The sequence below is a fragment of the Heterodontus francisci genome, chromosome 50, assembly GCF_036365525.1.
Source record: "Heterodontus francisci isolate sHetFra1 chromosome 50, sHetFra1.hap1, whole genome shotgun sequence".
NCBI classification, from domain to species: Eukaryota; Metazoa; Chordata; class Chondrichthyes; order Heterodontiformes; family Heterodontidae; genus Heterodontus; species Heterodontus francisci.
In genome coordinates, this window is record NC_090420.1 from 5,947,407 (window position 1) to 6,019,495 (window position 72,089).

Sequence of the window (72,089 nt, forward strand, 5' to 3'; positions counted from 1 at the left end):
CGTGCGCCTGCTGCTGCCCGGGGAGCTGGCCAAGCACACCGTATCAGAAGGGGCAAAGGCGGTGACCAATACACCAGCTCCAAGTAAAACTGCACAATGGACTGAAAAACATCCCAAACACAACGGCTCTTTTAAGAGCCACCCACACTCTCTCTGCAAAAGCTACATCATCTCCCTGGTTTTGATTTGTTTTGTTTTTTTATACGAAGAGTCTGGAATTTTCTAATTGCCTTTCTGATCTCTTTTAACCCCATGGATTCTGGGTGATTCAGTTTCACTGTCTGTGAGATCTTTGTGTCTCTACTTACAACAGCGGGGTTTCTAGTAAATGTACTTATTATTGAGGCCGAGCTTGAACAAGGGAAACAAGTGACTGAGAACTGATCTGTCAGCTCATTGACGAAATAGTACAATAGCGAAAATGAACGCGCACATGGGGTCAGTGATCAGTAATTAATTTACACGGCATTATTAAGTAGAGACACAAAGATCTCAAGTGAACGTGAATCACCCAGAATCCATGGGGTTAAAACAGAGATCACAAAGGCAATTAGAAAGTTCCAGAAACTTTGTATAAAAAAAAAACAAATTGATATTTTCGGGATGATGTTGTAGCTTTTTCAGAGAGATTGTGGGTGGCTCTTAAAAGAGCCGTTGTGTTTGGGATGTTTTTCAGCCCATTGTGCAGTTTTACTTGGAGCTGGTGTACTTGGTCACCGCCTTTGTCCCTTCCGACACGGCGTGCTTGGTCAGCTCCCCGGGCAGCAGCAGGCGCATGGCGGTCTGGACCTCCCGGGAGCTGATGGCGCTGCGCTTGTTGCAATGGGCCAGGCGGGAAGCCTCACCCGCGATGCGCTCGAAAATATCGTTCACAAACGAGTTCATAATACTCATGGCCTTGGAGGAGATGCCGGTGTCGGGGTCAACCTGCTTCATCACTTTGCAGATGTAGATGGAGTAACTCTCCTTCCTCGACTTTCTCCGCCTTTTGCCTCCCTTTGCTGACGGTTTACTCACACTTTTCCAGGCGCCCTTCTTAGCAGCTGCTTTCTTCTTCTCCTCAACCATCTTCAGATACAATTGCAGACACAGAAATAAACCAAACCCCTTCCGAGTGCGGATTAAATAGACAATCCCACAGCTCTATGCTAATGAGGTATGGGGGAAAGTTAAGATTGTGATTGGGTGATTGGGAGTGATGTCAAAACGGTTTTATATTGTAAATCTCCAGTTGGTGTCTTCCGCCATCCAATCAGAATAAATATTTGCAACCAATCACAAACACCCTTACTGCAATCCGTAAGTATATTGCACAAAGACTCTCTCCAGTCACAGTTTTCGTAAAACAGCCGCTCCCTGCGAAAAGATCCCTGGAAATGTCCTGGCTGTTGTTGGGAGGAGACTTTTTGACTGATTCTGTGTCGTTGTGTCTCTGCTATTGCATGTGAGTGTGCAGTTAATTCCGTTTATTTTACTCTCTGCTGCTGTGTTTGAGTGTTTTATGTAATTTGGTAGCTCTCAGTCTCTGGTTCCGTGTCAGTGCGCCATTTTCCCACACTCTCTTGGCCAGTCTGGACATAGCAGTGGAAGCCTTTCCCATGTGCTTGTTGACTTCTGCATCGGAAGACAGGTTACTGGTGATAGTCGAGCCTGGATAGGTAAACTCTTGAACCACTTCCAGAGCGTGTTCGCCCATATTGATGGATGGAGTATTTATAATGTCCTGTCCCATGATGTTCGTTTTCTTGAGGCTGATGGTTAGGCCAAATTCGTTGCAGGCAGCAGCAATGCTGTCAGTGAGTCTCTGCAGACACTCTTCAGTGTGGGATGTTAATGCAGCATCGTCAGCAAAGAGGAGTTCCCTGATGCGGATTTTCTGTACTTTGCTCTTCGCTCTTAGACGGGCAAGGTTGAACAAACTGCCATCTGATCTTGTGTGGAGGAAAATTCCTTCTTCTGAAGACTTGAACGCATGTGAGAGCAGCAGGGAGAAGAAGATCCCAAACAGTGTAGGTGCGAGAACACTGCTATGTCCAGACTGGCCAAGTGAGTGTGGGGAAATGGCACACTGACACGGAACACAAAAGTCCTAGTATATCAAGCCTGAGTCCTCAGTACTTTGCTCGACGGCAGCGAGGCCTGGACAACGTATGTCAGCCAAGAGCGACGTCTCAATACATTCCATCTTTGCTGCCTCTGGAGAATCCTTGGCATCAGGTTGCAGGACCATATCTCCAACACAGAAGTCCTTGAGGCGGTCAACATCCCCGGCATATACACCCTACGGAGCCAGCGGCGCTTGAGATGGTATGGCCATGTGAGCCGCATGGAAGATGGTAGGATCCCCAAGGACACATTGTGCAGCAACCTCGTCACTGGTATCAGAACCACCGACCATCCATGTCTCTGCTTTAAAGTCGTTTGCAAGCACGACATGAAGTCCTGTGACATTGATCACAAGTCATGGGAGTCAGTTGCCAGTGATCGCCAGAGCTGGCGGACAGCCATAAATGCGGAGCTAAAGTGTGGTGAGTCGAAGAGACTTAGCAGTTGGCAGGAAAAAAGACAGAAGCTCAAGGGGAGAGACAACTGTGTAACAGCCCCGACAAGCAATTTTATCTGCAGCACCTGTGGAAGAGTCTGTCGCTCTAGAATTTGCCTTTATAGCCATTCCAGACGCTGCTTCACAAACCACTGACAAGCTCCAGGCGCTTACCCATTGTCTCTCGAGACAAGGAGGCCAAAGAAAAGAAGAAGAAAAGAAGTCTCCGGTGCTGTGTGGACTCATTCTGTATCTATCAGACACTAGGACTGTGAGTGTGACATCCATTCTGTATCTGTCAGTCTCTGATACTGTGAGTGTGACATCCATTCTGTATCTGTCAGACTCTGGTACTGTGAGTGTGACATCCATTCTGTATCTGTCAGTCTCTGGTACTGTGAGTGTGACATCCGTTCTGTATCTGTCAGACTCTGGTACTGTGAGTGTGACATCCATTCTGTATCTTTCAGACTCTAGGACTGTGAGCATGAGGAGATGAGGTGGAGTGTTGCAGCAAGGATAATGGAAAAGAGCATTGGTGCGATGACACAGCCTTGCTCGACCCCAGTTTGCATTGGGATTGGGTCAGTGGTAGGTCCGTTGGGAAGGATTACTGCTTGCATGTCATCATGCACTCGTCAGAGGATGATGATGAATTTCTCTGGGCAGCCAAATTTGAGGACGTTCCATAATCCCTCCTGGTTGGTCGAGTCGAAGGCCTTTGTCAGGTCAGAGAAGACCAGGTAGAAAGGTTGTTGCTGCTCCCTACATTTTCTTGGAGTTGTCTTGCTGTGAACATCATGTCCATTGTGCTTCTTGATGGACAGAATCAACATTGTGATTCCAGTTGGAGCTCTTCAGCCACGGGGAGGAGCCAGTTGAGAAGGACTCTTGTGATGGCCTTCCCTGTGGCAGACAGCAGGGATACCCCTCTGTAGTTACCACAGTCAGTCTTGTCACCTTCTTTAAAGATGATCACTATTACAGTGTCCGGAGATCCCCTGTCATGCTCTCCTCCTTCCAAATGAGGGAAATGAGACCATGTATTTGTGTCAAGAGTGCTTCTCTGCCAGATTTTAGAATTTTGATGGGAATTCCATCTATGCCAGCGGCCTTATTGTTTTTTAGCTGTCAGATGGCCTTTTCAACCTCTGTCAGCCTGGGATTGTGCTGACAGCACGGTGGGTAGCATGCTGTGGAATGCGGTCAAGGGCACTCGCATCAAGGACTGAGTCACAATTGAGGAGATCTTCAAAGTGCTCCTTGCAACGATTGCAGACTGCCTATCTGTCCTTGATCAGTGTCACTCCATTCTTTTGCTCTCAGTGGGGTAGGTCCTTGGGTACGTGGGCCGTGAATGCTCTTGACTGTGCTGAAGAATCCCACATGTCGTGGCTGTCAGCTAATTTTTGTAGTTCCAGTGTTTGTTCAGCCCATCAGCTGTTCTTTAGGTCGCATGTGTATATCTACTCGACAGGACGAGTGGGAAACTATTTAACCTATGTTGCCTCCAGTCCAGATGTCAGGCCACTCCAACCTCTGTCATCAAGCTGCAGTATGCTGACGACGCCTGCGTATGCGCACACTCAGAGGCCAAGCGTCAAACCCTGATCAATGCATTCACGGAGGTGTATGAAATAATTGGCCTTAAGCAAAACATCCAGAAGACAAAGGTCCTCTACCAGCCTGCTCCCCGGCACTGCCACTCTACTATCAAGATCCATGGTGAACCACTGGGCAATGTGGATCACTGCTCATACCTTGGGAACCTCCTGTCACCAAGGGCAGATTTCGACGATGACACGCAGCATCACGTCTAGCGTGCCAGCGTAGCCTTCAGTCATCTGAGGAAAAGAATGTTTGATGACAAAGAACTCAAATCAGCCACCAAGCTCATGGTTGACATGGCTGCAGTGTTACCTGCCCTCCTGTATGTGTCAGAAACATGGATACTGTACAGCAGACATCTCAAAGCCCTGGAGAGATATCACCGGTGGTGATTCCGCAAGATCCTGCAAATTCAGTTGCAGGACAGGCGCTGCAATATCAGTGTCCTCTCTCAGGCCAACATCCCCAGTATCCAGACACTGGTCATGGCTAGTCAGTTATGTTGGATGGGCCACATCATCCCCATGCCTGACGCCAGAGTCCCAAAACAAGCTTTCTACTTTGAACTCCATCAGGGCAAGAAGCTACCAGGAGGGCAGAGGAAACATTACAAGAATTTCCTTCAAGACATCCTGAAAAAACGTGACATCTGCACTGATTCATGGGCGTCTCTTGCCTGAGACCACCCAAAATGGAGAAGAAGCGTCCGCGAAGGTGCCAGCCAGTTTGAAATTCGTCGACATGCCCATGAAGCAACCAAATGCAAACAGTGGAAGGAGTATTTGGAAATTGGAGAATCCCATTCACCCACTTCACCAAGCACCATCTGCCCCACCTGTGGCCGAGTGTGTGGATCAAGAATTGGACTATTCAGTTACCTAAGGAACCACAACCCTGGAGTGGAAGAAAGTCATCCTCATTCCCGAGGGACTTCCGAAGAAGAAGTTTAGTGTGACATCCATTCTGCATCTGTCAGTCTCTGGTTTTGAATATGAGTGTGGGATTCATTCAGTATCTGTCAGTCCCTTGTACTGTGTTTGAGTGCAGTTTTCAGGCTTTATCTATTAGTATCTTGTATGTGAGTTTTGTATTCATCTGCATCTTTCAACCTCTAACACATTATTTGAGTTTTGCAGTCATTCTGAACTGACCCTTGGTAATGTTTGTGTGTTTGAGGTTGATCGTTTACTTGTTAATCTGTTGTACTGTGCATGAGTGTGAGATTCATTCTGTATAACTCTATCTCTGTTCCTGTTGTGTGTGTGTGATTCATTCTGTATGCTCCATCTCTGGTATTGCGTATATGTGTGGTATCAATGTGAATGTGAAAATCATTCTGTAACTCAGTCTGATATTGTTCTGTGAGGGTGGGAATCACATGTATCTTTCAATCCCTGGGGCTGTGTGTGAGCATGGGATTCATTCTGTACCTGTCAGTCATACTGTATGTATCTGTGGGATTTAATCTGTACCTTTCAGTCGCTGGTATTTTGTACGAAAGTGGGATTAATTCTAGATCCACTGCCACACACTGGTTGAGCGTGTCTGTGTGCAAGAAGATAAAAAGATACAAAATAGGAGCAGGAGATGGCTATTTGGCCCATCGAGCCTGCTCTGCCATTCAATAAGATCGGGGCTGTTCTGATTGTGGCCTTAACTCCACTTTCCTGCCTGCGCCCATGACCATTGACTGCCTTTTAGATCAAAAATCTGTCTATCACAGCCTTGAATATATTCAATGACCCAGCCTCCACAGTCCTCTGGAGAACAGAATTCCAAAGATGAACAACCCTCTGACAGAAGAAATTCCTCCTCATCTCCTTCTTGAATGGGAGGCCACTTATCTTGAAACTGTGGCCCCTAATTCTACATTCCCCCACAAGGAGAAACATCCTCTCAGCATCTCCCTGTCCAGCCCACTGAGAATCTTATAGGTTTCAATAGGATCACCTCTCAATCTTCTAAACTCCAGTGAGCATAGGCCCAACCTGCTCAACTTTTTCTCATAAGGCAATCCAAATTCCCAAGTATCAGCCGAGTGAACCTTCTCTGAACTGATTCCAATGCAACTATAGCCCTCCTTAAGTAAGGAGACCACAACTGTGTGGAGTACTTTAGTTGGGATGTCACTAATGCCCTGTGCAGTTACAGCAAATCTTCCCTACTTTTAAACTCCATTCCCCACGCTAAAAATGCCAACATTCCAGTTGCCTTCCTAATTACTTGCTATAGCTGCATGCTAACTTTTTTGTAATTCATGTATCTGGACACACAGATCCCTTGGTACAGCAGCATTCTGCAGTCTCTCTCTATGTAAGTAATATTCTGTTTTTCTATTCTTCCTGCCAAAGTAGACAATCTCACATTTTCCCATATTATACTCCATCTGCCAAACTTGTGCCCACTGATTTAACCTATCTATATCTCTTTGCAGCCACTTTGTGTCCTTCTCACAACTTTCTTTCCTACCTATCGTTGTACCATCCATAAATTTGGATTTACACTCGGTCCCTTCATGCAAGTTATTAACAAAGACCATAAAGATTGAGGCACCAGCACTGATCCCTGTGGCACTCCATTAGTTACAGTTTGCCAATTTGAAAATTCCCCAATTATCCCCACTCTGTTTCTTGTGAGTTAGCCAATACTATATCCATGTGCGTGCAGTTTTCAGATTGTGTCTATCAGTGTCTGTTACTCTGAGTTTTGGACTCTTTCTCAATCTCTCAGTGCTACTATTTGTGTGTTAGGTTGCTTTAGATGACTCAGGCTGAGGTACTGTCAGTGAGTGCAGTAATCAACCTATACCTTTCAGCATCTGGCACTGAGCATGGGTTTCAAAATCACTCTCTAACTGTCAGTGTCTGGTACTCTGTGTGATTGTGGGATTCATTATGTAACCTTCCGTCCCTGGGACTGGTGCAAGTCTGGATTTATTCTGCATAAAAATTCTGCATAGCAACAGGCCACTGATGTGGTAGGTTTTAAGCAGATAGGTAGATACATAAATCCTGTTTGAGGTTTTGCCTAGTATTAAATAGTATCTGTCACTGTGAACACAATAGTGAAATATAATGTATCCTACAATCTGATACAGGATTGATGTGCAAGTGTAACTCAGGCTGTACTCATCAATTTGATCCGTGCCATTCAGTCTAACTCTGAGTGAGAATCTTGGACTTGCATGTAAAATGAGCTCAGTCTGGAATTGTACAATATCTTCCATCTGACACTATGTGAGGTTTTAGGACTGGTACGTAATTTATAGCTCAAACTATACCAATCAAATTTATATTGTATCTTTTAGTTTCACAATCCGGATGAGTTTTAAAGTGGAATCTGAGTTTGTATCTCTGCAATCTGATTATGCACTTGAGATTTGTATCTAATGTATATGTCTGGACACATTATGGGAATTAATACTGATAATAAAGTCAAAACCCGTGTAAATATTAGGCTGGTATTTAACTTGAATCTCGGAGCACTTCAGTGAGGTTATTTCTGTAACTTTGAAACAGCAACCATGTGTCAGTTCTATGTGCATTTAATTTGTAGCTGAGGTTGCTCTATTGTGGAATTGACACACTGATAATTTGATAGTGGGTGAGAATTTTGACTGGGAGTTGTGTATCGACCTGTCAGTGGTCCTGAGTTGGGGTGACATGAAAACAACGTGCGTCTCTCCTGCTCCATTTGATTGATGGATTGAAAATGTGTCTCTGGATCTGTTTCTGCTGTCTGAGACTGTGGAACTGATGACCTGTCTGTGTCTCTGCACTCTGTGAGTGATAATGTCCGGACTGTGTGTGAGAAGGAGCTGGTGACACTCTTCCATGTAACTTGGTGGAGGAAACATCATTTATTTTGGTTCATTCAATTATTTGCCTGTTTGAACAAAAGAATGTTTATAATTCAAATACTGGTGAGGTAGAAGATACAGGATTTTAATGAATTTAATCTCTCATAATAATTATAAACGCCCACAAAGGAAGCCCAGCCAGACAAATATTATCGTTGTTTGACTGCACTGCAGTAACAGTTTCTTCCCATTCTGTCTCCCTCCCCTTATCCACACACAACCCGAGAATGGCCTCTCCCTTCCCCCACTCACTCCATGTTCCGGGACCAGTTCCTGCTCCACTCCGCCTCAAACAAACAGACCCCGCCTGCCCCTGAACTTGCCCCGGACTCGATGCTGATCTCTCAGTCCATCTGCGGACACGCTCCCAAAGCGATGTGCTGCTGCAAGGAGGCTGCTGTTTTCTCCCTTCCACTGGCACCGGGATCTCTCCATTGCCGGCTGTTTTAAACCATCTTCTTCCGCTCACAGGCAGTGCTGGGGGAGGGGGGCGCAGGCGCAGATTTCTGCAACAATTCCGCAAACAGAAACATGGAAAAATTCCGGCACAGAATGAGGCCATTCGGCCCATCATGTCCGTGCCAGCGCAAAGAGAGCGATTCAGCCTCATCCCACAGTTTCTTGTGATTGGACAGTGAAGTGTGGAAACAGAAGCGGGCAGTCAGGATGTGGAGATTTACCCAAAGAGAATCGATTATAGGCACCAGGTGAGAAGTGTGAAGGACACATTTTAAACAGCGGCTGTTTGGTTTTGCTTGAACAGTTAGACCATGGGAGCGGGAACTGGAAATCTGACCTGTGTAAAAGTCCCTGCTCCGTCGGTCAGTCCCATTCATGGCCCAGTGGATTGTTTCTGGATGTCATTTAATTGTTGTAAAATGGCCAAAGCCCCTGGTATGCAGTAGCTGAGGGCTGAAGGACTGCAGTGGAATCAGACACTGACTCTGTTTGTATTGCGGGGTTTCCTTTGTGATTGTTCACAATGATTATTCATTGAAAAATTGTTTTGGTCACTTTTGTATCTTCTACCACATCTCTTCCTGAATTATAATAAATACATTTCCTTTCTACAGGCAAATACTTGATGGAAGCAGAATAAATGTCATGATTCCTCGACACAAGAGGAAGTGCAGCCAGCTCCTCACACACAGTAAGTACAGTATCACTCACAGAGAGCAGAGACATCCGTTCCACAATCGCCACCAGCAGAAGTAGTCAGACCGGCACTGATCCCAAGTTCCAGAGACCAACAGTCAATGCAACAGTCACACAGAGCAGGAAAGATTGAACTTGTTTCCATTTCACCCCAACTCAGTCCCACTGACAGGTAGATACATCAATCCCAGTCCAAAATCACACCCACTATCAGATTGCAAGGCACTGTGTCAGTCTCACAAGAGAGCAGCCTGAACTTCAAATTCAATGTCAGATGGAACAGACAAACAGTACAGCAGCTGAGTCACCCATGGTTACCATTGACCATAAACTGAACTGGACCAGCCACATAAATGCCGTGGCTACAAGAGCAGGTCAGAGGCTAGGAACTCTGTGGTGTTTAACTTACCTCCTGCCTCCCCAAACCTATCCACCATTCACAAGACACAAGTCAGGAGTATGATGGAATACTCTCCACTTGCCTGGATGAGTGCAGCTCCAACAACACTCAAGTAGCCTGTTTGATTGCCCACATCCACCACCTTCAATAATCACCCCATTCACCACTGATGCACAGTGGCAGCAGTGCGTACCATCTACAAGGTGCACTGCAGCAACACACGAAAGCTCCTTTGACAGTACCTTCCAAACCTGGAACTTCTACTACTGAGAAGGACAAGGGCAGCAGTTGCAAGGGAACACTACCACTTGCAAATTCCCCTCCAAGCCACAGATCATCCTGACTTGGAACTATATCGCCATTCCTTCATTGTCGCTGGGTAAAAATCCTGGAACTCCCTTCCAAACAGCACTGTTGGTGTTCCTACATCTCAAGAACTGCAGCGGCTCAAGAAGGCAGCTCACCACCACTTTGTCAAGGGCAATTTGGATTGGGCAATAAATGCTAGCATAGCCAGTGATGCCTACATTCCACAAACAAATGAAAAAAGTGAGGAAATAGTGAAGGGCTTTTATAGAGTACATGGAGACATGCTTCCACTTGTGGTGGCGTCTGAAACAAGAGCCAAAATATAAAATCGTCATTCAGAAAACCAATGAGGAATTCATGAAAAATGTATTTACGCAGTGAATGGTTTGAATCTGGAATTTGTTATCACAGGGAGAGGTTGGGGTGAATAGTATCGATGCACTGAAGGGGAGGTGGAACAAATGAACAATTGTATGTGGAAAAAGGAATCGAGGGATATACATATCGAGCTTCATTAAAAAAAAATGTTTGCATGTGAAGCAGGGTGGCTGGAAATATATGTAGAGCATAGAGCAGTTGGGACGATCCCAGCGCTGTGTTTTGTCTGGATGGATCTGCCCAGAACACTTGCGATGCAGGAGCTGGGAGCTTCAGTACTTCAGTGGAGGCAGATAATGACACCGGTTTTTATTTGTGGATGTTCTTAATGATTATTGATTGAGAAATTAAATTGACCTCTTTGATATTATGCACCTCCCCTGTTCTTGAGTTATCAGATATATTTTTTTCTTCATACAGGCAAATACTTGAAGATATTGTGATGAATGTGATGGTTGCTGCACTCGAGGCACAAGGAACAGTGCAGCCAACTCCTCTCACACACAGTAGGTAAATTATCACTCAGAGTGCAGAGGTATAGATAGTTCATCAGTTCCCTGGTCTCAGACTGCAGAAGTAGTCAGGCTCACATTGATCCCAAGTTCCAGAGACACATTTTCAATCCAACAACCAAACAAAGCAGGAGAGAAAGAAGTTTTTTCCATTTCACCCCGATTGAGTCCATTGACAGTCAGATACTTCAATCCCAGGTCAAAATCACACCCACTAGCAGATTGAAATGCAATGTGTCAATCTAACAAAGAACAAAGAACAGTACAGCACAGGAACAGGCCATTCGGCCCTCCAAGCCTGCGCCGATCTTGATGCCTGCCTAAACTAAAACTTTCTGCACTTCCGGGGTCCGTATCCCTCTATTCCCATCCTATTCATGTATTTGTCAAGATGCCTCTTAAACGTCGCTATCGTACCTGCTTCCACCACTTCCCCCGGCTGCAAGTTCCAGGCACTCACCACCCTCTGTGTAAAGAACTTGCCTTGCACATCCCTCTAAACTTTGCCCCTCGCACCTTAAACCTATGTCCCCGAGTAACTGACTCTTCCACCCAGGGAGAAAGATTCTGACTATCCACTCTGTCCATGCCGCTCATAACTTTGTCAACCTCTATCATGTCGCCCCTCCACCTCCGTCGTTCCAGTGAAAACAATCCGGGTTTATCCAACCTCTCCTCATAGCTAATGCCCTCCAGACCAGACAACATCCTGGTAAACCTCTTCTGTACCCTCTCCAAAGACTCCACGTCCTAATGGTTGTGTCGCGACCAGAATTGCATGCAATATTCTAAGTGTGGCCTAACTAAAGTTCTGTACAGCTGCAGCATGACTTGCCTATTTTTATACTCTGTGCCCCGACCGATGAAGGAAAGCATGCCATATGCGTTCTTGACTACCTTATCCACCTGCATTGCCACTTTCAGTGACCTGTGGACCTGTACGCCCAGATCTCTCTGCCTGTCAAATATAATGCAGACTGAGCTAGCAATTAAATATCAGATAGAATTGGCACACGCTACTGATTGAATGGCACAGAATCTAACCTAGTGATGTACCCTGAGATTTAAATTAAATATCATACCCAAAGCTCACACCCATTCATTAAAAAGGATGTTTAAACATCCCCATAGTGTACCCTGAGATACACGTTACATACAAGTACAACATTCATTGCAGTGAATGTTTCAAAGGTGCTGAAAGATATTGTAAGCTGAGACACAAATTAGATACCAGTTCAGACCTCGCCCACACTGTGAAATTGAAAGAGACAGAATCAATTCCATCAGTGTAGATTGATATAAACATTACATACCATTCTAAAAAGTGATGCAATATCAAACTAAAATACAGTATCAATTCCACCAGACCCCCACCACCCTCTGGCGAAAATGTATTTTCCTCATCTCCCCTGTGATCTTTCTGCCAATCACTTTGAATCTATTCCCCGAGTCACTGATCTCTTTGCTAAGGTAAACAGGCCCTTCACTTCAATTCTATCCAGACTCCACAAATTTTGTACATGCCAGTCAGATCTCCCCTCAGCCTTCTCTGTGCCAAGGAGAATAGCCCCAGCCGATCCAATCTTTCCTCAAAGCTGCATTTTTCCGGTCCCGGCAACATCCTCGTAAATCTTCTCTGTACCCTCTCGAGTGAAATTACATCCTTTCTGTAATGAGGTGATCAGAACTGCACACAGTACTCAAGTTGTGGCCTGACTAATGATTTATACAGTTCCAGCAGAACCTCCCTGCTCATATATTCTATACCTTGGCTAATAAAGGAAAGAATTCCATATGCCTTCTTACCACCTTATCGACCTGTCCTGCTACCTTCAGGGATCTGTGGACATTTACTCCAAGGTACCACACTTTCTCTACACCTCTCAACATTTTCCTCTTAATCGTGTATTCCTTTGCCTTGTTTGACCTCCCCAAATGCATCACCTCACACTTCTCTGGATTGAATTCCATTTGTCATTTTTCTGTGCATCTGACCAGACCATGAAGATCTTCCTGCAGCCTACAGCTATCCTCCTTCCTATTTATCACACAGCCAATCTTTGTGTCATCTGCAAACTTCTTGATCATGCCCCCTACATTTACATCCATGTAGACGACATCAACTGCACTACCCTCATCTATTTTCCTTGTTAATTCTTCAAAATTTCAATCAAGTTGGGCAGACAAGATCTTCCCTTAACAAATCCATGCTGACTATCCTTGATTAATCTGTGACTTTCTAAGTGACATTTTATCCTGTCACTCAGAATAGATTCCAATAATTTGCCCACTACTGAGGTTAGACTGACTGTCCTGTAATTATTCGGTCTATCCCTCACTCCCTTTTTAAACAGAGGTACAATGTTCGCAGTCTTCCAATCCTCCAGCATCACACCTGTATCCAGTGAGGTCTGGAAAACGATGGTCAAACCTTCCGCTGTTTCCTCTCTTGCTTCTTTTAACAGCGTGGGGTACATTACATCCATCCTTAGTGATTTATCAACTTACAAATATGCTATTTGTATGTCCTGTCACTAATATGTCCTCTCTCCATCTTTTGATCACATCCAAGACTTCATACCCTTCTTCCTTAACTCCAATATCTGCATCATCCCCCTCTTTTGTGAAGACAGATGCAAAGTATTTATTAAGAACAGTGCCAACATCTTCTGCCCCTACACATAGTTTACCTTCATGATCTTTTATGGGCCCTACTCTTTCCATAGTTATCCTTTTTCTGTTAATGTATTGATAAAACATCTTTGTGCGAACCTTGATTTTGATTGCCAATATTCTTTCATGCCCTCTCTTAGCTTTCCTAATTTCAATGTTGATTTCCCCCCTCCACATTCTATACACCTCTCGGCTTTCAGTGGTATTGAGTTCTCTGAGTCGGGCATAAGCTTTCCGTTACTGCCTTATAATACTACCTTATAAAATCCATGGGGCTCGAGATTTGGCCTTCCCACCCTTTTTCTTTGTGGGAACATATTGACTCTGAACCCCTGGAATCTCCCCTTTGAGTGCTTCCCACTGCTCTGACATTGATTTATCTTCAAGTACCTGTTTCCAGTCCACTTTTGCTAATTCACTCCTCAGCTTAGTAAAGTTGTCCTTGCCCCAACTGAGAACTTTAACTCCTGTTCTATCCTTGTCCTTTACATAATTATGTTAAAACTGACTGAATTATGATCACTACCACCAAAATGCTCTCCCACTGCCACTCCTTCCACCTGCCTATCTTCATTTCCTAAAACTACATCTAAAACTGCACCCTCTCTTGTTGGACTTGCTACATATTGGCTAAAAAAGTTCACCTGAATGCACCTCAAGAATTCTGCTCCCTCAATTTCTTTCACACTAAAAGTATCCCAGTTCATGTTGGGGTGGTTAAAATCCCCTACTATTACTGCTCTATTGTTCTTGCACTTCTCAGAGATTTGCCTACATATCTGCTCTTCTATCTCCTGTTTGGGGGTCTATAGCACACTCTCAGCAGTGTGATTGCCCCTTTTTTGTTCCTCAGCTCAATCTATACGGCCTCATTTGATAAACCTTCCAACATATCATCCGTCTTCACAGCTGTAATAGTTACTTTGAGCAAAACTGCCACCCCCCCTCCTTTCTTATCCCCCTGGCTATCACATCTGAAAACCCTGTAACCAGGAATGTTGAGCTGCTATTCCTGTCCCTCCTTAAGCCATGTTTCTGTAATAGCTGTGATATCATACTGCCACAGGTCTATTTGTGCCCTCAGCTCATCTGCTTTATTTTCTATACTCCTTGCATTGAAATAGATATGCTTGAGCACTGCCAAACTCTTTTTAAATTTTCTAACCTTTGTTTCCTCTTTCTTCCAGACTCATCCATTAATTTTCTGCCTTCCATTTTCATTTCTGATTTTGTCCCATCTGACTCTACCTTCCGGTTCCCATCCCCCTGCTAAATGAGTTTAAACCCTCGCCAACAGCACTCGCAAAATGTCCCACAAGGAACTCTGTCCAGGCTCTGTTCAACTGCAATCCGTGCGACCTGTCCCAAGAATCTAAAACCCTCCCTCCTGCACCATCTTTCCAGACACACGTTCATCTGTCTTATCCTTTTATTGCTGTACTCATGTGCGCGTGGCACTGGGAATAATCCGGAGATTACTACTTTTGATGCCCTGCTTGCTAATTTCTTACCAAGCTTCATAAATTCTGACTGCAGGACAACATCCTTATTTCTACCTATGTTGTTGGTTCCGATGTGGACCACAAATGCTGGCTGTTCACCCTCACCCTTCAGGATGCTCTGTAACTGCTCAATGACATCCTTGACCCTGGCACCAGGGAGGCAACACACCATTCCTGGATTCACGTCTGTGGCCACAGAAACAGCTGATTGTTCCCTTCACTATTGAATCATCTATCACTATGGCTTTTCCAATCTTCCCTGTACCCACCTTTGCAGCTGAGTCACCCATGGTGCCATGGACTTGGATCTGGCTGCACTCCCCTGGTGAAGCATCACTGTCCTCCGTATTCAGAACTGAATACCTGTTGGAGCGTGAGATGCACTCGGGGTGTCCTGCACTTCCTGCCTGATTCTTTTTGACTGCCTTGTGGTCACCCATTCCCTCTCTCCCTGCGTACTCTTAAGCTGTGGGGTGACCACATCTATGAACATGCTTTCCATGTAACTCTCCTCATGAATGCACAGCAGCGTCTCCAGCTGCTGCTCAAGTTCCAAACACAGAGCTCAAGCAGCTGCAATTGACAACACTTACTTGCAGAAATGTTTTTCTTATTTCCAAAATATAATTTATTCATAAAGATCTGTAAAAAATACATTACAAAACAGTTCCAAACAGCACCAAGTCAAAAAATACAAACAGTGCAAAGGAGGTCAGTTTACTTCAATACAGGAGTGAGTTGCCTCACAACCCTTCCATTTCATTTTTCATGCCATGTACATTTTATGGCAAACGAAAATTTTCCTGCTCCAGTTTGAGGGGTTTTCCATGGATCCAGCCCCTCAGTTCAGCTTGGTGGGGGGAGCTTACATGGTGGTCTTTCCCCATTGAGCCTTTGCTGTGGCTGCCCCAAGCTTTAGTGCGTCCCTCAACACGTAGTCCTGGACCTTGGAGTGTGCCAGTCTGCAACATTCGGTCGTGGACAACTCTTTGCGCTGGAAGACTACCATGTTTTGGGCAGACCAAAGAGTGTCTTTCACCGAATTGATAGTCCTCCAGCAGCAGTTGTGGTTATCTCGGTGTGTATCCCTGGGAACAGCCCGTAGAGCACAGACCCCTGTGTTACAGAGCTGCTTGGGATGAACCTCGACAAAAACCAATGTATCTCTTTCCACACCTGCTTTGCAAAGACACATTCCAGAAGAAGCTGGACAACCATGTCATCCCCACCACAGCCACTTCGAGGGCATTGTGCGGAGGGGGTGAGACTTCCGGCGTGCAGGAAGGATCTGACGGGGAGGGCTCTTCTCACCACCAGCCAAGCTACACCTTGGTGCTTGTTTGAAAGTTCTGGTGATGAGGCATTCCGCCAAATGATTTGGCGGTCTGCTCGGGTAACCATCCGACAGGATCCACCATCTCCTTTTCCCGTAGGGCCTTGCGGACATTCCGTGCAGACCACTGCCTGATGGATTGGTGGTCAACGATGTTTTCCGCAGAAACTGTTCCACGAAGGATAGGTGGTACGGCACAGTCCAACTAGATGGAGCGTTCCACGGCAATGAGACCAGGCCCTTCCTTCACAACACTGGGGACAGAGAGAGTCTCAGCACATAGTGACACTTGGTGTTGGCGTATTGGGGATCTGCACACAACTTGATGCAGCCACACACGAAGGTAGTCATCAGGATGAGGGTGATATTGGGTACATTATACCCGCCCTTATCCAGAGGTTTGAACATCGTGTCCCTTTGGACCCGGTCCATTTTGGATCCAGAGATGAAGCGGAAAATGACTCGGGTGATCGCCACTGCGCAGGAATGGGGTATGGGCCAGACCTGTGCGACTTACAGCAACAACGTGAGCGCCTCGCACCTGATGACCAGGTTCTTACCCAAAATGGAGAGAGTTGCTGCCCCCACATGCTCAGCTTGTGTTGTACCCTGGCGACTCGCTCCTTCCAGGTTTTGGTGCATGCCGTGGCCCTTCAGAACCATATCCCCAGCACCGTCAGGTAGTCTGACCTGACGATGAAGGGGACAAAGGATCGGTCAGCCCAGTTCCCAAAGAACATGGCCTCTCTCTTGCGTGGTTAACGTTGGCTCCCAAGGCCAGTGCGAACTGGTCGCAGATGCTCATCAGTCTGCGCACAGACAGCGGGTTCGAGCAGAAGGCTGCGACGTCATCCATGTACAGGGAGGTTTTAAACTGAGTGCCTCCACTGTCTGGGATTGTCACCCCTCTTATGCTCGCATCCTTCCTAATAGACTCAGCAAAGGGTTCAATACAGCAAATAAACAAGACAGGGGAGAGAGGACAACCTTGTCTGACTCCAGATTGGATCGGGAAACTTTCTGATTCCCACCCATTGATTGAGACTGTGCTACTGATGTTTGTGGAGAGCAGTTTGATCCAATTGCAGATTCCCTCCCCAAACCCCATTTTCGAAAGTACGTCCATCATGTAGGTGTGTGATATCCTGTCAAAAGCCTTCTCCTGGTCCAGCCTAATGAGGCAGGTGTCCACCTTCCTGTCCCGTATGTGGGTGATCGTGTCCCTGAGTGGGTAAAGTACAGGTCTGATCTGGGTGGATCACCAACTCCAGAGCAGACTTGACTCGACTGGCTATGACTTTTGACAGTATCTTGTAGTCTACATTAAGCAGTGAGATGGGCCGCCAATTTCTGATTTCTGCCCTCTCCCCCTTCCCCTTGTTGATGAGGGTGATGATGCCTTTCCTCATGGATTCTGACATGCTGCCGGCTAGGAGCATACTGTCGTATACTTCCAGCAGGTCCGGGCTGACCCAGTCCCACAGGACCAAATACAACTCAACCGGTAAGCCGTCGCTTCCAGGAGTTTTACTTATCTCGAAGGATTTGATGGCCTTTGTCAGCTCATCCAGAATTAGCGGTTTGCCAGTCTCTCCCTCCTGCTGTCATCTAAGACCTCTGTGATAGATGACAGGAAGGACTGGGAGGCTCTGCTGTCTGTGGGCTTCGCGTCATACAGCCCAGCATAAAAGGATTTGCTGATCCTTAGTATGTCGGACTGCGAAGACGTTACCGAGCCATCCTCTTCCTTCAGGCTGCTGATAACAGAGCTCTCTCTGTGTACCTTTTGGAAGAAGTAACACGAGCACATCTCATCCTGCTCAATGGAGCGGACTCTGGACTGGAAGATGATCTTGGAGGCCTCTGTCGCAAACAGCGATGCCTGCTGGCTCTTCACCTCATGAAGGTCCTCCTTGACCTTGACCCCCATCGACTGAAGCCAGAGCAGATTTTGCATACTTTTCTGGAGTCGTGACATTTCCATCTGTCTCTCTCTCTCGCCCTCTGAACCCTTTGAAGATAAAGAACCTCTTGATGTTCTCCTTGATCGCTTCCCACCACTGAACTGGAGACTCAAAGGTGGGGTTTCACAGTCCTCCAACCTTTGTAATCCCTTTTGAGTTCCTCAACATTCTCTGGGGTTAGCAGTGTAGCATTGAGCTTCCATGTCCCGCTGCCAACCAGCTGGTCATCCTGTAAGTGAAAGTCAGCCAGTAAAAGGCAATGCTTGGAAAAGAACACCGGATTGACGTCGGTGGATCTGACCGTGAAAACACGGGACACAAATAGGAAGTCAATCCTGGAATGGGCAGACCCGTCCGTTCTTGACCATGTGTATCTATGCTGCGCTCTGTCTGCAGGTTTGCTGAAGACGTCGTGCAGTTTGGCATCTTTTACTGTTTCTATTAAGAATCTGGACATAGCATCCAGTTTGCTGTCGTCTCTGCCGGATCATCCAGGTGCATCGATGATGCCGTTGAAGTCACTGCCTAGGATGACCGGCCTGGACTTCGCCAGCAGCAGTGGGAGCTGCTGGAAGACGGAGAGCCACTCGCTGCATTGAACCGGGGCATAGACGTCAATCAACGAGAGCGGAGTATTGTTGTACATTACATCTGCTACGAGGTGATGACCGCTAAATGGTTCTCCAGGACACGGGAAGCAACCAGGAGCTCCCACATAGCACAGGAGGTGGACTCTCGAGGTTGAAGCCCCCCTGCCATTCCTTTGCGCTCACTGTTTTTCGGCTGCCGCATACGATGATGGGCCAAGTGGTCTCTTTCTCTGCCTGAAACCTTCTATGATTCTATGATGCTCACTAACATTATCCCCTTTTCATATACAGCACCACAGAGAGAGAGAGAATCAGTCCGACCATTCGTAACAGTGTGTCCATATCACACTGTATTACACATTCTCATGTATCATCAGAGACAGTATTAGTAGCACAATAAAGTGCATACATATCATCCTAAATAATGGTATCCCAAACATATGTACAGCATTAGAGAGGGAGTGTCAATAGTGCATTTTCTATTCGTGTGTCCATATCACACCCAATAACTGGATCCCACGTTTTTATCGAGCACGAGAGACAGAGCTGAAAGTGAATAAGTGAGAGAGAGAGAGAGAGAGATCCCCATCAGCAGTTACAGGCTGACCTGGAAGCCTCATTTTATCTTGAAAGATCCGTGGGAGACAGACGGTGCAGTCTCATCTCTAACTGATATTGTATCAGAAACAGACACATTATTATTCCTAGACTCTGGGTAACAGTTAGAGAGTGAGGTGAACAATGTTCCAAATTTAACGCTCTTGACCCTGTTGATCTCTGTAATCTTTCAGCTCACACCGTTCGATATGACTGTCAGTGAGGGACAGTTTCAATGTGATGACATTAATCTGGGACTGTTACTGTCAGATATTAACTCCTGCGCGATCGCAGCAAACACAGCGACTCCCTCGGAGGATTGCTTTGAGAAGACGGGTGAATGAAGAGCAAACATACTGCAGGGAATGATCTCAAACTGAGCTTCAGAAAGGGGGAATCCCCCAGCTTGAAACGTTCTCTGACCTTTCCCCGCAGCCCCAGTTCCTTTGCTCAAACTCGGAGAAAAGTGAACTGGGGAAAGTTCCAGTTTATTTTTGTCAGTTCCGATGAAGGGTCACTGACCCGAAACGTTAACTCTGCTTCACTTTTCACAGATACTGCCAGACCTGCTGAGTGGTTCCAGCATTTCTTGTTTTTATTTCAGATTTCCAGCATCCGCAGTATTTTGCTTTTATTCCAATTTATTTTCTTTTGCAAATGAGTGGGGAAAGAAGCGCATGCGCGATGCGCCTCCTCCAGCCGTGTCCTTCTGCGTCATTTAATTAGTGAGCGGAAGAAGTTTGTTTGAAACAGACGGGAATGGAGACTTAGAGCCCCGGGGTAAGTGAGTAAACAGCAGTCTCCTTCCGCAGCACATTGCTTTGAGAGCCTGTCCGCAGAGGGGCTCAGAGATCAGCATTGACTACGGAGCAAGTTCAGGGGGAGTTGGGGGCTGTTTGTAAGAGGCGGAGTGGAGCAGGAACATGGAGTGAGCGCGGAAGGAGAAGCCTTTCTCAGGCTGTTTGTGGACAAGGTAACGGAGACAGAGCAGGAAGAAGCTGCTGTTGAAAATCATTGTTGTTTTCTCTCCTCAAACCTGTAATGCATGTTCATGGTTTAGCTCCAGTTTCACACTGTGTTGTTATTGAGCAGTGAATAGAGGGAACAGAGCCAAACAGGAGGGATGGGGACAGTTATGCAAACAACACCTATTGCTGGCGCCAGGTGAGTAGTGTCAAGGAAACATTTTAAACAGCAGCTGTCGGTTTCCGTTGAACGATTGATCCAAGAGAAACAAGGAAATGGCAGATACGCTGAACAAGAATTTTTCATCTGTCTTCACAGAAGTAGACACAAAAAACATCCCAAGAATAGTAGAAAATCAAGGGGAGTAAGGAGGGGGGATCTTAAAACATCACCATCGCGAGAAAAACATGTTTTTGGAAAACTAATGGGACTAAAGGTTGACAAGTCCACTGGATCTGATGGCCTACATTCTAAGGTTTAAAAGAAGTGTCTGCATAGATAGTGGATGCATTGGTTGTAATCTTCTTAAATTCCCTAGATCCTGCAACAGTTCCAGTGGATATTAAACTGCAAATGTAATGTCCCTGTTCAAGAAAGCAGTAAAGAGAAAGCAGGCAACGATAGGCCTGCTAGCCTAATGTCTGCCATTGAGAAAATGCTGGAACCAATGATTAAGTCAGTCATCGCAGTAAACATAGAAAAATTGGAGCAGGAGTAGGCCATTCGGCCCTGCTCTGCCATTCAAAAATGATCAAGTCTGATCGTATAATTCAGTACCCTCTTCCCGCTTTCTCCCCATATCCCTTGATCCCTTTTGTATTAAGAAATATATCTATCTCCTTCTTGAATATATTTAATGACTTGGCCTCCACTGCCTTCTGCAGTACAAAATCATGAGAGGTATAGACAGGGTGGATAGCAAGAAGCTTTTTCCCAGAGTGGGGGATTCAATTATTAGGGGTCATGAGTTCAAAGTGAGAGGGGAAAAGTTTCGGGGGGGATATGCGTGGAAAGTTCTTTACGCAGAGGGTGGTGGGTGCCTGGAACGCGTTTCCAGCGGAGGTGGTAGACGCGGGCATGATAGCGTCTTTTAAGATGTATCTAGACAGATACATGAATGGGCAGGAAGCAAAGAGATACAGACCCTTAGAAAATAGGCAACATGTTTAGATAGAGGATCTGGATCGGCGCAGGCTTGGAGGGCCGAAGGGCCTGTTCCTGTTCTGTAATTTTCTTTGTAGAGAATTCCACAGGTTCATCACCCTCTGAGTGAAGAAATTTCTCCTCATCTCGGTTCTAAATGGCATACCCGTATCCTGAGACTGTGACCCCTGATTCTGGACTCCCCAGCCATCAGGAACATCCTCCCTGCATCTCGCCTGCCTAGTCCTGTTAGAATTTTATAGGTTTCTATGAGATTCCCTCTCATTGTTCTGAACTATAGTGAATATAGGCCTAGTCAACCCAATTTCTCCTCATACGTCAATCCTGTCCTCCCAGGAATCAGCCTGGTAAATCTTCTTTGCACTCCCTCCATGGCAAGAACATCCTTACTCAGATAAGGAAACCAAAACTGCACACTATACTCCAGATGTGCTCTCACCAAAGCCCTGTATAACTGTAGTAAGACTTCCTTGCTCCTGTACTCAAATCCGCTTGCAATGAAGGCCAACATACCATTTGCCTTCCTAACTGCTTGCTGCACCTGAATATTTGCTTTCAGCGACTGGTGTACAAGGACACCCAGGTCTCATTGCACCTCCCCCTTTCCCAATCTGTCACCATTCAGATAATAATCTGCCTTTCTGTTTTTACAACTGAAGTGAATAACCTCACATTAATCCAAGTTATACTGCATCTGCCATGCATTTGCCCACTCACCCAACTTGTCCAAATCACATTGGAGCCTCTTTGCATACTCCTCACAACTCAGTTTCCTCCCCAGCTTTGTGTCGTCTGCAAACCTGGAAATGTTCCCTCACCCAAGTCATTAATATATATTGTGAATAGCTGGGGCCCAGGCACTGATCCCTGTAGTACGCGACACGTCACTGCCTGCCACCTGGCAAAAGGCCCGTTTATTCCTACTCTCTGTTTCTTGTTTGTCAACCAATTCTCAATCAATGCCAGTATATTACCCCCAATCCCATCTGCTTTAATTTTGCACACGAACCTCTTATGTGGGACCTTATCAAAAGCCTTCTTAAAATCCAGATACAACACATCCCCTGGTTCTCCTTTATCTATTCTACTAGTTCCATCCTCAAAAAGCTCCAGTAGATTTGTTCAGCATGATTTCCCTTTCGTTAACCCATGCTGTCTTTGTCCAAACCCGTTTATGCTTTCCAGGTGTTCTGCTACCACATCCTTTATAATAGACTCTCGCACTTTCCCCACTACTGATGTAAGGCTAACGGGTCCGTAATTCCCTGTTTTTTCTCTCTCTCCTTTTTTAAATAGTGAGGTTACATTTGCCTCCCTCAAATCTGTAGAACATTTAGAAAATTATAATACAATCATGCAGAGTCAACATGGATTTATGAAAAGGAAATCAAGTTTGCCAACATTATTAGCATTCTTTGAGGATGGAAGAAGCAGGGTAACTGAAGGGGAACCAGTAGATGTAGTGTATTTGTATTTTGAAAAGGCATTCGCTAAAGTGCCATGCAAAATGTTACTACACAAGGTAAGTGCTCGTGGTGTTAACGGGTAATATATTATTTATTTTATTTATTTAGAGATACAGTACTGAAACAGGCCCTTCAGCCACCGAGTCTGTGCTGACCATCAACCACCCATTTATACTAATCCTACATTAATCCCATTACCCTCTCACATCCCCAACTTCCCTCAATTCCCCGACCACCTACCTATACTAGGGGCAATTTATAATGGCCAATTTACCTATCAACCTGCAAGTCTTTGGCTGTGGGAGGAAACCGGAGCACCCGGTGAAAACCCACGCAGACAAAGGGAGAACATGCAAACTCTGCACAGGTAGGACCCAGAATCGAACCCAGGTCGCTGGTACATGCTTACTAACAAGAAACAGAGAATTAGGATAAAGGTGTCACTTTCAGGTTTGCAAACTGGAACTGGTGGAGTGCCACAGGGATCAGTGCTGGGGCCTCAACTACTTACAGCCTATATTAATGATTTGGATGAAGGGATCGAGTGTATTGTAACTAAATTTGCTGTTGATACAAAGAAAGGTGTGAAAGCAAGTTGTGCGGAGGACACAATGAGTCTGCAAAGAGATAAAGACAAGTTAAGTGTGTGGGAAAAATTTGGCATATTAAGTATAATGTGGGAAAATGTGAGGTTATCCACTTTGGTATGATGTAGAGAAAAGCAGAATGTTATTTAAATAGAGAGAGACTGCAGAATGCTGTGGTATAGAGGGATCTGAGTGTCCTCTTATATGAATCACAAAAAGTTAGCATGGAAGTACAGCAAGTAATTAGGAAGGCTATTGGAATTTTGGCCTTTATTGCAATGGGGTTGGAGTAGAAATGTAGGGAAGTCTTGCTACCACTGTACAGCGTGTTGGTGAGACCACACCTTGAGTGTGTATACAGTTTTGGTCTCCTTATTTAAGTAGGAAAATACTTGCATTGGAGGTAGTTCAGGCAAACATCACTCGGTTGATTCCAGGGATGAAGATGTTGTCTTATGAGGAACGTTTGACCTGGTTGTGCTACACTCATTGGAGTTTAGAAGAATGAGAGGTGATCTTATGAAACATAAAAGATACTGAAGGGGCTTGACAGGGTATTTACTGAGATGATGTTTCCCCTCATGAGGGAATCAAGAACTAGGGGGAACAGTTTCAACATAAGGGGGCTCCCATTTTCGATGGAATTGAAGAGGAATTTCTTCTCTCAAAGGGTTGTTGTTCTTTGGAATTCTCTCCCCAAGAGGATGGTGGAAGCTGGTCATTGAATATATTCAAGGCTGAGTTAGACTGACTTTTGATTTACAAGGGAGTGAAGTGTTATTGGGACAGGCAGGATAGTGGAGTTGAGACTATGATCAGATCTGCCATGATCTTATTAAATGTTGGAACAGACTTGAGTGGCGGAATGTCCTAATCCTGCTCCTAGTTATTATGTTCTTGCATTATAATGCCAGGTGGAATTAAAACCTTGACTTGTGCAAAAATCCCTGCTCCAGCAGGTATTCCCATTCATGGAGCAGTGCAGATGTTGGGTTGTTCCTGGATGTCACTAAGTTGTTATAAAACTACCAAAGAAAACCTGATCAGCAGAAGCTGAGTGCTGCAGTGGAATCAGACACTGACACTCTTTGTATTACTGATCATCCTTTGTGGTTGGTCATAATGATTATTAATTGAAATATTACATTCATGTCTTTTCTAGCTTCCACCTCAATTGATCTTGAGTTACAATTGATATTTTTCTTTCCTTCTGTCAGCAAATACTTAAAGGAACCAGAAGGATTGTGATGATTCCCCGGCACAAGGATATGTACAGTCCACTCCTTCTAACACAGAGTAGGTACATTATCAATCCCAGAGCTCAGAAACACAGACAGGCCATGAGTTCCACAGTCACAGAGAGCAGAAGCAGTCAGGCTCACACTGATCCCAAGTTCCAGAGACACATTTTCAATCCAGCAGACAATCAAACAAAGCAGGAGAGGCAGAAGTTGTTTCCAATTCACCCCAACTCAGTACTGCTGAAAGGTAGATCCATCAATCTCAGTTCAAAATCACACCCACTATCAGATTGAAAGGCACCGGATCAATCCCACAAGAGTGCACCCGAAGCTACAAATTATATATGAGGTAGAGCAGCTGATGGAAACGTACAGAATGAATCCTAATAATGTAGCCCAGACTGCAGACTGAGTGACAGATTACAATGTAGTACAAACATCTGATACAGTATCAAAAGGAAAGTTACAGTATTATGTCAATTAGTGCACACTGCACTGCACATTACATACCAATCCAATAATCTCTGCAAGAGCTGTACTGAATGATATCTTATCAATTGAATGATTCTGATTATACTGAGCATGCCATGTGTGAGTTTGAAATATATGTTGTCATTCACAAATGTGTTCATACAGTTGCAGACTAAATACTAGACCAAAAAGCTCAGACCACAACTGAGTAAAACACACAGTTAAAATGTGCAGTGGTTTATATTTTAAAATACCAGTGAGACAAGAAAATAGTGATACATTATGGTGTCTAACAAATAGTTCTCAATAGCATCCCGTAGATACATATTAAGTACAGGTACAGAAGAATTCCACACTCATACAGCACCAGCGTCACATAGATACAGAATGTATCACGTTTGCAGACAATACCAGTAGCTGGGAGATACAAAATTCATCCCACTGTAATGGACTGTCCTAGAGACAGACACATAAAAAATAAATTGTAACACACATTCAGTACCAGAGACTGCCAAATGCAAAATGAGCCCTGGATATGCACACGCAGACTGTACCAGAAACTGACTGATACAGAATGAGACCCACACTCATACGTAGTACCAGAGGCTAACAGGTAAAGAATAAATACAATATTCACTTCCAGTACCAGAAAATAATATATGCATAACAGATATCACTCACAAACACGAGCAGAGATTGACAGACAACAGAATGAATCCCACAATCTCATTTAGTACCAGATACTGACAGGTACAGAATGAATCCCATACACACTGTACTAGGCACTGAAAGACATAGGAAGAATTGCACAGTCACATACAATAGAAAACACTGACAGATACTGTAGGAGTCACATGCTCACAATCATTACCAGATACTGTTGAAAAGAGAGTTAATCCCACACTTGCATTCATTGCGAGAGACTGAGATACATAAAAGATATCCACACTCACATCGAGTAACAGAGACTGACATGCAGAACTTGAACCACACATATGCATAGTAGCAAAGTCTGAAAGGTATTGAGTCAATCCCATAATCAGATACAGTGTCAAAGACTGATAGGCATATTTGAGTTCACTTCCATAGAATAACAGAGATTTTCACGTACAGAATGAACCTTATTTCACATTCAGGCTGGATACTGATAGATACACCATGAATCCTACAATCATGTTCAATACCAAGTTCAGACAGACACCATATATACCCCCCACTTATTCACAGTATCATAGACTGACAGACACAGAGTGAATCACAAAATCAATTAATTTCAGAGACCAGCAGATAGAGAATTAATCTCACTCTCACAGAAAGAACCAGAGATTGACATATATACATTGATACCCAAGCTCACATAAAATGACAGACCCATAATTAAAACCATGGCATATAAAATACTTCAGACTGACACATAGAGAATGAATCACACAGTCACATTCTGACTGTAAAGAGTGGTGCATACAGAATGAATCTCACACTCACATTTATTTCCAGACACTGACAGATACAGAATGATATCCACATTCAGCCACAGTAGCAGATAGATACAGAAGCTGCCACGCATACAATACTCATGATTGACATACAGAATGAATCACACAATCACATTTAGTTTCATAGACTGATACTCAAATAATCTCACACTCAGACACAGTACCACAGACAGATAGATGTAGAATTCAACTCGCTGTCACATAATGTACCAGAAAGTGTCAAAATTAATCTCATAAAGTACAAAAGATGGATGGAATTTGTCTCACACTCAATGTAATCACCTGCACTGAGCACGCCAAGCGCAAGACGGTCACTGCCATGGATGTGGTGTAAGCTCTGAAACGGCAGGGCCGCACTCTCTACGGATTCGGCGGCTGAACAATTCGACCCTTTTCAGCAAACACACAACAAAGGCTCTTCTAAGAGCCACCCACCGCCTCACAGAGCGAGCAGTGACCGAGAAACGGGAGCTGGGATAGGCTGTTTAGAACAGTTCAATCAATCTGAAATATTTCAGATTTCCAGCATTCGCAGTATTTTACTTTTAATTCTTTGTTCAATCAATCTGCTGTGTTCGGGATGAAAAAAAATGGAATCCCCGAATTTGACATTTCATTTGCAGCAAGGATGTGCAGTGGATTTGATTTTCTAAACGGGCTGTGTTAACAGTGCCCGAGGCTCCACAGTTAGTCCCCAGTCGACACATGCCCTCTGTGAAAAGCCACATCACTCCTCCAGAATCACTCATTGTTTTCATAGAATTTCAAAATGATTTCGCTGCAGTGAGGGAATCCGGGAGTTTTGCAGCAGCCGTTGAATCGGTCACTGGAACCAGACCCACTTGTGATGTTATTTCCCCCGAGACGGTGTTTCCTGCACTGAAATTGACAGGGTTTGTGAAACTGATCAGTTTCAGCTGAATCATTCAGGGACCTGGAATTCCCACAGTTTGAGCCCGCGCTATCCCGAGCTCACTTCTGATTGGTCACCCTCTTCTCAGTCACATGTCTTAACCAATCGCAGAGCTTCGAATTAGGAAATACAACAAATCACTGGCTTAAATTGGCAAACAGTTTGAATTCGAAAAAACCGCCAATTTCAGTGTCGGAAAGAAGCGAATTGATGGAAAATCTGGCGTTTGTTTCAAGCTGTTCGTAAAATCGCGCCACGACTTTGTGCTGATAAAAGCGGAATAAAAAAAGTTTTTGATGGGTTATATATATTACGTAGTTTTAATCTGTGATTTTTTGTCTGCTTATCTGTAACTTGCGGTAAAAGACTCTATTCAGCAATCTGTAACGGGACAAATAACTCAAAATTGGTGTTGAAGTAATAAATTAGACAGGCTTTGAGGGGACAGTGAGAAATCACTGAAACTGATGCTTAAACATTTGAAATAGCTCTCATTCGGTCCTGTATCTGACATTTTGGAATCAGACAGGAACCAGCCCTTTCACAGAGACTGTGAGTGGCTCTGAAAAGAGCCTTTGGTTTATTAGGTGACATTTTGGCCGCTTTACTTTTTCTGGGAGCTCTGAGCGCTGGTTTTCTTGGGCAGCAGCACGGCCTGGATATTAGGCAGTACCCCGCCCTGAGCGATGGTCACCCCTCCCAGCAGCTTGTTGAGCTCCTCGTCGTTGCGGACGGCCAGCTGCAGGTGTCTTGGAATGATGCGGGTCTTCTTGTTGTCCCGGGCCGCGTTACCAGCCAGCTCGAGGATTTCAGCGGTCAGATACTCGAGCACAGCAGCCAGATAGACCGGGGCTCCGGCACCCACACGCTCAGCATAGTTGCCCTTTCTCAAGAGCCTGTGAACACGGCCCACCGGGAACTGCAGTCCGGCCCGGGAGGAGCGAGACTTGGCCTTGGCCCGAGCTTTGCCGCCGGTCTTTCCTCTTCCAGACATTTTCACAAATACTTTCACAAAGAATGGATATTTTCAGCAGCATTTACTTTACTTATAGACTGAAAACTCTCCCCATTGGTCGCTACTAAATTCACCTCATTTGCCTATATTCTTCACCAATCAGGTCACTGACAAACAGAAGTGGGCGGGATTTACCGCCACAACATCAGAAGCAGAAAATTTGTCAATTTCAAAAAGCCCGCCAATTTCATTGTCGCAAAGGAGTGGATTAAAATAAATGTCATCCTGAGTCAAATATTTAAAATCCCTTCTCTTTATTTTGTTCTATACAACTCTTTCCGTCTCCAATTACAGACGCGGGTTTAAAATGTTGTTTAAATTGTGGATCTTTCTCCAATCGCTTTCAAACTGTCCCGGGAGGTACTAAATCCCTGTTCACAGCATTTCCCTGAAGGGAAATATTCAGTTTATCTTCAATCAGAGCCCAGTGTCCTTCTCTGAAAAGAGGGAGCCGGATCGAGTCCTCAAACTGCCCTTAATCTGTTGTGTAATAATCCCATTCCGGGCTGTTACACTGCGGAGAGTTACTGTTAATAAAATGATGAATCAGTTCACATTTCAGGAATAGAGTGAAGGGACTGAGGTCTGACTCTTACCACTGAAAGCAGCTGTTAATGCGGTCATTCAGGGGCTGTGCAAAACCACAATAACAGCTTTAAGCAAAAAAGTAAAGGCGGATGAGCGGATTATGGGTTTTAGTTCGGTTTATGGGACAGCAGACAAAAACACAGCAGTGGGACATTTATTATGCTACACATCGTCTTAAAATGATTTCATAGAGATGATGTAGCTTTTTCAGAGAGATTGTGGGTGGCTTTGAAAAGAGCCGTTGTGTTTGGGATGTTTTTCAGTCCATTGTGCAGTTTTACTTGGAGCTGGTGTACTTGGTCACCGCCTTTGTCCCTTCCGACACGGCGTGCTTGGCCAGCTCCCCGGGCAGCAGCAGGCGCACGGCAGTCTGGATCTCCCGGGAGCTGATGGTGCTGCGCTTGTTGTAATGGGCCAGGCGGGAAGCCTCACCCGCGATGCGCCGGAAAATATCATTCACAAACGAGTTCATGATGCTCATGGCCTTGGAGGAGATGCCGGTGTCGGGGTGAACCTGCTTCATCACTTTGTAGATGTAGATGGAGTAACTCTCCTTCCTCGACTTTCTCCGCCTCTTGCCGCCCTTTGCTGCCGGTTTATTTAAGGTTTTCTTGGCGCCCTTCTGAGCAGCTGCTTTCTTCTTCTCCTCAACCATCTTCAGATTCAATTTCAGACACAGAAATAAACCAAACCCCTTCCGAGTGCGGATTAAATAGACAATCCCACAGCTCTATGCTAATGAGGGATGGGGGAAAGTAAAGATTATGATTGGGTGATTGGGAGTGATGTCACAATGGTTTTTTATTGTAATTCCACAATTGGTCTCTTTCGCCATCCAATCAGATTAAATATTTGCAACCAATCACAAACACCCTTACTGCAATCAGGAAGTATATTACACAAAGACTCTCTCCAGTCCCAGTTTATATTGAAAGAACGCTCCCTGTGTGGAGCTTCCTAGAAATGTCCTGGCTGTTGTTAGGAGGACACTTATTGACTGATTCTGTGTCGTTGTGTCTCTGCTATTGCATGTGAGTGTGCAATTAATTTCCTTTTTAGTCTGGGCGACTGTGTTTGAGTGTTTTATGTAATTTGGTAACTCTCAGTCTCTGGTGCTGTCTGGATTCATTCTGTCTCTGTCAGGTACTGTGTTTGAGTGTGAGGAGATGAGGTGGAGTGTTGCAGCAAGGAAGATGGAAAAGAGCATTGGTGCCGATGACACAGCCTTACTTGACCCCAGTTTGCACTCGGATTGGGTCAGTGATAGATCCGTTGGCAAGGATTACAGCTTGCATGTCGTAGTGCAGTATGTTTTAGGAGGACAGTCCATAATCCCTCTCGGTTGGTGGAGTCGAAGGCCTTTGTCAGGTCAGAGAAGGCCATGTATAAAAGTTGCTGCTTCTCCCTACATTTTCTTGAAGTTGTCTTGCTGTGAAGATTATGTTCACTGTGCCTGTTGATGGACAGAATCCACATTGTGATTCCAGTAGGAGCTCTTCAGCCACGGGGAGGAGGCAGTTGAGAAGGACTCTTGTGATGACCTTCCGTGTGGTGGACAGCAGGGATACCTCTCTATAGTTAACACAGTCGGTCTTGTCAACTTTTTTTAAAGATGATCACAATTACCGCATCGCGGAGGTCCCCTGACATGCTCTCCTCCTTCCAGTTGAGGGAAATGAGACATGTATTTGTGTCGAATGTTTCTCTGCCATATTTTAGAATTTTGATGTGAATTCTATCTATTCTGGCAGCCTTATTGTTTTTTGGCTATCCATCTCTAGTATCATGTGTGAATGTGGGATTCATTCTGTACCTGTCACTCACTGGTACTTTGTGAAAGTGTGAGATACATTCTGTATCTGTCAGTCTTCGGTATTGTATGTGAGTGTGGAATACATTCTGTCAGTGGCACTGTGTGTGAGTATTTGATTCATTCTGTCAGTCTCTGGAATGTTATGTGATTTGGGACTTAGTCTGAATCTGTCAGTGGTTCTGTATGTGTGGAATTCAAGCTATATCTGTCAGTATCTCAGTGTGTGTGAGTTCATTCTTTATCTGTCAGTCTCTGGTGATTTATGTGAGTTTGGCAGTCACTGAATCTGCCAGGTACTGTAGGAGTATTTGAGAATGATTGTGTATGTGTCAGTCTTTGCTACTGCATCGGAGTGTGGGATTAATTCTGTATCTGTCAGCCTTTGGTAGTGTGTGTGATTGTGGGATGAATTAATTCGCAGTCATTGGTGCCCAGTATGAATGTGGAAATCATTCTGTAACTCAGTCTGATATTGTTATGTGAGGGTAGGAATCACGTGTATCTTTCAATCCCCGGTGCTGACTGTGAGCATGGGATTCATTCTGTACCTGTCGGTGGTAATGTATCTATCTGTGGGATTAATTCTGTACCTTTCAGTCACTGGTATTGTGTATGAAAGTGGGATTAATTCTAGATCCGCCACACATTGGTTGTGTGTGTGTGCGTAAGAACATAAGAAGATACGAAATAGGACAGGAGTAGACCATTTGGCCCATCGAGCCTGCTCTGCCACTCAATAAGATCATGGCTGTTCTGATTGTGGCCTTAACTTCACTTTCCTGCCTGCCCCCATAACCATTGACTCTGTTGTAGATCAAAAATCTGTCTATTGCTGCGTTGAATATATTCAATGACACAGCCTATACAGTCCTCTGGAGAGCAGAATTCCAAAGATTAACAACCCACTCAGAGAAGAAATTCCTCCTCATCTCCTTCTTGAAAGAGAGACTGCTTATCTGAAACTCTGGCCCCTAATTCTACAATCCCCCACAAAGAGAAACATCCTCTCAGCATCTACCTGTCCAGCCCACTGAGAATCTTACAGGTTTCAATAAGATCACCTCTCAATCTTCTAAACTCCAGTGAGTATAGGCCCAGCCTGCTCAACTTTTTCTCATAAGACAATCAAACATCCCAGCAATCAGCCGAGTGAACCTTCTTTGAAGTGATTCCAATGCAAGTATATTCCTCCTTATTTAAGGAGACCAAAACTGTATGGGGATGGGATGTCACTAATGCCCTGTAAAGTTATGGCAAAACTTCCTTACTTTTATACTCCATTCTCCTTGCTAAAAATGCCAATTACTTGTGATACCTTCATGCTAACATTTTTGTAATTCATGTACCTGGACACCCAGATTCCTTGGTACAGCAGCATTCTGCAGTCTCTCTCTATGTAAATAATATTCTGTTTTTCTATTCTACCTGCCAAAGTCGACAATCTCACATTTCCCCATATTATACTCCATCTGCCAAATGTTTTCCCACTGACTTAACCTATCTATATCTCTTTGCAGACACATTTTGTCCTCCTCACAACTTGCTTTCCTACCTATCTTTGTACCATCTACAAATTTGGCAACAATATACTTGGTCCCTTCATGCAAGTTATTAATATAGACCATAAATAGTTGAGGCCCCAGCACTGGCCCTGTGGTACTCCATTAGTTACAGTTTGCCAATCTGAATATGCTCCATTTATCCCCACTCTCTGTTTTCTGTGAGTTAGCCAATCCCATATCCATGTGTGTATAGTTTTCAGGTGTATCTGTCAGTGCCTGGTACTCTATGTGAGTTTTGGACTCTTTCTCAATCTCTCGGTGCTACTATTTGTGTGTTAGGTTGCTTTAGATGACTCAGGCTGAGGTACTGTGAGGGAGTGCAATAATCAACCTATAGTTTTCAGCATCTGGCACTGAGCATGTGTATCAGCATCACTTTATCTGTCAGTATCTGGTACTCTGTGTGAGTGGGGGATTCATTAGATAACATTCCGTCCCTGGGACTGTTTGCAAGTCTGGATTCATTTTGCATAAAATGTCAGCACAGCAACAGGCCACAGATGTGGTCGGTTTTGAGCAGACAATATGTTTGAAGTTTTGCCAAGTATTAAATATCTGTCACTGTGAACATAATAGCGAAAGATAATGTATCTTTCAATCTGATACAGGATTGATGTGCAAATGTAACTCAGGCTGTACTAATCAATTTGATCAATGCCATTCAGTCTGACTCTGAGGGAGAATCTTGGACTTGTGTGTAAAATGAGCTCAGTCTGGAATTGTACAGTATCTTCCATCTGACACTGCATGAGGTTTTTGGACTGGTATGTAATTTATAGCTCAGACTAAACTCATCAAATTTGTATCTTTTAGTTTCACAATCCGGATGAGTTTTAAACTGGAATCTGAGTTTGTATCTCAGGTTATACTATATTTCAGAATCTCTCAATCTGATTATGCACTTGAGATTTTGACTTGTATCTAATGTATATGTCTGGACACATTATGGGAATTAATACTGATAATAAACTGATAACATGTGTAAATATTGGATCTCAGAAGATGTTTTTTTTTAGAATTAGAATTAGAATTAGAACATTACAGCGCAGTACAGGCCCTTCGGCCCTCGATGTTGCGCCGACCTGTGAAACCATCTGACCTGCACTATTCCATTTTCATCCATATGTCTATCCAATGACCACTTAAATGCCCTTAAAGTTGGCGAATCTACTACTGCTGCAGGCAGGGCGTTCCACGCCCTTACTACTCTCTGAGTAAAGAAACTACCTCTCACATCTGTCCTATATCTATCACCCCTCAACTTGAAGCTATGTCCCCTCGTGTTTGCCATCACCATCCGAGGAAAAAGACGCTCACTATCCACCCTATCTAACCCTCTGATTATCTTAAATGTCTCTATTAAGTCACCTCTCCTCCTCCTTCTCTCCAACGAAAACAATCTCAAGTCCCTCAGCCTTTCCTCGTAAGACCTTCCCGCCATACCAGGCAACATCCTAGTAAATCTCCTCTGCACCCTTTCCATAGCTTCCACATCCTTCCTAGAATGCGGTGACCAGAACTGCACGCAATACTCCAGGTGCGGTCTCACCAGAGCTTTGTACAGCTGCAGCATGACCTCGTGGCTCCGAAACTCGATCCCCCTACTAATAAAAGCTAACACACCATATGCCTTCTTAACAGCCCTATTAACCTGGGTAGCAACCTTCAGGGATTTATGTAGCTGGACACCAAGATCTCTCTGTTCATCTGCATTGCCAAGAATCTTCCCATTAGCCCAGTACTCTGCATTCCTGTTACTCCTTCCAAAGTGAATCACCTTGCACTTTTCCACATTAAACTCCATTTGCCATCTCTCAGCCCAGCTCTGCAGCCTATCTATGTCCCTCTGTACCCGACAACATCCTTCGGCACTATCCACAACTCCACCGACCTTAGTGTCATCTGCAAATTTACTAACCCACCCTTCTACACCCTCTTCCAGGTCATTTATAAAAATGACAAACAGCAGTGGCCCCAAAACAGATCCTTGCGGTACACCACTAGTAACTAAACTCCAGGATGAACATTTGCCATCAACCACCACCCTCTGTCTTCTTTCAGCTAGCCAATTTCTGATCCAATGCTCTAAATCACCTTCAACCCCATACTTCCGTATTTTCTGCAATAGCCTACCATGGGGAACCTTATCAAACGCCTAACTGAAATCCATATACACCACATCCACTGCTTTACCCTCATCCACCTGTTTGGTCATCTTCTCGAAAAACTCAATAAGGTTCGTGAGGCACGACCTACCCGTCACAAAACCGTGCTGACTATCTCTAATGAACTTATTATTTTCAAGATGATTATAAATCCTGTCTCTTATAACCCTTTCCAACATTTTACCCACAAACGAAGTAAGGCTCACAGGTCTATAATTACCATGGCTGTCTCTACTCCCCTTCTTGAACAAGGGGACAACATTTGCTATCCTCCAGTCTTCCGGCACTATTCCTGTCGACAATGACGACATAAAGATCAAGGACAAAGGCTCTGCAATCTCCTCCCTAGCTTCCCAGAGAATCCTAGGGTAAATCCCATCTGGCCCAGGGGACTTATCTATTTTCACACTTTCCAAAATTGATAACACCTCCTCCTTGTGAACCTCAATCCCATCTAGCCTAGTAGCCTGAATCTCAGTATTCTCCTCGACAACATTTTCTTTCTCTACTGTAAATACTGACGCAAAATATTCATTTAACACTTCCCCTATCTCCTCTGATTCCACACACAACTTCCCACTCCTATCCTTGATTGGCCCTAATCTAACTCTCGTCACTCTTTTATTCCTGATATACCTATAGAAAGCCTTAGGGTTTTCCCTGATCCTATCCGCCAATGACTTCTCGTGTCCTCTCCTTACTCTTCTTAGCTCTCCCTTTCGATCCTTCCTGGCTATCTTGTAGCTCTCAAGCGCCCTAACTGAGCCTTCACGTCTCATCCTAACATAAGCGTTCTTCTTCCTCTTGACAAGCGCTTCAACTTCTTTAGTAAACCACGGCTCCCTTGCTCGACAACTTCCTCCCTGCCTCACAGGTACATACTTATCAAGGACACGTAGTAGCTGCTCCTTGAATGTTATTGAGGTTAATTCTGTAACTTTGAAAAGGGAACCATGTGTCAGAACATAGAACATAGAACATAGAACATTACAGCGCAGTACAGGCCCTTCAGCCCTCGATGTTGCACCGACCTGTGAAACCATCTGACCTGCACTATTCCATTTTCATCCATATGTCTATCCAAGGACCACTTAAATGCCATTAAAGTTGGCGAGTCTACTACTGTTGCAGGCAGGGCGTTCCACGCCCCTACTACTCCCTGTGTAAAGAAACTACCTCTGACATCTGTCCTATATCTATCACCCCTCAACTTAAAGCTATGTCCCCTCGTGTTTGCCATCACCATCCGAGGAAAAAGGCTCTCACTATCCACCCTGTCCAACCCTCTGATTATCTTATATGTCTCTGTTAAGTCACCTCTTCTCCTCCTTCTCTCTAACGAAAACAACCTCAAGTCCCTCAGCCTTTCCTCGTAAGACCTTCCCTCCATACCAGGCAACATTCTAGCAAATCTCCTCTGCACCTTTTCCAAAGCTTCCACATCCTTCCTGTAATGCGGTGACCAGAACTGCACGCAATACTCCAGGTGCGGCCGCACAAGAGTTCTGTCCAGCTGCAGCATGACCTCGTGGCTCCTAAACTCGATCCCTCTAGTCATAAGAGCTAACACACCATATGCCTTCTTAACAGCTCTATTAACCTGGGTGGCAACTTTCAGGGATTTATGTACCTGGACACCAAGATCTCTCTGCTCATCTACACTACCAAGAATCTTCCCATTAGCCCAGTATTCTGCAATCCTGTTACTCCTTCCGAAGTGAATCACCTCACACTTTTCCGCATTAAACTCCATTTGCCATCTCTATGTCAGTTCTCTGTGTATTTAATTTGTAGCTGAGGTTGCACTATTGTGGGATTGACACACTGATAATTTGATAGTGGGTGAGAATTTGGACTGGGATTTATGTATCTCCCTGTCAGTGGTACTGAGTTGGGGTGACATGAAAACAACGTCTGTCTCTCCTGTTCTGTTTGATTGAGGGATTGAAAATGTGTCTCTGGAACTATTTCTGCTGTCTGAGACTGTGGAACGGATGACCTGTCTGTGTCTCTGCGCTCTGTGAGTGATAATGTACGGACTGTGTGTGAGAAGGAGCTGGTGACTCTCTTCCTTGTAACTTGGTGGAGGAAACATCACATTTATTCTGGTTCATTCAATTATTTGTCTGTTTGAACAAAAGTATGTTTGCAACTAAAGTACATGTGAGATCAAAGATACAGTGTTTTAATGAATTTAATCTCTCAAATAATAATGAGCCCCCACAAAGGAAGCCCAGCTATGCAAATATTATCATTGTTTGACTGCACTGCAGTAACAGGTTCTTCCCATTCTGTCTACTTCCCCCGTCTGCACACAACCCGAGAATGGCCTCTCCCTTCCCCCACTTACTCCATATTTCGAGGCCAGTTCTCGCTCCACTCCGCCTTTTACAAACAGCCCCCGCCTCCCCATGAACTTGCCCCGGACTCGATGCTGATCTCTGAGTCTATCTGCGGACACGCTCCCAAAGCGATGTGCTGCTGGAAGGAGGCTGCTGTTTGCTTCCTTCCCCCGGGAACGGGATCTCTCCATTCGCGGCTGTTTTAAACCATCTTCTTCCGCTCACAGGCAGTGCTGGGGGAGGGGAGCGCAGGCGCAGATTTCTGCAACAATTCCGCAAACAGAAACATGGAAAGTTTCCGGCGCAGAATGAGGCCATTCCACCACACCTCTTCCTGAATTATAATAAATACTTTTTCTTTCTACAGGCAAATACTTGAAGGAAGCAGAATAAATATAATGATGCCTCAGCACAAGGGGAAGTGCAGCCGGCTTCTCACACACAGTAAGTACAGTATCATTCAGAGAGAAAAGAGACATCAGTTTCACAATCACTGCCAGCAGTACTAGTCAGACTGGCACTGATCCCAAGTTCCAGAGACTAACAGTCAATCCAACAGTCACACAGAGCATGACAGACTGAAGTTGTTTCCATTTCACCCCAACTCTGTCCCACTGACAGGTAGATACATCAATCCCAGTCCAAAATCACACCCACTATCAGATTGCAAGGCACTGTGTCACTCTCACAAGACAGCAGCCTGAACTACAAATCCAATGTCAGATCGAACAAACAGTACCCGATTGTAAAGTACAGAATTAATCTCAATAATGTCACCAGACTGCAGACTGAGCTACATGTTACACACCACTCCACAAATCTCACAAGTGGTCAGACTGGAGGATACAGTATTAATTCCATTACTGCAAACTGAATGCACTGTTATCTACCAGGACAGAAAACATATTGTAAAATGAAAGGACACAGACCTGAAATGTTAATTGTGTTTCTCCCTCCACAAATGCTGCCTGAACTGCTGAGTATTTCCAGCATTTTTGTTTATTTCATATTTCCAGCATCTGCAGACTTTTGCTTTTATTTTAGAGTTAAAGAAAGATTGCATTGTGAGGTGGGAGTGACTGCCCTTGACATCAAGGCAGCCTTTGACAATTTTGGCAACAAGGCAGCCCTAGCAAAACCAATGAAAATAGAAATTGGGGCAAAATGCTCTGCTGTTTGCAGTCATACCTAGCACTAAGGAAGATGGCTGTGGTTGTTCAGGTCAATCATCTCAGTCTCCGGCCATTACAGCTGGAATTCCTTAGGCTCGTGTTCTAGGCCCAACCATCTTCAGCAGCTTCATCAACGACCTTCCCTCCATCACAAGGCCAGAAGTGTGGATGTTTTCTGATGATTGCCCAATGTTCAGCACCATTCATGACTCCTCAGATACTGAAGCAGCCCATGTCCAGATGCAGCAAGACCTGGACAACATCCAGGCTTGGGCTGATAAGTGGCAAGTAACATTGGCATCAGATAAGTGCCAGGCAATGACCATCTCAAACAAGAGAGAATCTAATCATCTCCCCTTGATGTTCAATGGCATTACCATCACTGAATCCCCCACCATTAACATTGACCATTGGTTACCATTGACCAGAAACTGAACTGGACCAGCCATATTAGTGCTGTGACTGCAAGAGCAAGGTCAGAGGCTAGGAATTCTGCGGCGAGTAACTGACCTCCTGTTTCCCCACATCCGTCCACCATTCACAAGGCACAAGTCAGGAGTGTGATGGAATACTGTCCACTTGCCTGGATGAGTGCAGCTCCAACAACACTCAAGTAGCCTGTTTGATTGCCCACATCCACCACCTTCAATATTCACTCCATTCACCACTGATGCACAGTGGCAGCAGTGCGTACCAGCTAAAAGATGCACTGCAGCAACACACCAAGGCATCTTCGACAGTACCTTCCAAACCTGGAACCTCTACCACCAACAAGGACAAGGGCAGCAGATGCATGGGAACACTACCACCTGCAAGTTCCCCTCCAAGCCACACACCATCCTGACTTGGAACTATATCACCATTCCTGCACTGTCGCTGGGTCAAAATCCTGGAACTCCCTTCCAAACAGCACCGTTGGAATTCCTACATCTCAAGGACTGCAGCAGCTCAAGAAGGCAGCTCACCAGCATTTTGTCAAGGGCAATTTGGAATGGGCAATAAATGCTGGCATAGCCAGTGATGCCTATTTCCCAGGAACAAATGAAAAAAGTGAGGAAATAGTGAAGGGCTTCCATAGAATACATGCAGATATGTTTCCTCTTGTGGTGGTGTCTGAAACGAGAGCCAAAAATATAAAATCGACATTCATAAAACCAATGAGGAATTCATGAAAAAGGTATGTATGCAGTGAGTGGTTAGAATCTGGAATTTGCAACCACAGGGAGAGGTCGAGGCGATAATATCGATGCATTTAAGGGGAGGTGGAACAACTGTATGGGAAGAAAGGAATTGAGGGATATACATATGGGGCTTTATTTTTCTTTATTTGTGCATATGAAGCAGGATGGCTGGAAATATGTGTAGAGCATCGAGCAGTTGGGATGATCCCAGTGCAGTGTTTTGTCTGGATGGATCTGCCCAGAACACTTGTGATGCAGGAGCTGGGAGCTTCAGTACTTCAGTGGAGACAGATACTGACACTGGTTTTCATTTGTGGGTGTTTTTAATGATTATTAATTGCGAAATTAAATTCACCTCTTTGATATTTAGCACCTCCCCTGTTCTTGAGTTAAGACATATTTTTTCTTCATACAGGCAAATACTTGAAGGAATCGTGATGAATGTGATGGTTGCTGCACTCGAGGCACAAGGAACAGTGCAGCCAGCTCCTCTCATACACAGTAGGTACATTATCACTCAGAGTACAGAGGGATAGACAGTTCATCAGTTCCCTAGTCTCAGACTGCAGAAGTAGTCAGGCCCACATTGATCCCGAGTTCCAGAGACACACTTTCAATCCAACAATCAAACAAAGCAGGAGAGAAATAAGTTGTTTCCATTTCACCCCAATTCAGTCCCATTGACAGTCAGATACCTCAATCCCAGGTCAAAATCACACTCATTAACAGATTGAAATACAATGTGTCAATCTAAATATAATGCAGACTTAGCTATCAATTAAATATCAGATAGAATTGGCACATGGTACTGATTGAATGGCACAGAATCTAACGTAATGATGTATCCTGAGATTTAAATTAAATACCATACTCAAAGCTCACATCCATTCATTATAAAGGATGTTTAAACATCCCCATAGTGTACCCTGAGATACAAGTTACATACAAGTCCAACATTCATTACAGTGAAAGTTTCTAAGGTGCTGAAAGATATTGTAACCTGAGACTCAAATTAGATACCAGTTCACAACTCACCCACACTGTGAAATGGAAAGATACAGAATCAATTCCATTAGTGTAGATTGATCTAAATATTATATACCATTCTAAAAACTCAGATAATATCAAACTGAAATACAGTATCAATTCCATGAGTGTAGATTGATCTAAACATTGCCAGTCCAAAAATAAAACAGTATTAGATTAAGTAATGCTGATAGAAAGTGCAAACTGTGATGTAAATTAGATGCCTGAACTCACCCAGACTGCGGAATTTAAAAATACAGTCGACTGAGATACACATTATTTACCAGCCAAAAACATCTCAAACATTATCAGTGTGAAATAGATTATCAATTCCATTTGTGTAGATTGAAATCCACAGAACAAACCAGTAAAAAATCTCGGACAGCGGTATGGTGGTTTTGTGGTGACATTACAAGACGAGTAATCCTAAAGTCTCCACTCATGGTCCAGAGAAACAAGTTCAAATTCCATTACAACAATTGGGTAATTATAGTATCATAGAATCAAAGAAAGTTTAAGGCACAGAAAGAGGCCACTTGGCCCATCGTGTCTGTGCCAGATGAAAAACTTTCCACCCATTCTATTTCCACCTTCCAGCATTTGGTCTGTAGCCCTGCAGATTACAGCACTTGAAATGTATAACCAGACTTCTTTTGAATGAATTGAGGCAGTGAGTTCCAGACCCCCACCACCCTCTGGCTGAAAAAAACTTTTCCTCATCTCCCCCGTAATCTTTCTACCAATCACTTTAAATCTATTTCCCCTAGTCACTGACCTCTCCGCTAAGGTAAATAGGCCCTTCACTTCAACTCTATCCAGGCACCTCAACATTTTGTATGTTTCAATGAGATTTCTCCTCAGCCTTCTCTGTGCCAAGGAGAACAGCCTCAGCCGATGCAGTCTTTCCTCATAGCTGCATTTTTCCAATCCCGGCAACATCCTCGTGAATCTCCTCTGTACCCTCTCTAGTGCAATTACATCCTTTCTGTGATGAGGCGATCAGAACTGCATACAGTATTCGTTGTGGCCTGACTAATGATTTATACAGTTCCAGCATAACCTCCCTGCTCTTAAATCTATACATCGGCTAATAAAGGAAAGGATTCCATATGCCTTCTTACCACCTTATCGACCTGTCCTGCCACCTTCAGGGATCTGTGGACATTTACTCCAAGGTCCCTCACTTCCTCTACACCTCTCAGTACTCTCCCATTAATTGTGTATTCCTTTGCCTTGTTTGACCTCCCCAAATGCATCAACTCACACTTCTGAATTGAATTCTATTTGCCATTTTTCTGCCCATCTGACCAGACCATGAAGACCTTCCTGCAGTCTGCAGCTATCCTCCTTGCTATTTACCACACAGCCAATCTTTGTGCCATCTGCAAACTCATACCCCCTACATTTACATCCATGTAGACTACATCAACTGCACTACCCTCATCTATCTTCCTTCTTAATTCTTCAAAATTTCAATCAAGTTGGGCAGACAAGATCTTCCCTTAACAAATCCATGCTGACTTTCCTTGAATAATCTGTGCCTTTCGAAGTAACATTTTATCCTGTCTCTCAGAATAGATTCCAATAATTTGCCCAATACTGATGTTAGACTGACTGGCCTGTAATTATTTGGTCTCCCTCACTCCCTTTTTAAACAAAGGTACAACGGTAGCAGGCCTCCAATCCTCCATCACCACACCTGGATCCAGTGAGGTCTGGAAAATGATGATCAGCTCTTCTGCTATTTCCTCTCTTGCTTCTTTTTAACAGCCTGAGGTGCATTCCATCCGGCGCTCGTGATTTATCAACTTTCATGTACACTAATCCCATTAATATGTCCTCTCTCCCTCTGTATGAATCACATCCATACTTCACACCCCTCTTCCTTATCTACAATATATGCATCTTCCCCCTATTTTGTGAAGACAGATGCAAAGCATTTATTCAGAACAATGCCAGCATCTTCTGCTCTACACATAGGTTACCTTTTTGGTCTTTTCTGTGCCCTACTCTTTCCTTATTTATCCTTTTACTCTCAATGTATTGATAAAACATCTTTGGGTTCACCATGATTTTGATTGCCAATATTCTTTTATGCTCTCGCTTAACTTTCCTAATTTCAATGTTGATTTCCCCCCTCCACATTCTATACTCCTCTCGGCTTTCTGTAGTATTCAGTTCTCTGTGTTGGGCATAAACTTTCCTTTACTGCCTTATTATACCCGTAAACTCCTTGACTTCCATGGGGCTCTAGATTTGGCCTTCCCACCCTTTTTCTTTGTGGGAACATGTTGACTCTGAACCCCTTGAATCTCCCCTTTGAATTCTTCCCACTGCTCTGACACTGATTTACCTTCAAGTACCTGTTTCCAGTCCACTTTCGGTAATTCACTCCTCAGCTTAGTAAAGTTGGCGTTCCCCCAATTGAGAACTCTAACTCCTGTTCTGTCCTTGTCCTTTCCATAATTATATGAAAACTGACTGAATTATGATCACTACCACCAAAATGCTCTCCCACTGCCACTCCTTCCACCTGCCCTCTTCATTTCCTAAAACTAAGTCTAAAACTTCACCCTCTCTTGTTGGACTTGCTACATATTGGCTAAAAAAGTTCTCCTGAATGCACCTCAAGAATTCTGCTCCCTCAATTCCCTCTACACGAAAAGTATCCCAGTTAATGTTGGGGTGGTTCAAATCCCCAACTGTTACTGCCCTATTGTTCTTGCACTTCTCAGATATTTGCCTACATATCTGCTCTTCTATCTCCCCCTGACTGTTTAGGGGTCTATAGTACACTCCCAGCATTGTGATTGCCTCTTTTTTGTTCCTCAGCTCAATCTATACGGTCTCATTTGATAAACCTTCCAACATATCATCTCTCCTCACAGCTTTAATAGTTTCTTTGACCAAAATTGCCACTCCCTCTCCTTTTTTATCCCCTTCTCTCTCACGTCTGAAAACCCTGTAACCAGGAAAATTGAGCTGCCATGCCTGCCCCTCCTTTAGCCATGTTTGTGTAATAGCTATGATATCATACTGCCATGTGTCTAACTGTGCCCTGAGCTCATCTGCTTCATTTGCTATACTCCTTGCATTGATTTAGATATCCTTGAGCAGTGCCAACATTTTTTGTTTTGAATTTCCTAATCAGTGTTTCCTCTCTCTTCTAAACTGCATTAATTTTCTGCCTTCCATTTTCATTTCTGATTTTGTCCCAACTGACTCTACCTTCCCGTCCCCATCTCCCTGCCAAACTAGTTTAAACCCTCCCCAACAGCACTAGCAAAACATCCTGCAAGAAACTCCGTCCCAGCTCTGTTCAGGTGCGACCTATCCAACCTGTCCCAAGAATCTAAAGTCCTCCCTCCTGCACCATCTTTCCAGCCATGCATTCATCTGTCTTATCCATCTATTCCTGTACTCACTTGCACGTGGCACTGGGAGTAATCCGGAGATTATTACTTATGATGTCCTGCTTGCTAATTTCTTACCTTGCTCCCTCCGTTCTGCCTGCAGCACAACATCCTTATATCTACCTATGTTGTTGGTTCTGATGTGGACTACCACTGCTGGCTGTTCACCCTCCCCCTTCAGGATGCTCTGTAGCTGCTCAATGACATCCTTGACCCTGGCACCAGGGAGCCTACACTCCATTCCTGGATTCACGTCTGTGGCCACCGAAACACCTGATTGTTCCCTTGACGATTGAATCACCTATCACTATGGCTTTTCCAGTCTTCCCTGTACTTCCCTTTGCAGCTGAGTCACCCATGGTGCCATGGGCTTTGCTCTGGCTGCACTCCCCAGGTGAAGCATCATTGTCCTCTGTATTCAGAACTGAATACCTGCTGGAGAGTGAGACGCACTCGGGGTGTCCTGCACGACCTGCCTGATTCCTTTTGACTGCCTGGTGGTCACCCATTCCCTCTCTCCCTGCATACTCTTAAGCTGTGGGGTGACCACATCTATAAACGTGTTATCTATGTACAAAGAACAAAGAACAGTACAGCACAGGAACAGGCCATTCGGCCCTCCAAGCCTGCGCCGATCTTGATGCCTGTCTAAACTAAAACCTTCTGCACTTCCGGGGACCATATCCCTCTATTCCCATCCTGTTCACGTATTTGTCAAGATGCCTCTTAAACGTCGCTATCGTACCTGCTTCCACCACTTCCCCTGGTTGCAAGTTCCAGGCACTCACAACCCTCTGTGTAAAGAACTTGCCTTGCACATCCCCTCTAAACTTTGCCCTCGCACCTTAAACCTATGTCCCCTCGTAACTGACTCTGCCACCTTGTGAAGCAGCTTCTGACTATTCATTCTGTCCATGCCACTCATAACTTTGTAAGCCTCTACCATGTCGCCCCTCCACCTCCGTCGTTCCAGTGAAAACAATCCGAGTTTATCCAATCTGCTCATAGCTAATGCCCTCCAGACCAGGCAAAATCATGGTAAACCTCTTCTGTACCCTCTCCAAAGCCTCCATGTCCCTCTGGTAGTGTGGCGACCAGAATTGCACGCAATATTCTAAGTGTGGCCTAACTAAAGTTCTGTACAGCTGCAGCATGACTTACCAAATTTTATACTCTATGCCCCGACCGATGAAGGCAAGCATGCCATATGCCTTCTTGACTACCTTATCCACCTGCGTTGCCACTTTCAGTGACCTGTGGATCTGTACGCCCAGATCTCTCTGCCTGTCAATACTCCTAAGGGTTTTGCCATTTACTGTATACTTCCCACCGGTATTTGATCTTCGAAAATGCATTACCTCACATTTGTCCGGATTAAGCTCCATCTGCCATTTCTTCGCCCAAGTCTCCAACCGATCTATATCCTGCTGTATCCTCTGACAATCATCATCACTATCCGCAACTCCACCAATCTTTGTGTCATCTGCAAACTTATTAATCAGACCAGCTACATTTTCCTCAAAATCATTTATATATACTACAAACAGCAAAGGTCCCAGCACTGATCCCTGCGGAACACCACTAGTCACAGCCCTCCATTCAGAAAAGCACCCTTCCACTGCTACCTATGACCGAGCCAGTTCTGTATCAATCTTGCCAGCTCACCTCTGATCCCATGTGACTTCATTTTTTGTCCTAGTCTGCCATGAGGGACCTTGTCAAAAGCTTTACTGAAGTCCATATAGACCACATCTACTGCCCTTCCTTCATCAATCATCTTCATCACTTCCTCAAAAAACTCGAACAAGTTCGGGAAAACTATGCTGCCTCTCGCTAAGAAATCCATTTGTTTCCAAATGGGAGTAAATCCTGTCCCAAAGAATCCTCTCCAATAATTTCCCTACCACTGAATTAAGGCTCACCAGCCTATAATTTCCTGGATTATCCTTGCTACCCTTCTTAAACAAAGGAACACCATTGGCTATTCTCCAGTCTTCTGGGACCTCACCTGTAGCCAGTGAGGATACAAAGATTTCTGTCAAGGCCCCAGCAATTTCTTCCCTTGCCTCCCTCAGTATTCTGGGGTAGATCTCATCAGGCCCAGGGGACTTATCTACCTTAATGCTTTGCAAGACGCCCAACACCTCCTCCTTTTTGATAACGACATGACCCAGACTATCTACACTCCCTTCCCTAGACTCATCATCCACCAAGTCCTTCTCTTTGGTCAATACTGATGCAAAGTACTCATTTAGTACCTCGCCATTTCCTCTGGCTCCACACATAGATGTAGCTCTCATCCTCACCAATGCAGCACAGTGTTGCCAGTTACCGCTCAAGTTCCAAAACCCAGAGCTCAAGCTGCCAAAGTTGACATCACTTCCTGGCACAAATGGTTCTCCAGGATACGGGAAGCATCTGGGAGCTCCCACATAGCACAGGAGGTGCACGCTAGAGATTGAAGCACCCCTGCCATTCCTTTATGTATTAGTTGACCCTTTGCTACTGCTAAAAAAAAAGCCTGACAAATTCTACAACACCTTAGAATTATGAATAAAACCTTACTAGTACTGATAAATCCTACTAAAAATCAATACAGTTCACTAGTTAAAATAAACCTTACTGAAAAAAACATACTCACCGACTACTCACTTGTTCCTTATTATTCATACTTTTTTTTTAAGTCTGCCAGTTGTTGAGATGCGAGAACCCAGCTATTTACACATTCACCCCAACAGTGGTGTACTAACGATTTACTGATTCTCCTTAACAGCATTTGCTCACAACCAATCACCTTGCAGCTTTCCTGTGATGTCACTATTCACTTTGTTTTCACACTACGGCGACCTGGACTCTTGTCCGCTCCACTCTCGCTGTTTCCGCTCTTTGAGCGAACTCGAACCCGAACTCGATCTGTCTCTCGCTATCACTCTCGCTCGCTCTCTGGGGTCTTTATGCTCCATTCCACTCTCGCTGCTCCCTACTCTCAATGTATCAATCTATGTTTGTCTTGTGTTTAATTTAAAATATGAATTAACTGTATTTTACAACTGTAGGTTTTATTTGGTAGTCCTATGCAAGTTGTGGATTGGTATTCAATATTTCGCTCTGTGAAAACGATCGTGAATGAAAATATAACTTCGATGGGCTGGTATGCAAGCTCCAAGTCCTTCAGTTTGTCATAATCGATTTGATACTGTATCATTCAGTCTTAAACGTTGTGGTATTTTTGGACTGTTATGTGATGTGTAGCTCGGTCTAACGTCTGATGTATATTATTGGGATTTATAGCATCATAGGAAATAGGGGCAGTAGGCCATTCGGCCCATCGGCCTGCTCTACCATTCAAATAGCTCGTGGCTGATCATCTACCTCTACGCCATTTTTCGCCACTATCTCCATATCCCTTGATCTCATTAGTATTCAGAAATCTATCAATTTCTGTCTTGAATATGTTCAATGATTGAGCCTCCACAGCCCTCTGGGGTAGAGAATTCCACGGATTTGCCACACCAAGTAAAGATATTCATGCTCATCTAAGTCTGAAATGCCCGGCCCTTATTTTGAGACTGTGTCCCCTTGTTATAAACTCACTAGCCAGAAGAAACCTTCTATCCATATCTACCCTGTGAGACCCTGGAAGAATTTTGTAAGTTTCAATTAGATCATCTGTCATTCTTTGAAACTCCAGAGAAAACAGGGCCAGTTTCGGCAGTCTCTCATCATCTTCCATCCCAGGGGATTAGTCTGGTGAACATCTGTTGCACTCCCTCTATGACAAGTGTCAGGCAAATCCCCACCTGCCAAGACTGAGGGACACATTATTTCACCGCATGAACATTAAAACTTAAAAATTGCAAGCCCCAGACTGGAAAGACATTCAACAGACAGTGTTGAAACAATGGGGACCCAGTTGTTGCTTCCCCAATGCACAGAAGAAATGGTCAGACCAGTTTTAGTCACATGACTAACTGGCTATTGCAGAGGTTTGAACTGAGAGTTTTTAAATTGGAGAAAACAGTACTTGAAATCAGAAAGCACTTTTCTCCTGGACTGAGAAGACCTCCCTCCTGCCTGCCTCCATCTCTTCCCCACGGAACTGAATCTTGTGAAAACAGATGAAGCTCAAAGAGAGAAAAGTCTCCTACGTGAACAAGGTTTAAGAAGAACACTAGGCCCCAACGAACAGCAAGACTAACTACAATCAAGTGAGCATGCAGCAGAGTAAAATAAAACGTTAGAGACTGCCTCAAACCTTTCACCTAACAATTTCTTCTCTTTTCTGTCCTTATTTGCATGTGTGTATTGCGTATACATGCTGGCATGGGCACGTCGTATATCCGTATGGGTGAACCGTATTAGAGTTTAAGTAAGTTTAATAAATATCAGTTTTCTTCTTTAAACCAAAGAAAGCCTGTTTATGCTCATTACTTTGCCTTATAATTGGAAAGCTGTGAACAAGGATTCACAAAGGGGGAGCTCAAAACACAATGTGTTTAAAAATTAAGCCCTGTTACAATAAGACCAGGTGAAGAAATTAACAGACCCCTGGACACCTTTCTCACCTGGTCGTAACACAAGTATATACTTCCCGAGATAAAGAAACCACAATTGTACAGAATATTCTCGGTGTGGCCTCACCAAGTCATTATACAATTGAAGCAATACATCTTTACTCAGGTACTCAAATCCCCTTTCAATGAAGCCAACATACAATTTGCCTTCTTAATTGCTTGCTGCACCTGCATACTAGCTTCCAGTAGCTCATTAACAAGGACATCCATCTCCAACAAGAGAGAATCTAACCATCTCCCCATGACATTCAATGGTAGTACTATCACTGAATCCCCCACTATCAACATCCTAGGGGCTACCACTGGCCAGAAATTGAACTGGAGTAGCCATATAAATACCGTGGCTAAAAGAGCAGGTCAGAGGCTAGGAATCCTGTGGCGAGTAACTCATCTCCTGACTCCCCAAAGCCTGTCCACCATGTCTTAGGCAACAGTCAGGAGTGTGATGGAATATTCTCCATTTGCCTGGATGGGTGCAGCTCCAACAACACTCAAGAAGCTCGACACCATCCAGGACAAAGCAGCCCACTTGATTGGCACCCCATTCACAAACATTCACTCCCTCCACCACTGACGCACAGTCGCACCAGTGTGTACCATCTACAAGATGCATGGCAGAAACACACCAAGGCTCCTTCGACAAAACCTTCCAAACCCGCAACCTCTACCACCTTGAACGACAAGGGCAGCAAATGCATGGGAACACCGCCACCTGCAAGTTCTCCCCCAAGCCACACATCATCCTGACTTGGAACTATATTGCCATTCCTTCACAGTTGCTGGGTCAAAATTCTGGAACTCCCTAACAGCACTGTGGGTGTACCTACCCCACATGGACTGCAGCGGTTCAAGAAGGCAGCTCACCACCAACTTCTCAAGGGCAATTAGGGATGGGCAATACATGCTGGTCTCGCCAGTGACACCCGCATCCCATGAATAAATAAAAAAGAAATCCAGGTCCCTTTGAACATCGACACTTCCCAACCTCTCACCATTTAAGAAATACTCTGTCTTTCTGCTTTTTCTACCAAAGTGGATAACTTCACACTTATTCACATTATATTCCATCTGCCATGTTCTTGCCCATTCCCTTAGCCTGTCCAAATCCCCTTGAAGCCTCCTTGCATTCAATCTGTACCTTTCCATCATGTAAATTTTGTCTGTTCTATTTCAGATTTTATATTTAAAATGTGGCCATGGTGATAGAGTTTATTTAGATCTGATAGTGAGTTTGTTTTTGGACTGTGATTGATGTATCAACCTGTCAGCTGTACTGAATTGGAGTGAAATAGAAACAACTTCTGTCTCTCCTGCTGTTGTTTGACTGTTGGATTGAAAATGTGTCTCTTGACTTTGGGATCAGTGTCTTTCTGACTACTTCTTTTGTTTGTTCCAGTGGAACTGATGAGCTGGCAGTATCTCTGTGCTTTGGGAGTGATCCTGTACCGACTGTGTGTTGGAGTGAGCTTGCTGCACTTTTTCTTGTGGCCAGGAATCACCACATCACCACATCCATTCAGGTTCCTTCATGTATTTGCCTGCAAAAATGAAAAGTAACTCTTAAACCTGAAGAACTGGTGAGGTACAAGATACAAAAGCGATCAATGTAATCGTCCCAATAATAATTATTATGAACAATCACAAAATGAAAACCAGGAACACAAACAGTGTCAGTGTCTGACTCCACTGCAGTACTGCAGTATTCAGCTTCTGTTTACCAGGTGTTTGCAGTGGATTTACAAGAAGTTTGTGTCATTCAGAAACAACACAAGCCCTGCACTGCTCAATGACTGGGACTGTCCGATAGAGCAGTGACCTTGACACAGTCACATTACTATTTCAATGGAAAACAAGCAGCCACTATTTAAAATGTGCCTTTCACACTTCTCACCTGGTGTCTGCAATAAATGCTCTTTGTCTAACTGTCCACATCGTTATTGTGCGGCTATTTTTCCACCACTGTTCACAATCCAACAAACAGTGAGAGACGAACTAAAGCACGAAAATTCCCTCTCCTTTGGGTGGTGAAATTGTGACTGATTTTCAATAGTGATTTCTTCCCATTGTGTCTCCCTGAGCCTGTACAGACACTGTCCGAGAATGAACTCTCCCTTCCCCATGTCCCCGGCTCACTCCATGTTCCGGGAGCAGCTCCTGTTCCACAGTGTCTGTTACAAACACTCCCCGACTCCCCCTCAACTTCCCACCACATCTGCGGACACGCTCCCAAAGCAGTGGCTGCTGGAAGCAGATGCTGTTTGTTCCCTTCCCCCGGGCCCGGGAAGTCGCCATTAGCAGCTGATTTAAAGCATCTTCCCCTGATTGAGTGAATGGCCTCACAGACTGGGTTGGGGAAAGGCTGCGCATGCGCGCTACTCCTCATTGTGACGTCCCACTGGGGGCGGGGCTACAGCGCGCGTGCGCAGATCTTTGCAGCAATTCAGCATTCAAACATCAATGGGAACTTTCCCCATTTCACCCTCATCAAAGTCCCAAAGAAAGTGAAGAGGGGCTTGGACTGGAGGGAGGGAGGGGCGGGGTAGGGGGAACCTAGAACCCAGAAAGCTGCCCACTTGCCCCATTTAGATGCTCAATTTGCGGTCATTCCCTGCAGGGGGTTTGTTATTATTGAGCCCCTCCTGGTAAAACAATCCGATAGAAAGAGGGGAGAAAGGAGGGAGCCGGTGTGTTTGCTGGGACCTTGCAGAATTCATTTCAGCAGCAAAAGTCCCGGGTTATATTAACCCGAGTGAAACACGCTGTCAGTGAGAGGAAAACCGAACGGCCCTTTTCATCTTTTCATTGGAAACAAAGTAGAGCCGGAAGTGCGGCGAGCAGAGCAGACACACAAGCTCAATGACAGGAGAGCTCGGCCGTCCCTGAGTTTCAGCTCCCGGCTCTGACATTTCCTCATCCACACTGTCTTTACTGTGGATGTTCAGGGGTTCCTTGTCGTATCTGAGGACTGTATCCATTAAACATTCTGAGCCAGGAGAACCACACACTCTCTGTTATCAAGATTTATGGGCAGGAATGTTTCAAAACTTTGTCTATTAAATCATTGTATTATTCACAGAACTAATGAGGCAATCGGTTCATTATTCAGGTCTTGAACTTGGTTTGGGGAGACCGAAAACTGAGAGGTTCAGCACTTTTCCAGTTCTTCACTAATATAACTGATTTTTTTGATGAAGAAAAGGTTGATGAAGGGAAAGCAATGGATGTTGTCTATATGGATTTTAAGAAAGCGTTTGAGAAACTACCACATCAAAGGCTGGGTAACAAAACTGAGGCTCCTGGAATAAGAGGGTCTGTGTCTGCTTCGATTGAAAAATGGCTGAAATAACAAAAAAAGTGAGTATTTGGTTGTTTTTCAGAATGGAAGATGGTGAACAGTGATGTCCACAAGGGTCAGTATCAGGAGCACCATATATATAAATGACTTGAATATTGGAATCACACAATTGTTACTGCACAGAAGAAGGCCATTTGGCCCATCGTGTCTGCACTGACTCTCCAAATGAGCAATTCACCTCATGTCATTCCCTGTCCTCTCCCCATAATCCTGCACATTCTTCCTTTTCAGATAACAGTCTAATTCCCCTTTGAATGCTTCAATTGAACCTGCCTCCATCACATTCTCAGGCAGTTCATACTTTCACCACTCGCTGCATCAAAACGTTTTTCCTCATCTCGCTTTTGCTTCTTTTAGCTTTAAATCTGTGCCCTCTTGTTCTCGCTCCTTTCACAAGTGGGAACAGTTTCTCCCTATCCACTCTGTCCATTTTGAATACCACTATGAAATCTCCTCTTAGTCTTCGTTTCTCCAAGTAAAACAGTCCTAACTTCTCCAATCTATCTTCATAACTGAAGTTCCTCATCCCTGGAACCATTCTCATGAATTTTTCCCATAATCTCTCCAATGCCTTCACATCTTTCCTAAAGTGTGGCACCCAGAACTGGACGCAGTACTTCAGCTGAGTCTAGTGTCTTGTGCAAGTTCAACATGACCTCCTTGTTCTTGTACTCTATGCATCTATTACTAAAGCTGAGGAAACTGTATGCTTTATTAACAACTCTCTCAACCTATCCTGCCACCTTCAATGACTTATACCCTCAGGACCCTCTGCTCCTGCACCCCTTTAGAATTGTACCCTTTATTTTATATTGTCTCTCCATGTTCTTCTGACCAAAATTTATCAATTGACATTTCTCGACATTGAACTTCACCTGCCATCTGTCTGCCCTTTCCACCAACTTGTCCATGTCCTTTTGAAGTTCTACACTACCCTCCTCAGAGTTCACAATGCTTCCAATTTTCATAACATCCAGAAATTCTGCCCTGTATACCAAGGTCTAGGTAATTAATATATATCAGGAAAAGCAGGAGTCCCAACACTGACTGCTGGGGAACTCCACTACAAACCTTCCTCGAGCCCGAAAAACATCCATTGATCACTACACTTTGTTTCCTGTCACTGAGCCAATTCCATTTTTTTTAGAGATTCAGCACTGAAACAGGCCCTTCGGCCCACCGAGTCTGTGCCGACCATCAACCACCCATATATACTAATCCTACACTAATCCCATATTCCGACCATATCCCCACCTAAACTAGGGGCAATTTATAATGGCCAATTTATTTACCAACCTGCAAGTCTTTTGGCTTGTGGGAGGAAATCGGAGCACCCAGAGAAAACCCATGCAGACACAGGGAGAACTTGCAAACTGCACACAGGCAGTACCCAGAATTGAACCCAGGTCGCTGGAGCTGTGAGGCTGCAGTGCTGCACTGTGCCACTGTGCCATCCATATATATCCCTGTTACTACTGTCCCTTTTACTCCATGAGTTATAAATTTGCTCACAAGTCTGTTGTGTTGCATTGTATCAAACACCTTTTGAAAGGCAATAAAAGCAAAATACTGCAGATGCTGGAGAACTGAAATAAGTTCACGTTTCAGGTCAGTGACCTTTCAGATGCTGCCAGACCTTTTGAAAGTCCATGGACACCACACCAACAGCATTGCCCTCATCAACCCTCTCTGTTACCTCATCAAAAAAACTCCAGCAGCACAGTTAAACGTGATTTTCCCTTAAGAAATATATGCTGCCTTTCTTGAATTAACCCACATTTGTCCAAGGGACTATTAATGTTGTCTCGAATTATTCTTTCGAGAAGTTTCCCCACCTTCGAAATTAAACTGACTGGGGAGTGGGACGAGGTGAGTTGCTCTGGCAGAGAGCCAGCACGGGTTCGACAGGCTGAATGGCCTGCTTCTATGCTGGAGCCAGTCTATGATTTTATGATTCCAGCAGCAACTGTTGGTGGAGAGGCAATGATGCAAGAATGTGTTGACAGAAAGGGGAAAATCTCGGCTGGTGTGTGTTTGCAGCATTTGCAGCTTGTGTTCGGGTTTGTGAATAAAGGTGATTTGGAAGCTGTGTTCCGGATTGAATTGTTGACTGGAAGCAAGAAGTTGATGTAAATAAAGAGTAAAATGTGTTAACACAAAGCGTTTTGTGATTGTGGGTAGCAGTAAATAATGTGTTGGTGAATTATTTGTGTTAATAAATTCCACTGCGCCCTCTGCTGAAGGCTGCTGTTTCTATCCAGCTGTGTATTCGTGCTGTGTGTTGGCCAGATAAAATGCTTGTTTCAACACTGTTTATAAAGAAATAGCATTGCACTCAAACAGTCCCAGACATAGCAACACACGTACAAAAGCAAAATACTGCGGATACTGGAAATCTGAAACATAAACAGAAAATGCTTGAAATGCTCAGTCGGTCTGGCAGCATCTGTGCAGAGAGAACAGTTAACATTTCAGGTCTGTTTCGTTAACTCACGTTAACTTTGTTTCTCTCTCCACAGATGCCGCCAGACCTACTGAGCATTTCCAACATTTTCTGTTTTTATTACAGCAACACAGGTGTTGGGAGGCTCAGCCTGGCTACACAATGTTACAAGGACGCTGAGTAACACCATCGACAATGGGACACAGAGAGAAAAACACAGAAACCCAAGAATAGACTATTAGGAAGCAGAAAGTGAGGGACAGACAGAGAGAGAGAGAGACAATGAGACTGAGATCGAGAAACAGAGCACTTGTCTGAAATAAACACAAGAAATGCTGGAAATACCCAGCAGCTCTGGCAGCATCTGTGGAGAGAGAAACAGAGTTAACGTTTCAGGTAGTGACCCTTCTTCAGAACTGACAAATATTAGAAATGTAAAAGATTTGAAGCAAGTAAAGCAGGTGGGGGTGGGGGGGAAGAGATAACAAAAGAGAAGGTGTTGATAGGACAAGGTCACAGAGAATAACTGACAAGAGGTCAGGGAACAAAGGCCAACCGTATGTTAATGGTGTGCTGAAAGACAAAGCATTAGTACAGAGAGGGTGTAAATAGACTGTAAAGCACAGAGCACTCCAAGCACAAGCATTAAAAAAATTAAAAAGCAGAAACAGTAGAAACAAACTAAACACACTAAAAAACCTAAAATAAAATAAGCAAATTAAAAAGAAAAAAAGGAAAAATAACTACACATAAAAAGGAGAGGGCGGGGGGAGTGTGTGGTGGGTGCTGTCATGCTCGGAAATTATTGAATTCAATGTTCAGTAAAGGTTTTCCGTGTTATTGTTTTACTTTCTGTTACTCACCATCTCCTGACTGTGACCATTTGCCGTCGTTTTACATCTGCTGGTGGAGAGGAGGCGCTGCAGGAATGGTTTGACAAAGAGGAGAGACTGGGGTGAAACGTGTTTGCAGCTGGTGCAGCTTCTGTTCCTGTGCGCAACAAAGTGGTTTGTGAGACTTGTTGCTGATTGATGTGTTGAGTGGAAGAAAAAAGCTGATTGCAATAAAGCGTTTGAAGAAGCATGATGTGATTGTGGATAAACACTTGATGTTTTCAAAGGAAACAATTTGTGTTCCTACAAAACATGAACAGCAGAGAATGGTTTTGATCCATCGACCTCTGGGTTATGGGCCCAGCACGCTTCCGCTGCGCCACTCTGCTACCGGATGATTTTGATTTCAATTGCCTATTAGTGAAATATGTTCAGTTCCCCAATTTTTTTTACAAAATAGGATTGTTGTCAGATTGCTCAACAACCCAGACTCAGCAACACACTCGCTGACCGACTCACCCTCACTGCACAATGGCACAAGGACACTGAGTAACAGCACCGACAATCAAGCAGGCAGAGAAAGACACACAGAAAACCAGGAAGAGATTTCAGGACCCAGAAAGGAACAGACAGAGAAAGTTACTGAGCAAACCAGCAAGAGACAGTGAAAGAAGGATGATTTATGGAAACGTGTTCTCTGTTAAGATGTCCCCTGTGTTCTTTTAAAGATATTTCCTGCTGTGTAATAGAATATTTTCAGTGTTTTCTGTTTTAAGCTCTCCCTCTTGTCCTGGCCAGTATTTATCCCTCAACGTCACTAAAACAAGTGATTATCTGCTCATTATCACATTGATCTTAGTGGCAAATTGGATGCAGCATTTCCTACAACAGTGACTATGTATTAAACGTCCTTCACTGGCTGTCTGGGTCTTTCGGACAGCATGAGGCTGTGTGTGAGATCCCATTCCAACCCACATTCCCTGTGTGAGAGCCCAGTCCACCCACATTCCCTGTGTGAGATCCCAGTCCATTCCACATTCCCTGTCTGAGATCACAATGCACCCCACATTCCCTGTGCACGATAAAAATTTGCTTCTTTTCTTTCTTACTGTATTCGCTGTTGTGTAAAGATGCTCTCTGATATTATGTAAAATGGTTCCCTGTTGGGTAAAGATCTTCTCAGTTGTGTAAATGTGATCCGTCTTGTGTAAAAGTGTTCCCGGTTGTTTAAATATGTTCCCTGCTCTGTCATGTAGAACTGACTCTGCACTAATGGAATTGCGACAGTATCTTCCAGTCTGATACTGTATGAGGGCTGGAATATGATCCAAAGCTCAGTCTATACAAATTGAATTGCTATTGTATCTTTCAGTTTCACAATCCGGGTGAGTTTTAAACTGAAATCTCAGTTTGTATCTCAGGTTATACTATCTTTTAGATTCTCTCAATCTGATGACGCACTTTAGACTTAGACTTATATAGAGTCATAGAGTTATACAGTACAGAAACAGGCCCTTCAGCCCATCGTGTCTGTGCTGGCCATCAAGCACCAAAGTATTCTAATCCCATTTTCCTGCACTTGGCCCGCAGCCTTGTATGCTATGACGTTTCAAGTGCTCATCTAAATGCTTCTTAAATGTTGTGAGGGTTCCTACCTCTACCACCCCTTCAGGCAGTGTGTTCAGATTCCAACCACCCTCTGGGTGAAAAACAATTTCCTCAAATTCCCCTCTAAACCTCTTTCCCTTTACCTTAAATCTTTGCCCCCTGGTTATTGACCCCTCCGCTAAGGGAAGAAGTCCCTTCCTATCTAACCTATCAATGCCCCTCATAATTTTGTATACTTCAATGATGTCCCCCCTCAGCCTTCTCTGCTCTAAGGAAAACAACCCGAGCCTTTTCAGTTTCTCTTCATAGCAGAAATGCTCCAGCCCAGGCAACATCCTGGTGAATCTCCTCTGCACCCTCTCCAGTGTAATCACATCCTTCCTATAGTATGGTGTCCAGAAATGTACACAGTACTCCAGCTGTGGCCTAACTAGCGTTTTATACAGCTCCATCATAACCTCCCTGCTCTTATATGCTATGCCTCCGTTAATAAAGACAAGTACCCCATATGCTTTCCGAACCACCTTATCTACCTGTGCTGCTGCCTTCAGTGATCTATGGACAAGTACACCAAGGCCCCTCGGACCTTCTGTACTTCCTAGGGTGCTACCATCCATTGTCTATTCCCTTGCCTTGTTAGTCCTCCCAAAGTGCATCACCTCACACTTCTCAGGATGAAATTCCATTTGCCACTGCTCCGTCCATCTTATCAGCCCATCGATACTGTCCTGTAACCAAAGGCTTTCCTCCTCACTATGACAACATCACCAATTTTTGTGTCATCTGCGAATTTACTTATCATACCTGCTATATTCACGTCTAAATCATTAATAATTATGTATCTAATGTATATGTCAGGATGCACTATGGGAATTAATACTAAAACTTATAAAATCATAACGTGAGTAAATATTGAGCTGGTATTTAATTTGAATCTCAGATTATCTTATTGAGGTTAATTCTGTAACTTTGAAACAGGAACCATGTGTCAGTTCTATGTGTCTTTAATTTGTAGCTGAGGTTGCTCTATTGTGGGATTGACACACCGATAATTTGATAGTGGGTGAGAATTTGGACTGGGATTTATGTATCTACCTGTCAGTGGTACTGAGTTATGGTAACAGGGAAACAACGTCTGTCTCTCCTGCTCTGTTGGATAGATGGATTGAAAATGTGTCTCTGGAACTATTTCTGCTGTCTGAGACTGTGGAACTGATGACCTGTCTGTGTCTCTGCGCTCTGTGAGTGATAATGTACGGACTGTGTGTGAGAAGGAGCTGGTGACACTCTTCCTTGTGACTTGGTGGAGGAAACATCCCATTTACTCTGGCTTCTTCATTTATTTTCCTGTTGAAACAAAAGTATGTTTTACAACTCAAGTACAGGTGAGGTGGAAGATACAAAGACCATCAGCTTAATGTCTCGATTAATAATCATTATGAACGGCCACAAAGGAACCCCAGGGATACAAACATTATCAAATGTTTGACTCCACTGCAGTACTGCAGCACTCAGGGTCTGTATCCTTGGTGTATTGGGCGCTATGACAACAACGTAATGATATGTAGACAGAGCCCAAACCCTGCACTGCTCCATGAATGGAAATATCCGATGGAGCAGGGACATTTGCACTGGTCAGATTTCCATTTATTGCTCCCATGGCATTAACCTGTTTAAAATGAGCCTGTCTTAGTTCTCACCTGGCGACTTACAGATGCTCTTTGTATAACTCCCCACACTCTTCCTGTCTGGCTCTGTTTCCGCTCTTCACTGTCAAATAGCAACAAACCGGCTGAGACTGGAACTAAACCAGGAATATACACTGCTGGTCTGGGGAGAGGAAGCAGCATTGAATTTCAATAACAAATTCTTCCCATTCTGTCTCCATCCCTTTGTCCACACAGCCCGAGAATGGTCTCTCCCTTCCCCCACTCACTCCATGTTCCGAGACCAGTTCCTGCTCCATTCAGCCTCTTACAAACAGCCCCCGCCTCTCCCTGAACTTGACCCGGACTCGATGCTGATCTCTGAGTCTATCTGCAGACACGCTCACAAAGCGATGTGCTGCTGTTTGCTCCCTTCCCCCGGGACCTGGATCTCTCCATTGGCGGCTGGGGGAGGGGAGCGCAGGCGCAGATTTCTGCAACAATTCCGCAAACAGAAACAAGGAAAATTTGGGGCAAACAATGAGTCCATTCGGCCCATCCTGTCCACGCCAGCGCAAAGAGAGCGATTCAGCCTCATCCCATAGTTGTTGTTATTGGACAGTGAAGTGTGGAAACAGAAGCGGACAGTCAGGATGTGGGGAGTTACACAAAGAGAATCTATTATCGGCACCAGGTGAGAAGTGTGAAGGACACATTTTAAACAGTGGCTGTTTGGTTTTGCTTGAACAGATAGACCATGGGAGCGGGAACTGGAAATCTGACCTGTGTAAAAGTCCCTGTTCCGTCGGTCAGTCCCATTCATGGCCCAGTGGATTGTTTCTGGATGTCATTTAATTGTTGTAAAACGGCCAAAGCCCCTGGTATGCAGTAGCTGGAGGCTGCAGGACTGCAGTGGAATCAGACACTGACTCTGTTTGTATTGCTGGGTTTCCTTTGTGATTGTTCATAATGATTATTAATTGAAAAATTGTTTTGGTCACTTTTGTATCTTCTACCACATCTCTTCCTGAATTATAATAAATACATTTCCTTTCTACAGGCAAATACTTGAAGGAAGTAAAATAAATGTAATGATTCCTCGACACAAGGGGAAGTGCAGCCAGCTCCTCACACACAGTAAGTACAGTATCACTCACAGAGAGCAGAGACATCAGTTCCACAATCACCGACAGCAGAAGTAGTCAGACCGGCACTGATCCCAAGTTCCAGAGACCAACAGTCAATCCAACAGTCACACAGAGCAGGAAAGACTGAAGTTGTTTCCATTTCACCCCAACTCAGTCCCACTGACAGGTAGATACATCAATCCCAGTCCAAAATCACACCCACTATCAGATTGCAAGGCATTGTGTCACTCTCACAAGAGAGCAGCCTGAACTACAAATTCAATGTCAGATGGAACAGACAAACAGTACCTGATTGTAAAATACAGAATTAATCTCAATAATGTACCCAGACTGCAGACTGAGCTACATGTTACACACCACTCCACAAATCTCACAAATGGTCAGAGTGGAAGACACAGTGTTCATTCCATTACTGCAAACTGAATGACCCTGATCTTACATACAACAGATTATAAGATGAAAGGCCACAGACCTGAGAAATTAACTCTGCTTCTCTCTCAACATATGCTGCCTGACGTGATAGGTATTTTCAGTATTTTATGTTTTTATTTCAGATTTCCAGCATCTGCAGAATTTTGCTTTTATTTTAGGGTTCAAGAAACATTGCATTGTGAGGTGAGAGTGACTGCCCTTGACATCAAGGCAGCCATTGACCTTGTTTAGCATCAAGGAGCCCTAGCAAAACTGGAGTCAATGGGAATTAGGGGGAAAACATTTTTTTAAAAAAAGGAAGTTAATACCAAGCATAAAGGAAGATGGCTGTGGTTGTTCAGGTCAATCATCTCACTCCCAGGACATCACTGCAGTAGTTCCTCAGGGTATTGTCCAAGGACCAACCATCTTCAGCTGCTTCATTAATGACCTTCCCTCCATCAAAAGGCGAGAAGTGGGGATGTTGGCTGATGATTGCACAATGTTCAGCACCATTCATGACTCCTCAGATACTGAAGCAGCCCGTGTCCAGATGTAGCAAGACCTGGACAACATCCAGGCTTGGGCTGATACCTGGCAAGTAACATTCGTGCCACATTAATGCCAGGCAATGACCATCTCAAACAAGAGAGAATCTAATCATCTCTCCTTGATGTTCAATGACATTGCCATTGCTGAATCCCCCACTATTAACATCTTGGGGATACCATTGACCAGAAACTTAATTATACCAGCCACATAAATGCTGTGGCTGGAAGAGCAGGTCAGAGGCTAGGAATTCTTCAGCAAGTAACTCACCTCCTGTCTCCCCAATACCTGCCCACTATTTACAAGGCACAAGTCAGAAGTGTGATCAAATACTCTCCCCTTGCGTGGATGAATGCAGCTTTAACAACACTCAAGAAGCTCGACGCCATCCAGGACAAATTAGCCTGCTTGATTGGCATCGCATCCGCCACCTTAAATATTCACTCCCATTACCACTGATGCACAGTGACAGCAGTGTGTACCATCTACAAGCTGCACTGCAACAACTCACCAAGGCTTCCTAGACAGTACCTTCCAAACCCGCCACCTCTACCACCTAAAAGGACAAGGGCAGCAGACACATTGGAAAACCACCATCTGAAAGTTCCCCTCCAAGCCACACACCATCCTGACTTGGAACTAAATTGCCAATCCTTCACTGTCACTGGGTCAAAATCCTGGTACTCCCTTCCAAACAGCGCTTTGGTTGTACCTACACAGCAAGGACTGCAGTGGTTCAAGAAGGCAGCTCACCACCACTATATCAAGGACAATAAGGAATGGACAATAAATGCTGGCCTGGCCAATGATGCCCACAACCTATGAGCAAATGAAAGAAAGGTAAGGAAATGGTGAAGGGCTTTGATAGGGTACACGGAGATATGTTTCTACTTGTGTTGGTGTCCGAAACAAGAGCCAAAAATATAAAATCATCATTAATAAAACCATTGAGGAATTCTTGAAAACCCTATTTATGTAGTGAGTGGTGAGTGGAATCTGGAATTTGCTTTCACAAGGAGAGGCTGCGGCGGATAGTATTGACACATTTAAGGGGAGGTGGAACACGTGTATGGGGAGAAAGGAATTGTGGGATGCACACATTGGGCTTTATTTTTCTTTCATTCATTCATATAAAGCAGGATGGCTGGAAATATGTGTAGAGCATAGAGCAGTTGGGATGTTCCCAGTGCAGTGTTTTGTCTGGATGGATCTGCCCAGAACACTTGTGTTGCAGGAGCTGGGAGCTTCAGTACTTCAGTGGAGGCAGACACTGACACTGGTTTTCATTTGTGGCTATTATTAATGATTATTCGTTGAGAGATTAAATTGATCACTTTGATATTTTACACCTCACCTGTTCTTGAGTTAGAAGATATACTTTTTCTTCTTCCAGGCAAATACTTGAAGGAATCATGATGAATGTGATGGTTGCTGCACTCGAGGCACAAGGAACAGTGCAGCCACCTCCTCTCACACACAGTAGGTACATTATCACTCAGAATGCAGAGCCACAGTTGGTTCATCAGTTCCACAGTGTCAGACTGCAGAAGTAGTCAGGCCCACATTGATGCCACGTTCCAGAGACATCATTTCAATCCAAGAATCAAACAAAGCAGGAGAGAAAGAAGTTGTTTCCATTTCACCCCAATTCAGTCCCACTGACAGTCAGATACATCAATCCCAGGTGAAAATCACACCCACTAGCAGATTAAAATGTAATGTGTCAATCTAAATATAATGCAGACTTAGCTAGCAATTAAATATCAGATAGAATTGGCACATGGTACTGATTGGATGACACAGAATCTAACCTAATGGAATACCCTGACATTTAAATTAAATACCATAGGCAAAGTTCACATCGATTGATTATAAAGGATGTTTAAACATCCCCATAGTGTACCTTAAGATACAAGTTACATACAAGTCCAACATTCATTACAGTGAAATATTTAAAGCTGCTGAAAGATATTGTAACCTGAGTCACAAATTAGATGCCAGTTCAGAACTCACCCACACTGTAAAATTGAAAGATACAGAATCAATTCCATTAGATCTAAACATTATATACCATTCTAAAAACTCAAACAATATCAAACTGAAATACAGTATTGATTCCATTCATATAGATTGATCTAAACAATACCAGTGCAAAAATCACATGCAGTATCAGATGGAGCAATGCTGATATGAAGTCTAAACTGTGATGTAAATTAGATGCCAGTGCAGAACTTACCCAGACTGCGGAATTGAAAAATACAGTAGACTGAGATACGGATTATTTACCAGCCAAAAACATCTCATACATTATCAGAGTGAAATAGTTTATCAATTCCATTTGTGTAGACTGAGCTCCACATTACAAACCAGTATAAAACAATCTCATATCAGGTTGTTTTAGTTATTATGCTACAAGACTAGTAATCCAGAAGTCTCGACTAATGATCCAGAGACATGAGTTCAAATTCGACGACAGAATCTGAGTAATTTAATTTCAGTTAATTAAAAAAAATCTGGAATTAAAAAATCTAGTATCAATACTAGTGACCTTGGAACTACTAGATTGTTGCAAGAAAATCCATCAGATCCAGGAATGTCCTTAAGAGAAGGAAATCTGCCATTCTGACCCAGTCTGGCCGATAAGTGATTCCAGACCCACAGGAATGTGATTCAATCTTAACTGTCCTCTGAAATGGCCCAGTAAACCACTCAGCATAATTGTAAGAGTAATTACTGATGGGCAATAAATACTGACCTTGCCAGCGATGTCAACATCCTGTGAATGAATAAACAAGCAGTATCAGACTGAGAAATAACATTATATATTCCATTAGAACAGACTGAAGTACAGATAACATAGCATGCCATAAATCTATAGTGTTCGAATGAAAGATACTGTCTCAATTATTTATTGCAGCCTGAGCTACACATTACATACCTATTTTTCTTTTTTAGAATTAGAACATTACAGCGCAGTACAGGCCCTTCAGCCCTCGATGTTGCGCCGACCTGTGAAACCATCTGACCTACACTATTCCATTTTCATCCATATGTCTATCCAATGACCACTTAAATTTCCTTAAAGTTGGTGAGTCTACTACTGCTGCAGGCAGGGCGTTCCACGCCCCTACTACTCTCTGAGTAAAGAAACTACCTCTGACATCTGTCCTATATCTATCACCCCTCAACTGAAAGCTATGTCTCCTCGTGTTTGTCATCACCATCCGAGGATAAAGACGCTCACTATCCACCCTATCTAACCCTCTGATTATCTTATATGTCTCTATTAAGTCACCTCTCCTCCTCCTTCTCTCCAACGAAAACAACCTCAAGTCCCTCAGCCTTTCCTCGTAAGACCTTCCCTCCATACCAGGCAACATCCTAGTAAATCTCCTCTGCACCCTTTCCAAAGCTTCCACATCCTTCCTATAATGCGGTGACCAGAACTGCACGCAATACTCCATTTGCGGTCTCACCAGAGTTTTGTACAGCTGCAGCATGACCTCGTGGCTCCGAAACTCGATCCCCCTACTAATAACAGCTAACACACCATATGCCTCCTTAACAGCCCTATTAACCTGGGTAGCAATTTTCAGGGATTTATGTACCTGGACACCAAGATCTCTCTGTTCATCTACACTACCAAGAATCTTCCCATTAGCCCAGTACTTTGCATTCCTGTTACTCCTTCCAAAGTGAATCACCTCACACTTTTCCGCATTAAACTCCATTTGCCATCTCTCAGCCCAGCTCTGCAGCCTATCTATGTCCCTCTGTACCCTACAACATCCTTCGGCACTATCCACAACTCCACCGACCTTTGTGTCATCCGCAAATTTACTAACCCACCCTTCTACACCATCATCCAGGTCATTTATAAAAATGACAAACAGCAGTGGCCCCAAAACAGATCCTTGCGGTACACCACTAGTAACTAAACTCCAGGATGAACATTTGCCATCAACCACCACCCTCTGTCTTCTTTCAGCTAGCCAATTTCTGATCCAAAGCTCTAAATCACTTTCAACCCCATACTTCCGTATTTTCTGCAATAGCCTACCGTGGGGAACCTTATCAAACACCTTACTCAAATCCATATACACCACATCCACTGCTTTACCCTCATCCACCTGTTTGGTCACCTTCTCCAAAAACTCAATACGGTTTGTGAGGCACGACCTACCCTTCACAAAACCGTGCTGACTATCGCTAATGAACTTATTCTTTTCAAGATGATTATAAATCCTGTCTCTGATAACCTTTTCCAACATTTTACCCGCAACCGAGGTAAGGTTCACCGGTCTATAATTACCAGGGCTGTCTCTACTCCCCTTCTTGAACAAGGGGACAACATTTGCTATCCTCCAGTCTTCCGGCACTATTCCTGTCGACAATGACGACATAAAGATCAAGGACAAAGGCTCTGCAATCTCCTCCCTAGCTTCCCAGAGAATCCTCGGATAAATCCCATCTGGCCCAGGGGACTTATCCATTTTCACACTCTCCAAAATTGCTAACACCTCCTCCTTGTGAACCTCAATCCCATCTAGCCTAGTCGCCTGAATATCAGTATTCTCCTCGACAACATTTTCTTTCTCTACTGTAAATACTGATGAAAAATATTCATTTAACGCTTCCCCTACCTCCTCTGATTCCACACACAACTTCCCACTACTATCCTTGATTGGCCCTAATCTAACTCTAGTCATTCTTTGATTCCTGATATACCTATAGAAACCCTTAGGGTTTTCCCTGATCCTATCCGCCAATGACTTCTCGTGTCCTCTCCTTGCTCTTCTTTGCTCTCCCTTTAGATCCTTCCTGGCTAGCTTGTAAATCTCAAGCGCCCTAACTGAGCCTTCACGTCTCATCCGAACATAAGCCTTCTTCTTCCTCTTGACATGCGCTTCAACTTCTTTAGTAAACCACGGCTCCCTCGCTCGACAACTTCCTCTCTGCCTCACAGGTACATACTTATGAAGGACACACAGTAGCTGCTCCTTGAATAAGCTCCACATTTCGATTGTTCCCATCCCCTGCAGTTTCCTTCCCCATCCTACGCATCCTAAATCTTGCCTAATCGCATCATAATTTCCTTTCCCCCAGCTATAATTCTTGCCCTGCGGTATATACCTGTCCCTGCCCATCGCTAAGGTAAACCTAACCGAGTTGTGATCACTATCACCAAAATGCTCACCTACATCTAAATCTAACACCTGGCCGGGTTCATTACCCAGTACCAAATACAATGTGGCATCGCCTCTGGTTGGCCTGTCTACATACTGTGTCAGAAAACCCTCCTGCACACACTGGACAAAAACTAACCCATCTAAAGTACTCAAACTATAGTATTTCCAGTCGATATTTGGAAAGTTAAAGTTCCCCATAACAACTACCCTGTTCCTCTCGCCCCTGTCGAGAATCATCTTCGCTATCCTTTCCTCTACATCTCTGGAACTATTCGGAGGTCTATAAAAGACTCCCAACAGGGTGACCTCACCTCTCCTGTTTCTAACCTTGGCCCATACTACCTCAGTAGACGAGTCCTCAAACGTCCTTTCTGTCGCTGTAATACTCTCCTTGATTAACAATGCCACACCCCCCCCCCCTCTTTTACCATCTTCTCTGTTCTTACTGAAACATCTAAATCCCGGAACCTGCAACATCCATTCCTGCCCCTGCTCTCGCCATGTCTCCAAAATGGCCACTACATCGAGATCCCAGGTACCAACCCATGCTGCAAGCTCACCCACCTTATTCCGGATGCTCCTGGCGTTGAAGTAGACACACTTTAAACCAGGTTCTTGCTTGCCAGTGCCCTCTTGCGTCCTTGTAACCTTATCCCTGACCTCACTACTCTCAACATCCTGTACACTGGAACTACAATTTAGGTTCCCATTCCCCTGCTGAATTAGTTTAAACCCCCCCCGAAGAGCACTAGCAAATCTCCCCCCCAGGATATTGGTACCCCTCTGGTTCAGGTGAAGACCATCCTGTTTGTAGAGGTCCCACCTACCCCAGAAAGAGCCCCAATTATCCAGGAAACCAAAACCCTCCCTCCTACACCATCCCTGCAGCCATTTGTTCAACTCCTCTCTCTCCCTATACCTCGCTTCGCTATCACGTGGCACGGGCAACAACCCAGAGATAAAAACTCTGTTTGTTCTCGCTCTAAGCTTCCACCCTAGCTCCCTGAATTTCTGCCTTAAATCCCCATCTCTCTTCCTACCTATGTCGTTGGTGCCTATGTGGACCACGACTTGGGGCTGCTCCCCCTCCCCCCTAAGGATCCCAAAAACACGTTCCGAGACATCACTATCTAATATCGCATACAGTTTCAGACTGAGATACAGTATTTATTCCATTACTGCAAACTGAGCTACTTGTTCCACAGGAGTTCTAAATACTGAACAAGTCTGGTCTCTTTTGTTTGGAAAAGAGGAAGCTGAATGATCACCTAATAGAAGCACTGAATTATATGAAAGGATTTGATAGGGTAGAGGTAGAGATATTTCCCATTTGTGGTGGAGTCAAAAGCTGTAAATATGAAATAGTCAGGAATAAATCAAATAATTAATTCAGGAGAAACTTCTTTACCCTGCTTTGGACCTGGTTCGAATCTGGAACATGCAGCACTTGGGTTGATGAGAATTGTTACATTTAACATCAAATTAAATGATTGATAAATTAAATATGAGGCAGAAAAGATTTGAGGGATTTGCAGATACAATTAGAGGAGGTAAGGTGGGAGGAGGCTCATGTGGAACCACCAGCACTTGGGCAGAATAGCTTGTCTCTGTGTTGTAAATTCTATGCAATTGTGTGTCGGATGAATTCTGAACTACAAACTATCCAAGAGATTAATGATTTCTGAATGCATCCCACACATAGAGTACCAGAGACTGACAGACACTGAACAAAACTCACACTCATAGGCAGTACCAGAAACTGACAGATACTGAATAAAACCCACACTCATAGGCAGTACCAGAGACTGACAGATGTTAAATGAGCCCAGATTCAAAGGTTTACAGTGGCAGAGAGGTACAACAGCAATCCTACTCTCACACACAGTACCAGAGGCTGACTGATACAGAATGAATCACACAGTTACATACTGCAACAGAGACTTATTGGCAGTGTCTGAATCCTAAGCTCACATACAGAATTAGAGACTGACTGACGGCAGCATGAATTCCACATTCTCTTTCAGTAACGGAAACTGACAGATTGCCACAGATAAAGAATGATTCTTACTCGAAGGTACGGGACAACAGGCTCACTTATTTGGCACAGGGTCATCACTAACGTTTGGGCTAACGAAATGCAATAACAGCTCGTCTTGTTTCTTAGTATTTCTAAATCCCATCTGTCCAACAAAAGCTGAACAATTATTGCAGGTTGTGTCTGACTGTCTGATCTGTAAACTGCACTATATCACAAATTGCTGACGTTTTCTAGCTAAAAGTGACAAATGCAACATAGGGGCAGAAATTGACATGGTCTGTCAGGGTTAAAGAAGCAGGTAATGTGAGGTAATAGATTTTTGTCTGTAAGTGCTACACTGATATTGCTTCATATATTTATATTGAAAATAAAGATAATTGATTCGTAATAAAGGTTGTCTTCATTGATCCGATGATTGTAAATGTGCCCTGTTATATTTTACCAGTATTTACCATTGACCAGTATTTCTGTCTGTTTTTTCAGGATAGTATTTACATTACTTCAAATAAAGAAAACATGACTACACAAAGAACTGAGCAGAATGCTGAAAGTTTCACAGCAAACAGTTAAAATAGAAAGCGATGAAATACAGAAAGATAAAAGCTAAAATACTGAAAACACTCAGCCAGTCCGGAAACAACTGTGGAGAAGTGAAGCTCGGGTTAATGGTCCAGTTCTGCGACCCTTCAATAAACCTGAAACGTTGCTCCAACCTTCCTCTCTCCACAGATGCTGCGGGAAGTGCTGAGTGTTTCCAGAATCTTCTGTTATTATCCAGATTTCCAGTGTGTGCAAAAAGTCTCTTTTTGAATAAAATATTCCCTGGGAAGGAATTGTAAGATTTAGGTTCTGTGTTCACAGATACACAAAGAAGCGGGTCGAGCTCATAATGTCAAGCTCATAATAGTTTATTAAGAAGCAACAGTTTAAATATAATATTAAGAAGTAGCAGTTTATATATGAACAGTTTAATTATGGTAATGCATAAGCTAAACAGACAGAAAAGACAAACGACCCGTAACAGATTGAATGGATGACCGGTCCCGGATCATACAGTGGGGAAGAACAGTGTTGACAGTCTCCCCGACGATGAGGCAGGTGAGGTGTTGGTGTCCTCAGTCTTCTTGAGCCAACCAAAGTGTCAATCTGAAGGCGACTCTTTCCCTCCCGAGCACCCAAAAAAGTGGCTCAACTTAGAGAGGCCGGAATGTGAGAAACTGCTGAGAATAAGGGACCCTCGCAGCCAGGACACATTTCCCGGTGGATTTTCCAATAGAAACTGGGACTGGAGAGAGTCTTTGGGAAATGGAATTCCTGAATGCAGTGAAGGAGTTAGTGATTGGTTTGTAGATGTTAAATCTGATTGGATGGCTGAAGAGACCAATTGTAGTATTAAAATATAAAACCGTTGTGACATCATTGCCAATCGCCCAATCACAATCTTAACTTTCTCCCATCCCTCATTAGCATAGAGCTGTGGGATTGTCTATTTAATCCGCACTCGGAAGGGGTTTGGTTTATTTCTGTGTCTGAAATTGAATCTGAAAATGCCTGAAGAGAAGGCATCATCACCCTCATTTACAAGCAGAAGGGGGAGAGGGCAGAAATCAGAAATTGGCGGCCCATCTCACTGCTTAATGTTGATTACAAGATTCTGTCCAAAGTCATAGCCAGTCGAGTCAAGTCTGCTCTGGAGTTGGTGATTCACCCCGATCAGACCTGTACTGTACCCGGCAGGAAGATCTCTGATAGTCTCGCGCTACTCAGGGATACGATCGCCTACGTACGGGACAGGAGGGTGGACACCTGCCTCATCAGCCTGGACCAGGAGAAGGCTTTTGACAGGATATCGCACACCTACATGATGGACGTGCTTTCCAAAATGGGGTTTGGGGAGGGAATCTGCAATTGGATCCAACTGCTCTACACAAACATCAGTGGCGCAGTCTCAATCAACGGGTGGGAATCTGAAAGTTTCCCGATCAAATCTGGAGTCAGACAGGGCTGCCCTCTGTCCCCGGTCTTGTTTGTTTGCTGTATTGAACCCTTTGCTGAGTATATTAGGAAGGATGCGAGCATAAGAGGGGTGACAATCCCAGGCAGCGGAGGCACTCAGGTCAAAACCTCCCTGTACATGGATAACGTTGCCGTTTTCTGCTTGGATCCGCTGTCCGTGCGCAGACTGATGAGCATCTGCGACCAGTTCGAACTGGCCTCGGGAGCCAAAGTTAACCACGGCAAGAGCGAGGCCATGTTCTTTGGCAACTGGGCTGACCGATCATTTGTCCCCTTCACCGTCAGGTCAGACTACCTGAAGGTGCTGGGGATATGGTTCGGAAGGGCCGGGGCGTGCACCAAATCATGGGAGGAGCGAGTAGACAAGGTACGACAAAAGTTGGGCATGTGGGGGCAGCGATCTCTCTCCATTGTGGGTAAGAACCTGGTCATCAGGTACGAGGCGCTCACGTTGTTGCTCTACGTGGCGCAGGTCTGGCCCATACCCCACTCCTGCGCCGTGGCAGTCACCCGAGCCATTTTCCGCTTCGTCTGGGGATCTAAAATGGACCGGGTCCGGAGGGATACGATGTTCAAATCTCTGGACAAGGGCGGGAAAAATGTACCCAACGTGGCCCTCATCCTGATGACCACCTTCGTGTGTGGCTGCATCAAGCTGTGTGTAGATCCCCAGTACGCAAACTCAAAGTGTCACTACGTGCTGAGGTTCGATCTGTCCCCGGTGTTGCGAAGGATGGGCCTGGTCGCATTGCCGCGGAACGCTCCATGCAGTTGGGCGGTGCCGTACCACCTATCCTTCGTGGAGCAGTTTCTGCGGGAAAACACCTTTGACCACCGGTCCATCAGGCAGTGGTCTGCACAGAATGTCCTCAAGGCCCTACGGGAAAAGGAAACGGTGGATCATGTCGGATGGTTCCCCGAGCAGACCGTCAAAGTCATTTGGCGAATGCCTCATCACCAGAACTTTCAAACAAGCACCAAGACGTAGCTTGGCTGGTGGTGAGAAGGGCCTTCCCGTCAGATCCTTCATGCACACCCGAAGTCTCGCCCCCTCCGCACAGTGCCCCCGCGTTGGCTGTGGTGGGGAAGAGACAGTCGCCCACCTACTCCTGGAATGTGCCTTTGCAAAGCAGGTGTGGAAAGAGATGCAGTGGTTTTTGTCAAGGTTCATCCCAAGCAGCTCTGTAACACAGGAGTCTGTGCTCGACGGGCTGTTCCCAGGGAAGCACACCGAGACAAACATCAACTGCTGCTGGAGGACTATCAGTTCGGTGAAAGACGCCCTTTGGTCTGCCCGAAACTTGCTGGTCCTCCAGCGCAAAGAGTTGTCCACCACCGAATGTTGCAGACTGGCACATTCCAAGGCCCAGGACTACATGCTGAGGGACGCACTAATGCTTGGGGCAGCCGCAGCAAAGGCTCAATGGGGAAAGACCACAGTGTAAGGTTCCCTCACCAAGCTGGACTGAGGGGCTGGATCCATGGGAAACCCCTCGAACTGTATCGTTCATATTCTCAATTGGTGTAAATGTAAAACTGTAATTGACATGACAATTGTGAAACGGAAGGGTTGGGAAGAAACTCATGACAGTCTTGAAGGAAACTGATCTCCCTTGCAATGTTTGTATTTTTTGGTGCTGTTTGGAAACTGTTTGGCAATGTAATTTTTACAGATGTTTATGAATAAAGTATATTTTGGAAATAAAAAAAAAAGAAGAGAAGAAAACAGCTGCGAAGAAGGGCGCCAAGAAAGCCTTAAATAAACCGTCAGCAAAGGGCGGCAAGAGGCGGAGAAAGTCGAGGAAGGAGAGTTACTCCATCTGCATCTACAAAGTGATGAAGCAGGTTCACCCCGACACCGGCATCTCCTCCAAGGCCATGAGAATCATGAACTCGTTTGTGAACGATATTTTCGAGCGCATCGCGGGTGAGGCTTCCCGCCTGGCCCATTACAACAAGCGCAGCACCGTCAGCTCCCGGGAGATCCAGACCGCCGTGCGCCTGCTGCTGCCCGGGGAGCTGGCCAAGCACGCCGTGTCGGAAGGGACAAAGGCGGTGACCAAGTACACCAGCTCCAAGTAAAGCTGCACAATGGACTGAAAAACATCCCAAACACAACGGCTCTTTTAAGAGCCACCCACAATCTCTCTGGAAAAGCTACATCATCTCAATGGTATCGATTTGGTTTTATTTATGAAGAGTCTGGAACTTTCTAATAGCCTTTGTGATCTCTGTTTTAACCCCATGGATTCTGGGTGATTCACTTTCACTGTTGA

At 44.5% G+C, this 72,089-nt stretch overlaps 1 protein-coding gene across 1 annotated transcript; it reads right to left on the reverse strand.

Annotated features, from left to right (window-relative positions):
- Positions 1-29,606: 29,606 nt before the first annotated feature.
- LOC137358455 (histone H2B 1/2-like) lies at positions 29,607-29,984 on the reverse strand. The gene has a single exon (XM_068024419.1). The coding sequence runs from the start codon at positions 29,982-29,984 to the stop codon at positions 29,607-29,609; it is 378 nt and encodes a 125-aa protein (XP_067880520.1).
- Positions 29,985-72,089: the final 42,105 nt, after the last annotated feature.

Coding starts and splice junctions, on each gene's coding strand:
- LOC137358455 (XM_068024419.1), bottom strand. CDS start 29,984: ATGGTTGAGGAGAAGAAGAAAGCAGCTGCTCAGAAGGGCGCCAAGAAA.